At 37.1% G+C, this 72,089-nt stretch overlaps 1 protein-coding gene across 1 annotated transcript; it reads right to left on the bottom strand.

Moving 5' to 3' along the window:
- Nucleotides 1-18,178: 18,178 nt before the first annotated feature.
- LOC149779194 (uncharacterized) lies at nucleotides 18,179-70,604 on the bottom strand. Its single transcript, XM_089938407.1, has 9 exons — nucleotides 70,506-70,604; nucleotides 34,174-34,320; nucleotides 30,153-30,209; nucleotides 29,356-29,598; nucleotides 29,035-29,215; nucleotides 23,802-23,852; nucleotides 22,737-22,772; nucleotides 21,301-21,351; nucleotides 18,179-18,801 (listed from the first exon to the last, which is right to left on the bottom strand). The coding sequence occupies exons 1-9, from the start codon at nucleotides 70,602-70,604 to the stop codon at nucleotides 18,764-18,766; spliced, it is 903 nt and encodes a 300-aa protein (XP_089794533.1). The 3' UTR covers nucleotides 18,179-18,763.
- Between the last annotated feature and the right edge of the window lie 1,485 nt (nucleotides 70,605-72,089).

Here is a 72,089-nt window from a genome sequence, read left to right as displayed (position 1 = left end):
CCGTCTTGCCTCTTCTTCACGCTGTTGTTGTTGATGGAGAAAACCTTGTTCTGCTTCCTTATGCTGCTGTAAAAATTTCTCCAATTCTTCCTTCTCTCTCTCTATTTACAATCGTCGACGTGTGGTGAAAAAGGAGGACGTGGCAAAGGTACTGGTACCGGAACAAATTCTTGCGAAGAAGAAAGAAAATACATTAAATCCCAATTAAAATCAACCTCTTCTGGAAGTAGACCTGTGTTGACGCTGGTAGCCGCCGCTATTCCATTGCTTTCCGTCTCCACGACCAGTGCATCCCAGTTCATTTTCTTTAGTTTCCGTCATGTTTGAAAGTGTATATCATGGATTGACTGGGCACAGATGCTAGCACATCTATATAGGGAATATGACGTCACAATCCACTCTCCTCGGATTAGAAGACTGACTGTGTTGAGAATAAATTGTGTAACACGTGTTTGGATTGGTGCATAAACTCAATCTGTTTCGATCCGCACCTCCCCTATAAATAATTGCAGTTCACAGCATTCCCATCACCTGTTCTCGTCACAAGATGTGACCAAACGTACAATCATCTACTCTCGTATCGTCGATGCTGTTCCGTACGGACTTACTCATGTATATGAAATCATCTTGGACAATAAGGATCACAGATACGAGTGTTTGAAAAAGAAGAATTTATGTGGAGAAACTAGGCTGTTTAAAGAGAATTCTCATCTTCGGACCAGAAGTTTGAGGAAGAGAAGAAGATATTTGCGATGCCGTCTATGTTAACGGAATGATGTTAAGATAAATCAAAAAGGCACTTTTCAGGGCCACTCATATGCCTCGAAAAGATTTACTTTCTTACCTAAAAGATTTTTTAGTGTGTTGTATAGTTGTTTGTATAATGTCTATTTCTATTGTCTGTGTTATCTCAGTCTCTGTCCCACCAGTCCCATTCCCGCTATGCGTTCTAGGTTGTTTCTTTCCCACTCTTTGGTCCCGATTGAGGTCAGCTCCTTGCAGAATTGCTGCTAATTGTCTGTACCGTGACGTCACCTTACCTGTCATGTATTTCCCATTGTCGTTATACATCTTGTCGCTATATCGCCCCAGGAGGTCTCGTAATGATAATTCCCATTGTCGTTATAAGTCTTGTCGCTATATTACCCCAGGGGGTTCTGTAATGCAATTTCCGTTGTCGCTAAATCGTCACCTATTACTTCTGACGTACAAGAAAACGCTAAGAAATACGTATAAAATAACATTTTGTATTTATAGCTCAATTTTTAACAGGCATCGTGAGGCAATATATTGTATTTAGCTATAATACAAGTCACATAGGTCATGTAGGCATTCAGCACCAGAATCCCGTGGTTGGCCATCATTTTGGACATACGCTTGAGACAGTTTTGGAAATGGAGACAGAATTCATTACAACGATATCCAGACTTTGTGAAATATTTTAGGAATAACTTTAACATTCCTACTACCTCATATAAATATGCAACAAACAATTGGAAATTTAAAGCAAACTTAAAATTAAATATGTTTGAAAAATATCCTTTATTATGTTTTATATTTTGTCATTTTTATTTTCTGCTTTATTATGCAGAGACCAAATTATACTTCGTATGAATTTACTTTCAGTTTGCAAATGAGGTATGCTAAAAAAGACATAATTTCTATACCAAATCTTTATGGTTCTCCTTTTGTAAGTAATTGTCTGTCTATATTATTTGATAAAATTCTAAAACATAAATGAATCTAATATTTGCTATTACGTTTACAGTAAACGGAAACCGATCAAAAATTGTTCTTGATAACAAGATGTCCATTATAAATATAATACTGGTTGTCCAGGCACATAATAGTTCTGACACTTTTCAGATTTGTTAAACAGTCCAGAATATCAGAGAATACAAATTAAAAACACAGATGTGTATTGTCATATGTGATACTAAGTCGGCCAATTCTTCGTTTCGGGTAATTATGCGCAACTATATGTCATTTCTGTACACACTGGATCACGTGTTATTTTGGGTCAAAAATCCATTTTGTATCAAGAAAAAACGGACTATTCTGGTGACAATTGCATCTTTTCAAATGGTAAGAATTCCAGTATTTTGTGTTCGTCAATTGTCGTATCTGGTATCTATTTTGCTTCAGTATTGGTGAAGAAAGCTTTAGGTGCGCAGAAATGCCCTATATCATTGTATATAAACTAGATAGCTAAAATAGGGACTAGCTGCGAGAAGTACAATGGAAACATATTTTGAAAAATGCATCCATAAAATAAATTAGATTCTAACATCTTTTGTGAGCCATTATTAAAAGGCTTTGTTTCCGAGAAAAACCCAGACACATCATATTATTCACAAAAAAACAAATAAATACTTCCAATAGTCTTTTTCTTTCTTCAAGACAAATTTGATATTTCAAGCCATTTCAAGCACATGCAAAATGCGTGTGGGTACATCTAGATGATGCATGCATTTAATTTCTTGTGTCATATAGTATTTCCGTATATGTTGCTGATATATCGCTACTAATTACGAAGTTGCTGTGAATGCCACAAGTTGCCCCTGGAAGAAATATGATACATTGTTTCAACGAAACAGATTTGAAATACTGATGGACAGATACTGTTTGTTCATTGCTATTATATTATATCATATTTACGCGTGTTTGAAACTTTGTGAATCTTCAGTCTACTTACTTTACAACCATCACTCTGTTCAAACTCAACATATTTTGCTTTGATCGAATTGTTCAAACTCAACACATTTTACTTTGATCGAATTTGTCTCTTTAGTTTTAATATTTTTCTCCAGAATTGTAATGCATGCGAACGAATAACTACTTGCTATATAATAATATCCTTAAAGAGCATGTCAACAAAAAAAAACTTTACTTTCGCATAGATCGATATAAATATGTTGTTGTATTCGTCTAGAATTTCATCTCCAGTTTCTTAACTCTTTAATAACATCGAACTGTATGCAGTGCAACATGATGTATTGTTTGTCTTTGATTGAACTGAACCTAATCAGAAACGGCCGACCACGTGTCGGACGATTCGAGGCTAATTTGTATGGAAAATTTAAACAAATATACTTGATATTCTGAGTCTTTGTTTTTTAATAAAAATCATCTTGTGGGACCTGTTAATAGTTTTATTTTATATCGACTTAAGGCCTCCTACTCTTGATGCGATAACTTGACACAAATTTGGATGTCCAAAGTTACATTTTTGTGGGTAATAATACCTTCTTGTTTTATTGTTACAATTTTTCATTACGATCATAATGACACTCGTAGAAACCTCATACAAATATATAACAAAAGTGTGTCTCCATTAAGCTGCAAAGTTTGCACTCTGAAATTATGATGCAATAATGTAATTAATATTTGTATTTATGGCCCTTAATGTTCGTAAAGAGTCCCTTTAAGTAGAGAGTGTAGTAAGTCTAAGTGCATTTATTATTCATTTAGAGGGTCAACATTCCTAAGATTTATTATCATAAATTATTTTGAGAAATAATAGTAGCATAACTTTATCGGAAAGTTGCTGTAGATCACACATTTAGCTGTTTCAAGATATTAACAAATATAAGCATAGCGCATACAATTTTACTTCCCGTTTGTAAATGATATAGTTTGCACAAGTCATTCGATACCTAGACACTACGTAAATTTTGAGGAATAATGTAGGATCCTTAGTGTCTACCAATAATCTACAACACGAAATACATATATCACTTGCCATCAAAATTTGTTTTCAAAGCTGCATCCAAACCTGATGAGGAAAGCGTTTAGTGGCCTTCAACAGCAACGTTCACCAAAATCTTAGACTATTGAGAACGTATCTCGAGAAATGTGAGCAAGATACGCGGCATATAGTTGGCTAGAAAGCTATGGAGAATGATATGAAATAAAAATATGATTTTTAGCAAAGTCATTGCACTTTAGTTTTCTTAAATAAATGTACTTGAATATATTGGGTCTATTGATACAATTGTAAACAAATCTGCACAGAACTTTGCTAATGATTTTAGACACAATATAAAATAAAATATGTTGTCTTAAACTTTATTTTGTCTGCTAAATTAGGATATAATCCATTTAACACCAATATTACACGTGTTTCTTATATATTTGTAATGTTTGACGTTTGTACAGTTAAATAACACATCGCCGGGAACAGTGGGGATTATTTTATAGTATTAGTGTGCACTTTTGTTCCATTATTTAATTTAACCGTACGAATATAACTCCCTCTATGTCACTATGTCTGAGGTGCAACATAATTGTGAATAAACATAATCACAAACTTAAAAATATACGAAATATTTTCCAAGTTCGCATATCGGCCAAACCGATATCATGCTTCACAATACAGACACAATCGAAACTGCGTTCTGCAACCAAGACTTTACTTTGTGTGCTAGTTTTTATAGAATACGCGATCCCATACCAGTGAACATAGCCTGAAATTTGATATAGTCCTTATTGCGAGAGGTCAATATAACCTGTCCTTGTATATTAATATTGTAGTTTCTCTCCTAACATATATTTCACAGAACCCAATGTTTAATAATCCACGAATTTATGTAACTTGAGATTCTCTTCGATATTAATAACTGAGACATATCAGTTTTTATTGACGTTCAATACTCGGCATTTCACTATCATCTTAAAGACTACATAGTCAAATAAATGTACTTCTTCGTTTTCCACGAATGAAGTTGATTATTGGATAAGTGCTGATCACTACGAAGATGATAGGGTATCTCATGGTTATCTGGTTTCCTGTATGACAAAGCATGTATTATTAACGTAGTTTTATCTGTCTGCTTATCTCTCTCTTTCTCGCTCTCCCACTCTCTCTCTTTATATATATATATATATATATATATATATATATATATATATATATATATATATATATATATATATATATATATATATATATATATATATATATATATATATATATATGCTTTATTGACTGTAAAGTCGGTAAGGAAAACATTCACAATGACTTAGACAACTAGTAAATTATAAAATAGAAACATAAATAAATTACGTTTTATAGATTGCTAAAGTAATCAAGTATGGTTGAATTGAATTTACAATATCAAGTCGATGAGGAAAACTGTCACAATAAGGTGGACATTCTATTTCGAAAAGAACTTAAAATAATTATATATTGGCAGAGCAAAGAATTTTCCCTCTATACATTTAACTTCTGACAAAATAATTAAAGAATAAAAAATTAATGCATAAACAAATAAAATTGTTGGTCTGTGAGAACAACACTCACGTGCCCATATAACTGTGTGTCAAATACCAAACGAAATAGCAATATCTAGTTTGTTCGCAAAATTAAACTAGAAATGAATATAATTTATTTAAGTTAGAGGAGAGAAAGGAATATTTTAAATATTCCATAAATGGATATTTCTTTGCACTTAAATAAACTTGAAACACAAAATTTACTGTCCCAAATATTGTCTATACTTACTTAGCTCTATACTAAACTAAACTAAAAATAAATAAATAAAAATATAGAAAAAATTCACAATCACTGTGATGTGCCTAATTGGATAACCGCTAGGTGAAGATTCCCCACAAGTAGCCCAGCAAGTCTTACATACCTCTGACAAAAGCCCAAAAAATTCACAACCAACGGAGCCCACAAAACCTGCAGATCCAATAAAACACACAAAACCCACAAACTCGCTATTTTTGTTGGAATATTTAAACAAACACGAGTTAGTATTGCATGCGAAAATCTGGTCAATTTTCAGAATGATCAAATATACAAATTACCGACTTGATATTTTACATATTACTATTATACGATTATATTACCACACTTGCACCACCCCCTTAAGAAAGTCAGTTCGTTTTACGCGGCACATACTGTGTTTACGATGACGCTCATAGCAATGGTTCGGAACCTGTGTTAAGGTATGCACTCTTACTTTGTATTTGCTTTTGCGGTTTTCGTGATCAAACATGCCTTGTGTATATTCTTGTGTTTGGTATAGGAGACACTTGTATTGTGCAAGCGCTTGTGCCTTTTGTACGTCTTTTCTATTTTTGAAGTTCTAGTGAATTTTAAAGTTAATTTTGTATTGTGTAAAGTTCTGTGGTTGTACGAGTAAATGTATGTTGTGTAATTTCTTGTCATTCGAATCGTTAATTGCGCATTGTTTAAACTCATTTGGTGTGTGTAGGTAATTGCGTATTGTTTGAGTTCTTGCGTCTTCCAAAAGTACTTTTGTGTTTTGCAGTCGCATGATTGATTGATTGATTTTAGTTTTACGGCGCACTAGCACTGTTAGGCCATTTGACGCCAAAGGAGAGGCTGTACGTAGCAATAACAACAGATGATAAACCGATCAAATGACAATATAAATGGTGTGTGTCAATGAAGATTTAGATGTTAATGTACTGAGTATGAACGACGGTATCTACATTACATACAAATGCTCAAGGTGATAGCATAAAAGATATATCTTAGAATGAATATAATCTTCTTTCAGTAAGTTTAAAATGCAAGAGACTTTTATTGCTTCAAAAACGTTCTCTCATGTCCTGCACATTGTAATAATGATTGTTCGTACATTGGAGACACAAACAGTCTATTATAAAGTGCTTAAGGGTGAATAGATTATTGCAAGAAACACATTCTGGTGGATCTTCGCGTTTTAGAATGTAGGAGTTGGTTATATAAATATGACCAATTGTAATTCTTGCAATGACTACCTAGTACCTACGTATGGTTTTGTAGGAGGCAGCTTATTCTTCTAGGGTTGGCTTGATAGCATGAAGTTTAGCTATTCACTGCATCATTCTATTACGCCTGTCACTTCAGACGTAAAGACTTTTTGATACTAGGTTAAAGTCAGTGTATGGTATTTTAAAATATGTTGGTTCTAGCGATAGGGCCATTTTAGCAGCGAGATCTGCTTTTTTTATTACCTTTAATACCAATATGGCTGGGTAACCAAGATTATACTTTGTTTTGAATAGTACACAGCTATGTTTTTTGTTATGAGAATATTAATAAGTAGTGGATTTTCTAATTTCCTTCTGAATAACTAATAGTGAGTCAGAGAAGATGATGTAGTTTACAATACACTTGCTTTTGATATATTGCATAACAAAGTCTCTTGCTCTGATTTCTTCTGACAAAGTCAATGTACCATTTGGTAAGCGAAGTTCTGTAGTGTGTTTTCAAATAACGAAGGCTGCAGCAGTCTTTTTGATCATCATTTGATTGATTGATTGATTGATTTTATTTTTAACGGCGCATCAGCACTGTTAGGCTATTAGCGCCAAACAAAATGTTATATGTATAATCTTTTAAAAATTATAAAAGGTCCTATATCGACTAGCGATATAAAAGAACAAATGGTGGAAATTAAAACGCTAAGATGGTAACGGTGCAAAATAAAGTTTCACGATCAACGGGGGATTTAAATGTTGTATGTTAATAAAAAATGATGAAAAGGTATTAAAACGGTACGGTATATATATTGCATAAAACTGCACAAGGTGATAGCATAAAAGTTAGAGTTTAGAGTAAATATTTACTGCTTTCAGGAACTCTATAATACGAGTGATGTTTATAGTATCAAAAAGTTCTTTCATGTCATGTACAATGTAATAACGATCGCGCGTAGGTTGCAGGTCAAAACACTCTATCATAACGTGCTTGACAGTGAATGGTTCATTGCAATAAATGCAGTCTGGTGGGTCTTCACCTTTCAGTATGTGGGAGTGGGTGATATAAATATGACCAACTCGGATTCTTGCAATGACTACCTCCTACCTACGCATGGTTCTGTAGGAAGGAGTCCATTCTCCTAGAGTTGGCTTGATTGCATGAAGTTTGTTATTTACGGCATCATTCCATGATGCCTGCCATTTCTGACGAAAGGACTTTTTGATACAAGGTTGAAAATCAGTATACGGTATTTTAAAATCAGATGGTTCTTGAGTAAGGGTCATTTTAGCAGCGCGATCCGCTTTTTCGTTACCTTTAATACCAATATAGCTAGGTAACCAAGAATATATTATATTGTGGGAGACACTCAGTTCGGCATTTTTGACGAGTATGTTTTTCAATAATGGATTCTCCAGTTTTCTATTGTGTAGTGACTGAAGTACTGATAGTGAGTCGGAAAAGATGATGCTGTTTAAAATACGTTTGTTTTCTATATGTTGCAGAGCAAGGTCTATTGCTCTGATTTCGGCTGAAGAAATTGATATTCCATTTGGTAAGCGAACTTGCGTTGTGTTATTTCCACAAATGAAGGCTGCAGCAGCCTTGTCCTCATCCCTTGATCCATCAGTGTAAATTCTTGTATAGTTTTTAAATTCGGAGAGGAGTTCATGGTAAGAGTTGTGGAAGACAGAAGGACTTGTGTCGGATTTTTTTCCATCGTGTAACGTAAAAAGAACTTTTGGTTGTTTAAGTAGCCAGGGTGGTGTTTCGGAGATGGACGTTTTGTGAATTTTAGAAAGATCTATTTTTGTACTATCAAGGCTGGATGATATTCTAATGCCAAAGGAAGGTATGGCGTTTGGTTTATTTTCATACAAGATTTTGTATTTGGGTTGAAAAACAGCCGAAAAAGCAGGATTCTGAGGGTTTGATTTTAATTTGAGAGCATACTGTGCAGAAAGCATTTCTCTACGATGCGATAACGGTGGTTCGTTCGCTTCAGCTAGTAGGCTTTCGCATGGGGATTTTTTAAATGCTCCCAGAGCCAGTCTTATTCTCTGATGATGAATTGGATCAAACATTTTCAAATATGATTTTCTGGCTGAACCATACACAACGCATCCATTGTCCAGTTTGGACCGTATAAACGTTCTATATAAATTGAGTATGACTTTTTTATCAGCACCCCAGTCAGTGTGCGCTACTACTTTAAGTAGGTCAAGTGTTTTAAGCATTTAGCTTTTAAGTTCTTTAGGTGTGGAATAAAGGTCAGTTTTCTGTCAAAGATTATACCTAAAAGTTTTGTGTCCTCAACAACTGGAATAGATGTTCCGTGCAGCGTGAGGTGAGGTTCATCATGATGTCTTCGTAACTGACAGAAATGCATGCATACTGTTTTGGATTTAGAGAATTTGAAACCGTTTGCACTGGCCCAATTTTGGATCTTGTTTATATTTTGCTGAAGTTGTCGTTCAATTGTATGCATGTGCTTCGATCGATAACATATGAGAAAATCATCAACATATAGCGAGCAATCCACACCAGGAGTCAAACACTTGGTGATGCTATTAATTTTGATATTGAAACGTGTCACAGATAAAATTCTGCCCTGGGGCACACCCATCTCTTGCTCGTGCAGATCTGAGAAAGTAGAGCCCACTCGTACCTTGAATTCTCTGTCTGAGAGAAAGTTGGATATGAAAGAGGGCAGACGGCCTTTAAGACCTAGATCGTGCAGGTCATTTAGTATCCCGTACTTCCATGTCATAGGCCTTTTCTAAGGAAACCGCTACTAAGTGTTCTTTCTTGATAAATGCATCGCGAATGAATGTTTCTAGTCTCACCAGATGATCGTTGGTGCTCCGGCCATATCGAAAGCCACTTTGGAAAGGAGATATTAAATTGTTAGTTTCCAAATACCAGACAAACCGAGAATTGATCATTCGTTCCATCGTTTTGCACACACAGCCTGTGAGTGCAATTAGTCGATAGCTGTTAGGATCTGCGCTGTCTTTACCGGGTTTGGAAACTGGTATTACTGTTGCCTCTTTCGAAATTTTTGGTACATTACCAGTAATCCATAAATTATTGAAAATTTCCAGAAGGACTGTTAATGAAGGGTCTGGGAGGTGTTTCAGAAACTGGTAATGTATTTCGTCAGGCCCAGCGGATGCATCATGGCCCTTATCTAAAGCCTCCCTAAGCTCCAATAGTGAGAACAGTTGGTTATAACTTTCCGAGTTGTTGGGTGTGAATTTTAAACGTGACTTTTCTTTTAGAGTTTTAAGTTTACGGAAGGCTTCTGAATAATTAGATGATGATGAATTTTTGGAGAAAGTGTCAGCAAGAGAATTTGCAATGTCACGTTTTGAACTAAAGTTGTTATTGTTCAGTGTCAGATGTCGGAGAGGGTTTTGTTTTCTCTTCAGTTTATTTTGCGTATAGTGTCCCAAACTTTCTTAACAGAGGAACGAGAGTTTAAAGAGGAAACATATTTCTTCCATGATGCTCTTTTACTTTCTTTGATTGTGCGGCGAGCTTTGGCCCGGACAATACGATATATATTTAAGTTTTCGGGCGTCGGATGGTTATAAAATTTTTTCAGTGCTTCTCGGGTAGTCTAATGGCTTCCTTACATTCCTTAGTGACCCAAGGTTTTGGGGTTCTTTTACAATTAGGCGAGGACTTGGAAATGGATTCTTCTGCAATTTCTAACAAAATAGATGTAAAATGTTGAATAGGGTCATTAACATTGAAAACTGTATCCTCATCCAGCCTAGTGTTACAGAGTGTTTCAAATTTAGTCCAGTCGGCCTTCTTTATATTCCATTGTGGAATTACGTCATCAGTTGTAGAGTTAATATTTTCAAGGAATATTGGAAAGTGATCACTGCTGTTAAGATCGTCAGCGACCTTCCATTCGTAGTCCAAAAGCATCGAAGGTGAACACATTGTCAAATCAATGCCCGTGTATGTACCCGTTCCTGGGTGTAAATATGTCGGTGTTTTGGTGTTATATAGACACAGATCAGTGTCTAGACATAAAGTCTTCAACTTTGTGACCTCTGTCACTTATATGATTTGATCCCCATAAAATGTTATGGGCATTAAAGTCCCCGAGTAAAACAAATGGCGCGGGAAGCTGTTGAACAAGATTGTCTAATTCGTTTGGTACTAGGTTAGTGTTTGGTGGTAAGTAAATAGAGCAAAATGTAATCACTCGATGAAGAGTGACGCTTACAGCAATGGCTTGTAAATTTGTGTTTAAATGGATGACGCTATGAGGGGCTCTGTTGTTCACAATAACAGAAGCTCCTACTGAGGCCGTATCAACATTTGGAGAGCAGGTGTTAAACAGGGAGTAGTTTTTAAATGTGATGTTGTCCGTCGTATCATTCAAGAATATTTCTTGAATGCATAGTACCGCAGGATCATGTTCGTTTAAAAGTAGGAGAATATCATTGCAATTTGCTTTAAGTCCTCGAGAATTCCATTGTATGATAGTGTTTTTCTTTATAAATTTAAATTAAAGATTGTGGAGCTAGACTAGACCTTTCGCAGAGGGAATTTGTTTTGTTATTTCTCTGGAGGAAGTACGGGGGTGAATTTTTTGTTTGTAGGTCTGGAGCTCTCTTGGGCGCATGGAGCAGTTTCTTCTGCATCCATGCTCTCAATGTCTCCAAACCTGTTATAGAGTTTGATGGGGCCATCTAAGCCCTTTTGTTGCCTGTTTCCATGAGATTTGTTTTTGTTTTTTGGTGATTTCGGTGGTTGGGAATTGTTGAAAGTGGTTTGTGTAGATGCCGTGTTTTTCTGTGCTTGGTAATGGGGGGTATTAGAGCTTGGTGTTGAATCGTGTAGGTCTGTCTGTGTTTGAGCGTCCATCGTTGTTTTAGGATTGCTCTTCACTACAGTGGAGAAGGATGGGCCAGGATGGGCTGTTTTGGCCTGTACAAGTTTTCTGGCTTCTGGATAGGGAATAGTAGTTGTGTATTTTACCCTCTGAATTTCCTTCTCCTGTTTCCAGGTATCGCAATCCTTGGAATTGGCGTGGTGCTCCTTTCCACAGTTGACACAATGCGGAGTTGCTGTACAATCAGATTCCTGATGAGAATGGTCTCCGCATCGGCCACATATTTGACTTTTCACGTGCCAGGGATACACAGATGCCATACTCAGTTGATAAAATTACCTTTGATTGACCCTGAAGTCGCCAGTTTCTAGGGTCGGTAAATTTACCCCCCGATTGACCCATTAAGCCAGCGCCTTCTAGGAAGTCTTCCAAGACTTGGGAAAGGGAAAGATAAAGGAATAGAATATAGGGGCAACGGTGGTATCAAGAGAGATACAAGAAGAAAGATAAAGAAGGTGAGAGAGTAAATAAAGACTTCCTAGGGCTCGGCGTGACCAGCCGATTTGTCGGAACCGGGCCCATCCCGACCACCCGTCTAAGAGAAGTAGAGGCCAAAATAGTGTATGGCATGGAAAGACTCTGCTCAATTACCAGGATCCTTTCTTCCCCCGACACGGGACGCAACCCACGGCAAACAGGTTGTCTCTACTTAGTCGCCTTTTACGACACGTAGCGAGGCTCGTCGGGCCAATTCCACAACCCCGGACCCCCAGGGGGAGATCATCATTTGATCCATCGGTGTATATTGTTTTGAAATTATTACATTCGTTCACGAGTTCGTGATGAGAGTTATGGAAGATGAAAGGGTTACTGTCATACTTATTTCCTTCGTGTAGCGTAAAAAGTACTTTTGGTTGCTTAAGTAGCCAGGGAGGTGCTTCGGACATGGATGTTTTCTGAATTTTAGAAAGATCATTTTTATACTGTCAAAGCTAAATGATATTCTAATGCCAAAGGAAGGTATCGTGTTTGGTTTATTTTCGTATAAGTGTTTGCATTTGGGTTGAAAAACAGAGCATACAATCTTGAAAGCATCTTACTAAAGATAAATGTGGCTCCTTCCCTCCAACGAGAAGTCCTTTACATGGGGATGTCTTAAATGCTCCCAGAGCGAGTCTTATTCCCTGATGATGACTTGGGTCAAGTACGTTCAAGTATGACGTTCTTGGAGAACCATAACAAACGCACCCATAGTCCAGTTTGGAGCAAATAGACATTCTATATAAACTTAGGATGACTTGTCTATCAGCACCCAGTCAATGTGGAATGAAGGTCAGTTTTTGTCGAAGATAATACCTAGAAACTTTTTTGCCTCAACAACTGGTGAGTTTAGAGCTAAATGCATGCATAGTGTTTTTGATTTTAAGAATTTGATACCGTTGGCATTGGCACAATTTTGAATATTGTTTAATTTTTTTGCAGTTGTCATTCAAGTGGACGAAATTGATTTGATCGATATCATGTTAAGAAATCGTCAACGTATAACGAGCAATCCACACCAGGAGTCAAACCCTTGGTGATGCCATTAATCTTGATGTTGAAAAACGTTACTAATACAATGCTGCTCTGGGGCACAACCAGATTTTGCTCTTACATGTCTAAGAGGGTGGAACCCACTAATACATTGAATCCCCTGTCTAAGAGAAGGTTTGATATAAAAGAGGACAGAAGGCCTTTTAGTCCCACATAGTACAGGTCATTCTATATCATGTACTTTCATGTCGTGTGACAAGCGTTTTCTAAATCAAAGAAATCAGCTACTAAATGTTCCTTCTAGATAAACGCGTTTCGAATAAATGAGATGGACATTGGTTCTACTGCCATATCATATTATTACATTGTAACTACTATACAAGCTGAGAATTGATCATTCGTCCCATTTTTTTTTACACGCACACGTTTCAGTGCAATATAATGATTCTTGGTCAGATATGTGCTATCATTACATGGTCCGGTATCACTGTAGCGTCTTTCCAAACCTTTCCTTCATTACCAGGAATCCATAAAACATTGAAGATTCCAGAACAGCTGCTAATGATGGTTCTGGTAGTTGTTTAAAAATTTGTTATTGTAATGTATTGTCATGAACATATGCAAGGTTGCATATATTGAACTGAGACACATCAGCTCCATTCGCAAATATCTTTCAGTTGATGCCACTAAAACACTTGTGTATGCATTAGTACTTTCAAGACTGGACTATTATAACTCAGTTATGTCTGGTTCATCTCAATATCTACGCCAGAAACTTCAAAAAGTTCAAAACACAGCTACGCGGACCATACTTAGAGTACCACGATAAGAGCACACCTCCCCGCTGCTCTGTACCCTAAAATGGCTATCCATTCGATCTAGAATCAAACACATTTATTCTCTGTGCTACATTTCGCTGATGGACTCCAGTCCAACATACCTATCCGACCTCACCCATGTGTACACACTAGCAAGATACTTACGGTACTCTTCTGACAATCATATACTCATTATTCCCACTATAAAAACAAACTCATATGGACAGCGTTCTTTTGCATACCACGGCAAAGCAACGTGGAATGGATTGCCCACTGAAGTTATACACAAATACACAGTGATTCCATTAAAGAGTGCTCTCAAAACTCACTTATTTCGACTGCAAGAACAAACTTAAAGACCTAATAATGTTTACTACCTTAAATATTCTCAGCATGTTTTTTATGTTTTCTAATTTCATGGTGTTTGTTTTTGTAATCATATCATTATATATGTTTTTTTATCTTATAGGTGTTGCCTAATGTTGTAAAGCGCTTAGAGCTTCTAAAGATTAGGAGCTATGCAAAGTCCTCATTATTATTATTATTATTATTATCATTATTATTATTATTATTATTATTATTATTATTATTATTATTTCGTCAGGCCCAGTGGATGTATCATGCGCCTTGTTGATTATAGCTTTCCGAGTCATTAGATTCGAATTTCAAATTTCTTTTTTTTTTTTTTTTGACGTTTTAATCTTCGGAAGGCTTCTGAATAATTTGATGATGGAAAATCTTTTCGAGAAATTATCTGCAAGTATATTTGCGATGTCAAGCTTGAAGCTGAAATTCTTATTGTTTAATTTAAGCATTCGGAAAGAATTGTGTTTTCCTATTTCATTTATTTTGCCGGATGTGTCCAATATTTTCTTTATAGGGAAACAAGAGTTTAAAGATTAAACGTATTTTTTTCCATTGATGGTGCTGCAAGCTTTAGCCCAGAGAATACATTACTTATTAAAATTTCGGGCGTCGTACGATTACTAAATTTGTTCAGTTCTTCTCGGCGTTATCTAGTGACTTCTTTGCATTCGTTAGTATACCAAGCTTTTTGCAATGGATTCTTCTGCAATCTCAGTTAAAACAAAATTCATATGGACAATATTGTCATTAACGGCATCCTTATTAATCCTAGTTTAACAAAGGCTTTCAAACTTGGCCCAGTCGGCGTTCTTTAAATTATTTTGTGGAATTGCTTCATCAATTGTGCAAATAATATTCTCAAGAGAGACTGGCAAGTGATCACTACTGTAAAGGTCATCAGTGACCTTCCAAGCATAGTCCAAAAGAAGTGAAGGAGAACAAATTGTCAAATCGATACACGTGTTTGTACCCTGTTCTGGGTGTAAATACGTAGGAGATTTGGCGTTATAGACACAAATTGTGTCAATAAATGAAGTCATGAACTTACTGACCTCCGTCACCTGTGTGATTTCATCCCCATAAAATGTTATTGGCATTAAAATCCCCGAGTAGAAATAATAGTGCGGGCAGTTGCTGAACAAGGTTGTCTAATTCGTTTGGTAGTCGGTTGGTGTATGGTGGTATATAAATAGAACAAAACGCAATCGCTCCATGTTTAGTGAAGGTTACAGCAATTGCTTGCACATCTGTTTTTAAAGGGAAGGCAATACGAGGGGCCCGATTGTTCACAACAACAGAATCTCGTCCTGAGGCCCTATCAACATATTTAAAGTAGTTGTTAAAAAGGGAGCAGTTTATAAGTCTAATGTTGTCAGTATCTTTCAATAACGCTTCCTGCATGTATTGCAATATTGCAGGAACATGTTCCTTTATAAGAAGAAGAATACAATTGTTCTTCAGTGTGAATGTAAAGGAACAACGATGTCATTAGGTTAGACCTTTCGCCAGGGAGGATCAAAGTGCCTATGTATCTGGAAGGTGAACAAGGTTAAATTGTTTGATGATAGGTTTGGAACCACCCTGAAAACATTGAGCAGTCCCTTCTGCATATATGTGCTCAGCGTCGCCAAACCGATAATACAGCTTTAAGGGGTCTTTGGACCCACTTTTTCCGTTCTATTTGCTTGTGAATCGTTTTTTACTGTTTGAGGATTTTGCTGGTGGCATGTTGATAAATAATGTATGAGTAGATACTGTTGAGGTTTATAATGTGGCGTGTTGGCGCTTGATGGTGAACAAGGTGGTTTTTTTTGTTGTTGTTGTTGCACGTCTGTTGTTGATTATGGATTGTTTTTCTTGACTGTGGAGACGGCTGGACCATGAAGGGATGTTCTAGCATGTACAAGCTTTCTGGCCTCTGGATAAGGGATGCTGGAAGTGCACTTTACCCTCTGTATGTCATTCTCTTGTTTCCATGTATCAAAATCCTAGGAATTGGCGTGGTGCTCCTTTCCACAATTAATGCAATTCGGAGTTGCTCTACACTCAGATGTCCGATGAGACGGGTCTCCTCATCGGCCACATACCTTTCGAGCATCCGTCTTCATGATGGCCGTATTTCTGATACTTTAAATAACAAAGAAGTATTTCTAAACTTGTAAAATGTCAACGTTGACTATATTAGGTATAGTTCTTTTGTTGAAGGTGAGTATAATTGTGTCCTACAAAGTATCGTTACATTTTATGCGAATTTCACGATCGGCAGTGACACCTTCAGTTTTGATTCCTTCAATGATTTCTGTTTTTCTGACTCCAGTCAAGTCACGACAGCGAATTCCTCCCTCGGACGTATTGAATATTGTGTGAGTGAAAGAGATTACTGGAATATCGAAACATGATTTCATGTTCTGAATATTTTCTGTTTGGCCTCGTGGCTTACTCTCCAAACGTAAGCAGCCCAATTTTATTTTTTAAACACCTTTTGGTGTGCCGATCGGACATATTATTGTATTTTATATTAAGAACTGCCAAAGCCGTTTTTAAGCATCTTTTGAGTGTATCACCATGAAGACTGGGAATGACTCCACGCCACATCTTTCGTCTTCCGAGTCAGATGAAGGTTTCGTTCTTTTCAGTTGATTTTGTTTTTGAATTTACTATTTTGGTTTGATTACATTTTAGCACCCATTCTCCCCAACCACCATATATCCCCACAAGGGACACGTTTCAAGTGCCAGGGATACATATGTTTTACTTAGTAGGTAAAATCACCTCCCGACTGTTATTTGGAATTTTAACCATAGCTTCAATAATTTTTCAGTCATATCGCTACGATGTCTGCAGTCTGGCAGTTCATTGTGTTATCTAGCACTGGGGCATCATTCCACGGGCGTGTAGTATGATGTCCCACCCAGTCCTATTATTCTGTTATTCTGTCCTAACCCTAACCTACTGATGAACGCCTAGCGAGGCAGCTGTTAGTACCATTTTTGTCAATCTCTGATATGAATCGGCCGGGGTTCAAACCCTCTTGCTCCCACATTAGAGATAGACTCTCTGACCACTGCGGAGTCGAAGCGTTATTTATTAAATACATGTCATTTGTATAGTTAAATATGCCTGGTTTGCGTGTCTTATGTAAATCCGTGCGATTTGCATATACAAAATTTGTAAGCTCTCGAGATGTATATAGCTAACTGTGTATTGTGTTATCGGTTGTAATTTGTCAAGTCAATTGCGCATCGTGACTTGCATAGGTAATTGTGTAGAGTTGGAGCTCTTGCGATTCTCAAAGGCATTTTTGTCTTGTGTAATCAATTGTGGTTTACATACGTAATTTTGTATTGTGTAATCTTATGTATTATTTATAGATAATCGTGTACTGTCTAAGAAATTGTGTTTTGCATGGGCAATCGTGTACTGTGAGATCGATAGTGGTTTGAATAGGCAATCGTTTATTGTGTAAGCTCTTGTGATTTGTATAAGTGATTATGTATACGGTTTGTGATTTTTACATGTAATTGTGCTTTTGTACAAAATCTTGTAATTTGCAAATGTAATTGTCTATTATTAAGCACTTGTATTCTGTCTAGTAAATGATTTTTGTGAATGATCTTGCGATTTGCATAGGTAATTCTACATAGTGTAAACTCTTGTGATTTCTATAGGTGCTTTTGCATTGAGCTAAATCATGTAATTTGTAACAGAAATCAAGAAACCTTGATGATAAATTAGTCCAACAATGGTGATTAATTATTAATATATATGCGACCGCTTATTTTTCGAATTTTAGTTTAATCAAAAAATGATCGTATTAACGAAAGATTTCTGAAAAATAATGCCATGTAAGGTGGACATCTGTAGGAAACAAATACAACAAATGACAGGGAAGAAGGATAAAATATTTATTAAGAAATGAAAAATAAATTTCAGTATAAATGGTGGACATCTGTAGAAACAAATACAACAAATGACAGGGAAGAAGGAATACATATTTATTAAGAAATGAAAAATAAATTTCAGTATACTGTTGATTCAAAATCTCTTCTGAAACTTTGAGAAATATCTAGTTTATGTGTTTCTGGACAAATCACCTGCGCGGAATAAAACGTTCCTTGTAGCAAGAATAACAAACATCAACACTCATTTTTTTTTCTTACTTTTGTATGAAAATTGTAGCGATCCCAAATTTTACATTTTCTGTGGCACGCTTCATTTGCTGTTTAGATAACTAGGACAGTATAATGAGAAACACGAAAATAATGAGGTTAAACCATTCAGATTTAGTTTATACATCGTTACATCCTGATAGTATATATGATTCTTTAATGATAACGATTTTAAAAATGACAACAGCTCTATCCATCCCTTATTACAAAAACAGAAAGCAGAGTCAATGTAACAGAAAAGTAATGGCATATATAATTTTATTGAACCGTACTGCTCTTTTTTAAATCATTATAGGTCTTTTGAGTTTCATTTGTCCTCAGTAGCTTGATCTAGTGATTCATTCTCTGAAATTGAAATGAAAATGTTATATATATATATATATATATATATATATATATATATATATATATATATATATATATAATGAGCTCAGGGCCGAATGGATTACAATTCTGGCGCATTATTAATAGCGATAAGTGCACTTACTGCGGAGGTTTGGTTCCTAGCTGGGATTAATTATAATTTACCATTCTGTTTTACAAATTTGGATTCACACCCCAAACCATTTTGAATGAGATCAAAATACCCCGAAGCTGCAACATACTCGTTAATATGATCATTCGTACGTGCTCACTCACTTGACACCCGGCAATTAAGTGTCTTCAAATAAAGAGTGACTCAGACTTCGTACAAACACACGACCAAGGCATAACCTTCATATATCATAAACCAAATTATGGAGCATAGGATATTATCAAAGTATTATATCTCAACAGTCAATCGCCATTACCTTGCCGACCACAGTGTAAATACTTTTACGCACAGAGCGTCTGTGAATATTGCCACCCTTATCTGGTTAGGAACATTGGTGTAAGTGACATTATAAGTGTCATTTCAAGGATATTTGAGCTTGGTTAAGAGGTAGTGGATAACAGGTGAAAAGGAATAAATGGATTTCACCGACAAGGATAGGTATGTTTTATACAGATTATAACTAAGAGAAAGGTGGATAGTAATTTGCTTGTGATCTTACAGCAATGCAGACTGATAGTGGTTTTGATTCAAGCATTGATTAATCTAAAGTGATTTCGGATTCCAGGTACATTTATCATAGAGGAGTTTTTGTGACATAAACTGATACATTCTTACTAAAGGTCAGATGTTTGTCAGAAAGGCTGTGCTCGCCAAACGACTGGTAGCGTATTAATGTAGGTCTTTTTGTCTTTATCTTTGTCGTAATAAATGACTTAAAATGGCACTGGTCCCATGTATGTATTAGAAGTAATGCCTATATGAGTTTTTAATGTGTCCGATATTTCTTCCTGCAGCGGTCCTTCGTCGATCATAATCACAGTCATCATTCTAAAGTACGTGGTCTATTTAATGGTACCCATCTGTCTGCTTGTATATACTTACAATGCCACGATTTATTTCCTACACTACTGGGCATATTGAATAATAATGAACGCAACATGTGTATAATAATAACAACATTTTATGCTTGTCCTTGAAGTTAAAAGAACATTAGTCTCAGTTAAATTGGAGAGGGAAAACTGAATCAACATTAAATGAACCGATTCTTCCCTTTACTAATGACATTCTATGTGCTTGTTTGCCTTTTCACCAAACATCTTTCACTACAGAGATAATGTTAAAAATCCAATTTGTTCTGATCGGAGATTTCGGTGTATCTAGGTTGGGCTTGATGACAGTGGGGATGTGTGATATCCCTTATGATGAAATTTAGATGTAGTGGAAGCACATAAATGTCACAACTGAACTGTACAATGTATGCTGTCGTAGTGATAACTGCTTAATGTTCGTTTTGTGAGCATTATACAGTACAAGTATCAATGACAGTATCAATATTATTACTTGTTACTTTATTGATGATGATCATCATCATCATCATGATCATGATGATGACGGCGGTGATGATGATGTAAATCAAAATAAAGTACAATATCCTAGTATAAAAATGTCATAATTGTTGTAGACAATATGTTCTTTGTCCTGTAAGAAAGGTCAAGACTTGTTCCGAAGGTTAGATTGAATGTTACCCCTCCATCAAACTCATCGATACATGATTAAAAAAAACTGCTACCTATCCATCAAAGGCTTCCTACGTATATTTTCCAGTCGTATACTCACTAATACTACTACTACTGCTACTATTACTGCTACTAATAGTACTACCAATCTTCATCATCATCATTATCATCATCACCAAACCAAAACTAAAAATGACGCGAGATAATAGTTCCTTTTGTTATATTAATATTAATATTTGTATTATTAATATTATTATTATTATCATTATTATTTTATATTATTATTATCATTATTATTATTTTGTGTTGATCGCGAAATAGAAAGAAGACAATCAAGAATAAACCTCGAATATCTTTTAAAAAATACTGAAAACCTCCGTCTCAGGCAAAAATCAGACGCCATTTCCTCTATGACCGTAACAAAGTAAGTTTTCAAAAATCTTAAAATCGACTGTATGATTCATTATAATAATTTAAGGTCCACATTCTCACACTTTGTGTAGTGCATCTTAAACTTAAAAAGACAATATCAACCATACACATTATTATAATTGGAACTATGCAATCTTCATCACGTTCCTATTCTTTTCTTTTCATTAAATGTCGCAACACTAGTCATTTGATAATATACCGTTAAAATCAAGCTGTGCAACCAATTCTTCAAAGCATATATTTCGTCAAGTTCACCGACGATATAAGCAACAACATTAAAATAACAACAGAAAACCATCCCATCAACCAATGTATAAACTGACATCTTTCCTCAGATTAGCCGACATTAATGAGTCTTACCCAACGTTTCTTTTAACTCATTTTCAAATCTTTCAGCTACTGAATTTCTCCCTGTAATGTACAAAAACGAATGAAATAGCATACATGTAGGAATCGACAACTCATTATACATCCAGAAGTGTGATAAAACGGCATTTTGTGAGTGAATACACCATAAAAGTAACTTATAAAGTGACACTGAAGATTACAGTTAAATCTAGATGAACGACATGGAGCATCTTAATATTCAGAACAAAATATAATACAAGACTGTCGTTAAAATCCGTCAAGGACATTTCACAAAATTTAAGTTTAGAAGTTCAAAAGGCAGGTAAGTTGTCCAAAATGCAATACTGTTCATAAGCATTAACGACGTCATATAAAATATTGCACAGTTAACAAAGAATTACATCTTTATTAACAACAATTTACGTATGTCTCAAGGAAAACGTTCAAATACAAATGTAGGTAAAATGGGGATGACCATTTGGAAAATTACTCGAGTATTAGTATCAATTTATCGATTTCAATACAAAATTGTAATTAAACGGATCCTACTCATATGTTTTTGGTCATCTTTATATTATTTAACATGTACTAAATTAATATATAGGAGTAAATATTCCATATTCTATACTGATCGAATTTTAAATTTAATTCTATTAAAAACAAAGGTTTAGTTTTAAGTTCTCAATTAATTTTATGTTGTACCGCAACCAGAATATTTATTTCATTCGTTTGAGTTTTCTACACAGCCTATCTCTGGTTGAAATTCGTAACCCATACTTTTTTTCTTTTTGACATTTATATTCTCCTCCCATCCGACCCCCTTTCACGTCGTTGATGGAAGCTAGTTACAAAATCACTTGACATTTTAGAACGTGCATAAACATTTCATTGTTTGGTTTTTGATTTATCCCCTCTAGGGCACAATATAGATACATATCTCAATTGTATAACTTTATATCCAAAGTTAAAAGTACAATGATCCTTCAAAAATAGTTATAAATATGGTATGCATTAATTACAGCTAATGGCAGATCCGTCTGATCCCGGAAAATATATAAATCGAGGTTTTTATGATGTTAAACAATCATAAAATATATATTTTTGGGGCCACCAGTAACAACATTCCACATATACACACATAATAAACATATCTGTCGAAAAGACTACCTCATTGCAATTTGGAAAAACCACTCGTATAATTGATAAATGAGAGACAAACTAATGAGATAAACGTGCTTCCAAAAACTAGGTGAAAACTGTTTATTTGCATTGTCAAATCTGAAGTTGTCGTAAGGGGCATTGACCGACACCAAGGATAGGGGATTTGTTGGGTGTTGTGTAGACAAATGTAAAAGTGTGACTGACAACATTAGCCGTACATACAACGTTTCGGTTTGTTCTTTTATTTCCTAGTTACTATATATATATATAATAAATGTTACTCTCACCTTTTGCTGTCGGGAGTGCACTGTTCTTCAGTTCGACTACAATGTGAAAAATGCAATAATTATTAAGCTTCAGTTAGATTGTTTTTCTTTACTTACGACTAGACAAATCTTCAAAGAATTCTTCATTTTAAGCAAATAATAACATTAATTCAATAACAAAAAAAAACAAACAAAACAAACAAAGCTCATAATCGATTCAAAATATATGAAACATTTATCAGAAAGTGTTAATTTACTGACATTTCATTTAAAAGCTTTGGACTTACCATCTCAAAGCAAATTTTACATATTCACCGATAGCTACAGGTAAATTACGTTTCGACATTGTATCCACATTTCGCATCTCCTTTTCATCAATGTGGATTTCTATTTTACTATATTCAAGACAATTTATTAGAAAATGTCTTTTTGCTGCTTTGAAGGTCCTGCCAATTAAAACAATATTTACAGAGAGGGCAAAAATTGTAATGACAACATATGATATCAGTTCTGTTTTGGCTGCCAAATATTTAACATACTGATGGAAGCTTTACTGTTTCACACCAACAAATCAATTGCTGTTTCACACCAACAAATCAATTGCTATCTTAGACGATGATCAAGCCTGGAAAGAAAAATATATTTCAATAACCTTTTGAATAGTTTCTGGAATAGCCAGTTGCAGTCCAGACCAATAATCAAAGATGGCTTATATTGGAGGTTTCACAGTATTAATTAATAATTTTAAATAAATACAAGCATGTCCATAAGTACAAGAGTGTGTGTTTAAGTCTGTGTATGCTTGTATGTATGTATACCTATAGCAATGCGTATATATATGTTTGAATGTTTGTATGCATGTAACTGTGCACATATGTCTGGGTTAAAACAGTACCTAAGATTTGTGGACTAATGCCCTTGTGCCTACGTGAAGCAAGGAAGAAGGACAAGAACCATTAAGGTGGCATGTTAGTAGACAACATACTACCATTTAAAATATCTTGATATCACTCTATCTCTCGTTCTCTCTAGAAAGCGACATAAAAACAAACAAGTTTGAACTGTTAAAGTAAAACAAATACCTACCCTGAATATAGGGTGCTACGGAAAATTCACTGGGAACCAGAACGCCATCACCTTTTGAAATAGACATTATAAACAAGATCAGAATAACAATAAAGCATTTACAATATATATATATATATATATATATATATATATATATATATATATATATATATATATATATATATATATATATATATATATATAATGAAAGGATCCCCGCATTCTTAGAATAGGAAATTTCAGGTTTCTGAATAATTATTGAAAACTTGAAATTACTTATATATAAGAATAAAAGGCCGTATGATTACACTAAAACCTGTATCATACTGCCCTATAATTCAGCAGTATTATCTTTGCTTGGAACGATCCAAACACTGACTTAACCAACACTTGGTGTTAAACAAATCCAAACATATGTGTATAAAGAATATTATAAGAGGGTATAAAAATACTAGATGTAAGCTGGTTGGTATTTGCATCTTCATCGACTAAAATCAATCTGTCCATATAGAACAAGCTCAAGATCTTACTCGACCAACATCAGCTCAGGAAACCTGATAATACTGACATATTGCCAAACTTAAAATAGTTATTTTGTTTCAATATAATATTGTAGTCTGCTAGCTGGTGCCTTTATACGACGATTTGTACCATAGATAAGATCGTACCTTTAGTAAACTGAAGACTAAATAATGTGAGTAATACGATATAGATCAGACAGTGACGGTATGAAATATCTACTGAAGCTTGTATCACGTTATGTTCCTGCCACATAGAGGAATTGTGGCAACTGACTTATGTACTATGCTCTTAGCATTTCGAATTGTTTAGAATGGTTTTCTAACCATCGTAAGGGCAAACGGAGCCATATCGATAGTATTTTGGAGTAGATTCCCTCTTTTTGCCAATCTTTAATAAAGCACTTTTGTGATGCTAATATATTAGAATTATACCAAATTAGTGAACATAGCACCTTCATAATTTTTCCGATTCTGAACGTCTTGGTAAATTCTTGCCAAGCTTCTCGTATATACTACAGAACGTTCTAAGAGTTTGAAGCAATAAGTAACTGATGTACGATCCAGAAATCAAAGTGTCCTTACAAAGAAAGTCGGTACATGATAAAGCAATACATGCATTTCGTATTTCGTGGCTTTCCTCAATCTTCAGTACTTTAAAAATATCTTAATGATAATCATCTTCATACCACCAGTGATACAAATCTTAAAAAGTAATCAGCTGTTATTTCATATAATCTGACCCTGAATTCAGAATAAATTACAAAAATCAAGTTTCTGCGAGGTAAAATATTAAACATTTGCATCCCATTAGTTAAATGTAAGGATTAAAGAATATCAATTTTTCCAAACTGTTCTCTCTACTGACTATTCAGCGTTGACTTGGCTTTCTCAGAATCATAGGTGAATTCACATGTCAAATATCGTATAATAGACTATGAAATATTATGCATAATATTTAAAGAGTCATTGATGACGATCCAATTTAAACTCATGATATAATCTTGCACTTGATATCGAGAATTCCCCAATGCGAATTCCCCTAGTCTTTTTCTACATTGATTTTGTATCCTGACATTCTATAAAACTTTTATAACGCCTCCAGTGGAGCTCAAATATATATTCCCATGCCATCTAAAATTATTTTAATATCATCGGCATATTCATTCAGTTTATTTTTGGTACTAAATATTAATTATTTCAATTTTTCCCATATTTTATCCCAAATACCTCAAAGCGAAATAAAATATGCATGGAGAAATTAGAACTGGTTGGCCACTCGTGTTAAATTAAAAATGAGTTAAGTATATCCATTTTGCAATGTACACGAGTTAGCTGCCTTTTATAATATTGTTTCACCCATTTTAGTATTGAAGCCCAAAAATTAAAGTACCTAAAGGTTTGATCTATAAATTTCCAGGAAATTGTATCTAATGCCTTTACAAAATTAATGGTCATTATTAGACCCAGATGTCATGCTTTATTGCTTTAAAAATAATATGACATAATATTGTATTATTTTCCCCAATGAGTCAACGAGAACTAAATACCGTTTATTCTTCATGTCTAAAATACCCTAAACTTGTTTGCTCTATTTGCAATACAACCTGAAAACATTTTGTAATTACACTCAATAGAGATATTGATAACCAATGTCTTTGAAGACCACATTTTAAATCTTGGTTTTGTTATGTATTATTATTATACCTGATTTGTGAGCAGTTGAGAACGTACCGGATTGTATATTCTCAATTTACCAGCTCAGCATAAATACCTGTACATTTTTCAAAACAAAATTAAACAACCTTACAGTAAATCCATAAATAACCTGGATTTTAGTCATTCTGCATATCTTGAAAGGCCTTTGCTAACTCACAATAAGTAATTTCACCTTCTAAGCTGTGTGATATATTATTAGCAACCATATTTTCAATTGGAACTATTGTTTCATTTTCACGTTCTCTTATAGTTTCATCATACAGCTTATTAAAACAATTGTTTTGTTCTAAAATACATGTTGTACTCGTAAATTTCTTTCCAAATTTGTTTAACAACTTTGTCATCATTTTATTACTATACTTCATATTTTCTGAATGTAACAAGCATTTTGCTGTTTCTTCCTCCAAATCCAAGTATCTTGATCTATATATTAGCATCACCCATTGTACGCTTTTATTTCTCATTGACTGATATTGCTCTTTTGAATATCCTAGATCTTGAATTGCAACCTTAAAATGCCATTCTCCAAATATTTAATGTTTACTCTTGTTTTCTTTTGTACTTTATTGTCTTTCTTATATGAAACTTATTTTTATACTGTTTTCTCTATATAGGGGTAATAAAGTATCCATTCATAATTGATAGGATACACTAAAGTTAGGTTTCTCAGCTTCAATGCCTTTGCAATCGATGTCACACTATTCAATCACATATCTTTTCTTTACCTAATATATCGTATAATTTACTATTTCATTGTATTTGCCACCCTTTAATAAAAAAATTTTCACCCTCTATTTGCCACACCCTCTAACTTTGGCTTCAAATTTCACTTCTAAAACTACATCTGAATGACCTGATCAATAACAATACAGCTACTCGGGAGATAGCGCTTTTATCCCTTGAAATAAAGTAAAATTCTATACAACTACTCGGGACATAGCCCTTTTATCCCTTGAAATAAAGTAAAATTCTATACAACTACTCGGGACATAGCCCTTTTATCCCTTGAAATAAAGTAAAATTCTATACAACTACTCGGGTCATAGCGCCTTAATCAATTGAAATAAAGTAAAATTCTATACAACTAATCGGGACATAGCCCTTTTATCCCTTGAAATAAAGTAAAATTCTATACAACTACTCGGGACATAGCCCTTTTATCCCTTGAAATAAAGTAAAATTCTATACAACTACTCGGGTCATAGCGCTTTTATCCCTTGAAATAAAGTAAAATTCTATACAACTACTCGGGACATAGCGCCTTAATCAATTGAAATAAAGTAAAATTCTATACAACTAATCGGGACATAGCCCTTTTATCACTTGAAATAAAGTAAAATTCTATACAACTACTCGGGACATAGCCCTTTTGTACTTTGAAATAAAGTAAAATTCTATACAACTACTCGGGACATAGCCCTTTTATCCCTTGAAATAAAGTAAAATTCTATACAACTACTCGGGTCATAGCGCCTTAATCAATTGAAATAAAGTAAAATTCTATGCAACTACTCGGGACATAGCCCTTTTATCCCTTGAAATAAAGTAAAATTCTATACAACTACTCGGGTCATGGCGCTTTATCCCTTGAAATAAAGTAAAATTCTATACAACTACTCGGGACATAGCGCCTTAATCAATTGAAATAAAGTAAAATTCTATACAACTACTCGGGACATAGCCCTTTTATCACTTGAAATAAAGTAAAATTCTATACAAACTTGTTGTCTAGTACTTTATGTCATGCAAATCGTTTTTGTTTTCATCTGAGACTCCCCAATTATCAAATAACTCAGAACATTTCATCATAACTATGACATTTCCGAGCGGTTTGTTTATGTATTATATTTCTCGAAATTATTTTCCTCGTCCAATATCCAGTTCCAATTACGACACCGAACAATAAAACGATTCTATAATCGGTTATATTTTCCTTGAATTGTCCCACAATATTGTGACCCAAGATTAGTTGGCCTATACTATTAATTATGTAATAGTCTTTCTTTGAACTGTCGGGTTCCTATGTAAACTGCAAAATAACATCAAATTCCCATTCAGCTTAACTTAAAACCCACTTTGGTTGGTTATATCAATATGTTGTAGACACATTACATTGTATGTTTCCTTATATAACGACAAATATGCTCATTTTCTAACTATTGCCTAAACTCCTAAACAACTGTAAAACAATTATAATACGACTATCCACCGATAGTAAATATTGATTAAAAATAATTATGCCAACTATGAACCTATATAATAGACAAATAATCGAATTAAATACACATATCTATCTAACTATACTAAGGACTCGTACACAAAACAAGAAACAAATGAATATTCGCATATGTAAGCTGTCGATTTGGTGAAGAGATCGTATTATGGTCAACCATAAATATAAATCCAAATACCGTATTGCCCAAATGATAATCTGCGATTGGTATAACATATTTGCTATGTATATTGCCAATCAGAAGAAACAAAATAATGTGAACACACACGATCAAACATGGGCAATAATACGGAAATCGATGAGTTCAGAGGATGTAAATAAAATTACAGTAACTGTTTAACCTTACACAGCGTGAATACAATATTTTCCGTGGAGTCCCAGTTTTTCTTGATTTCTTAGGATACAGACTTGTGTTCATTTTGTGGGGTATAAATTTATGTGGATTTGTTGAGTATCAATTCGACTGTTTCATGGCACGCCAACTTCACCTGGTTTCAAAGTATTACAATTTGTGCGCATTGTGCGGAGTACCAATTTTTGTTGATTAGGCAGGGTTCCGATTTGTCCGCATTTTGCGGAGTACCGATTTTTGTTGACTAGGCAGGGTTCCAATTTGTGTGGAATTCGTGCTTGTTAAGACCCTAAGGAGCCTGCGATGAAAATTAAACCGGCTCCCCAAATTTATGTACCGAAGAGCATGTTATTGTTTTCAAAATTACTTCAAATATTTGTACCCGTAAAAATGAAGAAATTCTCGGGATTTCTATTAAGATTTTTTTACCGTTGATATCGGCAGCTTCAAACATATCCTTCAGTTCGGCAGGATCTTGAATTTGGTAGTGATCAACAATGGGGCTTGCGAACTCCTCAAGTGTTATCTCCTGGTTGCCGTCCTTATCGTAGTTTTCAAACTTAGATGGCAGTGGCATATAGCTCAAACCGTCAGCAGTCGTTGAGGGAAGCTGAAACGTTTCATGCATTGTTAAACATCATTTTGAAATATCAAATATCATCACGAATTTTCATGCCCATGAATATTCACAATAATATGTAAAATAACACAACTGATTTAAATGAAATTGAGAAAAGACTCATAGCATACATTACGTTTCCCATTGTGGCAGTCTTCGGTCGGGTAAACCTTGCATCCTGTGCCATAAGTCTGAAATCCGTCCAGTTCAGCCGTTCTGCACGCCAAGCCAAAAAGTTCTTTACACATAAGATCTCTTCTCTTCCTCCCTATGCTAATGCGAACACTAATCCTGACCCAAGCACCTGACTCTCCGATGTAGTCAAATACGACTAGTGTCGCAATCAGTAATGCTATCACATTCATAGAAACCATCTAGAACATAAATTAATCATGTATGAACAATTGTTTTACTCTTCATAATTTAGTGTATTCAGATCAATTATCATGCACGAGTGTTCATTTGAAGTGAAATTCATGAAACGAGTTGAATTAAATAAATGTAAAACGGTTTGGCTTTAAAAACAAAATATTCAAAAGAGTTTGATAAATGTATTATCAAATGAGTATACATGTAAGATTATATTTACCTCACGATAGAAATATTAATTTTATTAAATAGAAACAAAATAGTGTGTAGTGAAATTAATCTTATGTGCATTTTGACACCAGCGACAATACTCGTTTGCGTCAGTTCACGTCATAACATCATTGATTACGTTCGTGTGTTTACGTATGTGATGCAATATATAAATAATTGACTTTTACTGCAAAACACCACAGTTGTCATGTGCGCAAAGTATTCATAGGCACTCGCACTTCACGATATAAATCAAACTGAGTTTTGTTAATATAAATTATATTATGATCGCCTTAAAAAGATCCACCCATACAAAGAGAAAAAGGGCAAGGAGAGAAAGAGAACATACCTTGGAACCTGATGTAAGTGCAAAATACCGATACTTTTTACCAGTGCCAGCTGAAACCTGGATATTAAAAAGCAAGTAAAACTGGATATATATAGGTACACGTACTTAGCGCCTCACCAAAAAGAAAACCAATCAGATGTAAACAACTAATTGTAAATCTGAAGAATAATATATATATATATATATATATATATATATATATATATATATATATATATATATATATATATATATATATATATATATATATATATATATATATATTACTAGATCGCTCGATTTACCTATCACGAAGCAATGTAGAAATCTCCGCCCCTCTCGTTTTCCTATAGCAATAGAAAATACAGAACTCTCCGCCCGTCTCGTTTTCCTCTCAAATCATGTCCAATCGGATCCCACCTGTAATGCTTTAACCAGACAAGTTATATCTGTATTGAAAAATATGCGTCCGTGTTATAGTCATAATTTAGTTTGACCGTATTTCGGTTTGTACCAAGAGAAGACCTCGCACAGAGGTTGAAAAGAGTACATTTATATAATTATTCGCAAACTTAGACTTGCATGTGTTAAACATGGTTCCGCATACTACGATAAGGGTAACGGTAGGTTACAGTAATTACCAAGGTGTTTCAGTTATCCAACATTTCAAATTGCCTACATCAGACTAAAGGGAATTGGAATCTTCAAAGCCTGGTAGACTAAATAATGACAAGAATATTTTCCCCTAGACCACTAAAGTGATTTAAACAGTTAACATTTTAATTATTCGCTGTTGTTTTAAATTGCTTTCGTTTCAGTCATATATCGATGCATTGATAACAACTGAATGTTAGGTATGCCATAAAAAATAAAATGAATATAGAAATGAGGGTATTCGATGGTGAATTTGATGATTAGAACAAAACAATAATCGCTAACTTCCGACACCAAATTTTCATCAGCAAATATCCCCATTTCTCGATTTAATGGGTACGATATAACGCCAACATTGTATACCGTCGGTAGTCCATTACATCTTGTTCTCTTGCGAGTACAATAGTCCCAATATAATCCTAACTTATCCTTCTGACTGCCGATTGTTTAACCAGATATAAATTTGCGTACGTTTTGACAGGCTTTAAATTCTCAAGAGAAATAAAATATCTTGGAGTTAACCTCATGGGGTAGTCAAAGTATATTAATTAAAGCAGTATATTTTTATTACATGTTATAACCGCTTATCTTTATAGTTCATGTAAACTCGTCTGTTTTCAAGTTTTAGAATCAACAGGGTAAAATAGGTTGATTGATTAGTCTAATGGAACACATAAGCGTAAAAATGATTGCAAATAACACTTTTATACAGATTTGATCAGTTTCACACAGGGATCTGCGTGGAGTCTTCTCGTACTACGTAAAGTATTGCTAATATTATTAGAAACAACAACAAAAACATCAGATATTGCCGACAAAAGGTTAAACTGACCAATAAGCAGAGATTTACCTTTGATTGTATATGAACAAGCTTTAAAAGCTACACAACATTTCGTAAAGAATGGACAACTGTGAGGTTAATGAAATACATGAATATTCACGATTGTTTGATTGATTGCACATTTACAGCGCATCAGAACTTTACGGCTATTTAGAGCCATGAAAAATGTTAGGTAATAGTATTTATAGTTTGATAAAATGTTTATTATCGACCAGAGAAAATAACATCGGTTAAAATCAAAGCAATGAGATGGTGACGGTAATACATAAAGCTTCCCGATCAACGGGCAATGTAAATGGTGTGTGTCAATGTATGTTCGGATAAATATGTACTTAGTATGAAAGACGGTTTATACATTACTAGGGTTGGCTTGATTGCATGGAGTTGATTCACGCATCATTCCATGATGCCTGCAACTGGAGGCATAAAGATATTTTGATACTAGGTTTAATATCGATATACGGTATTTTAAAATCAGATGGTTTTACGGATAGGTTCATTTTAGCAGCGCAATCTGCTTTTTCATTATCTTTAATACAAATATGCCTGGATAAACAACATTATACTATATTGCGGTAGGAACAGAGCTCGGTATTTTAATGAGAATAATGATCAGTAATGGGTTTTCCAATTTTCTATTTTGTTTCGACAGAAGTACTGATAGTGAGTCGGAGACGATAATACTTTTAAAATACATTTCATTTCGATGTATATCAGAGCAAGGTATATTGTTAAGATTTAGGTACATTTCCATCGTGCGGCGTAAAAAGTACTCTTCGTTGCTGAATTAGTCAATGAGATGTATTGGAAATGGACGTGTTCTGAACTATATATAGATCAATAGTTGTATTATCAAGGCTGGATAATATTCTAATGCCTATGCTACTTATGGCATTTGGGTTATTTTGGGATAATGTTTTGTATTTGGGTTCAAAAGTTTGGTCTTAATATGAGAGGATATTATATCAAAAACATTTATCTACGGTGTGATAAAGGTGGCTCGTTTGCCTCAGCGATTAGGCTTAAGGGCTGTCATAAATGCTCCCAAAGCAAGTCATCTCCCTTGATAGTGAATAAGTTCAAGCATCCTTTGGTATGTCTTTCTGGCTGAACAATAAACAACGCAACCATTGTCCAGTTTGAAGCAAATAAACGTTCTATATATATATATATATATATATATATATATATATAATTCGAGGATGACTTTTCTGTCAGCACCAAAGTCAATGTGCGCTACTACTTTAAGTAGATCTAGGGATTTCAAACATTTAGATTTCACGTTCTTTAGGTGTAGAATAAAAGTCAGTTTTCTTTCGAAGATAAGACCTAAACACTTTGTTTCCTCAACAACTGAAATAGGTGTTCCGTCCAGCGTGAGTTTAGGTTCATCATTATGTTGACAGAAATGCATACATACCGTTTCGGATTTCGAGAATTTGAAACCGTTAGTAGTGACCCAAGTTTGAATTTTGTTCATAGTTTGCTCTAGTTGTCTTTCAATTGTATGCGTGTGCATTGATCAATAGCATATTAGAAAATCATCAACGTATGAGCAGCAATCCACAACAGGAGCAAACACTTGGTGATGCTATTGATTTGGATGTTGAAAAGCGTCACAGATAAAATACTGCCCTGGGGCACACCCATATCTTGTTCGTGCATATCAGAGAGGGAATAGCCCACTAGTAGCTTGAATTCTTTGTCTGAGAGAAAGTTTGATATAAAAATGGGCAGATGGCCTTTACGATTCAGATCGTGCAAGTTATTTAGTATCCCGTATTTCCATGTCGTGCCATAGGCCTTTTCTTAATCAAATTAAACCGCTACTAAATGTTCCTTGTTAATATATGCGTCTCGAAAAAAATGTGTCCAGTCTAACCAGATGATCATTGGTGCTACGGCCATAACGAAAGCCACTTTGGAAAGGAGATATTAAATTGTTTGTTTCCAAGTACTATACAAGACGATAATTGATCATTCATTCCTTTGTTTTGCACACAGTTAAATGTGAATTTCAAACGTGACATTTCATTTTGAGTTTTTAATTTTTGGAAGGCTTCTTGATCATTAGATGATGAGGAATTTTCGAGAAAATGATAGCAAGAATATTTGCTATATCACGTTTTGAACTAAAATTGTTATTCATCAGTTTCAGGTGTCGGAGAGAATTGTGTTATCTCTTTTCATTTATTTTGCGGATGTTGTCGCATACATTTTTTAATAGAGAAACGGGAGTTTAAAGAAGCAATATATTTCTTCCATGATGTTCGTTTGCTTTCTTTGATCGTGCGGCGAGCTTTGGGCCGGAGAATAGGGTATGTACTTATATTTTCGGGTGTTGGACGCTTGCTAAATTTCTCAATGCTTCTGGGAATTGTCAAATGACCACTTTACATTCTTTAGTGACCCAAGGTTTTCGGGTTCTTTTTCAGTTCGTTGAGAACATGGGAATGGATTCTTCTGCAATCTCGATTAAAATAGAAGTAAAATGCTGAATAGGATCATTAACGTTAAAAATGGGTATGATGTTTAGCCTACGCTTACCATTGTTTCAATCTTGACACAGCTGGCCGTCTTTAAAGTCCATTGTGGAATTGCTTCATCAATTGTAGGGTCAATATTCTTAAGGGAGATTGGAAAGTGGACACTGCTTTGAAGGTCATCATCGACCTTCCAATCATAGTCCAAAAGCTGCGAAGGAGAACAAATTGTCAAATCGATACACGTGTATGTACCCGTTCCTGGATGTAAATACTCAGAGATTTGGTGTTATATAGACAAAAATCGTGTCTAGAAATAATGTCTTCTACGTTTTGGTCCTTGTAACTTAACTGATTTGTTCCCGATAAAATGTTCTGGGCATTAAAATCCCCGAATAGACCAAATGTGCAGGTATTTGTTGAACACTGTTGTCTAATTCATTTTGTAGTAGGTTGGTGTTTGGTGGTATGTAAATAGAACAGAAGGTAACCACTCAATGCAGAGAGGCACTTACAGCAATGTTTTGAAAATTTGTGTTTAAAGGGATGACGCTATGAGGAGCCCTATTGTAGGTGTTAAAAAGGAAGTAGTTATAGGGATGTCCGTACCTTTCAAGAATATTTCAAGCAGGAATAGTACTGAAGGATCATGCTCATTTAAAAGCGGAATAATATAGCTGTAGTTGGATTTAAGTCCTCGATAGTCCCATTGTACGATGGTATTATTCATTATAAGCTTAAAGTGGAGATTATGGGGCTAGGTTATACCTTTCGCGCGGGCAATCTATATGGTTATTTATCTGTAGGAAGTGCGGGGTTGAATTTTTGGGTGGTAGATGTGGATGCACCTTGAGCACATAGGGCAGTTTCTTCTGCATCTATATCATCAATGTCTCCAAACCTATTATACAGCTTTATTGGGTCACCTTCATCCTTTTCCTGCCCATTGCCTTGATATTTGTTTTCTACTGTCTGGTGATTTCGGTGGTGGGGTATTATTGAATGTTTTTTTAATAGATACCGTGCTTTTATATGCTTGGTAATGTGGTGTGTTAGAGCTTGATGGTGAATCATGTGGGTTTCGCTGAGTTTAAGTGTTCTCCTTTGTTTTAGGGATAGTTCTTTACTACAGTGGAGAAGGCTGGGTTAGGAAGTGACGTTTTAGCCTGTACAAACCTTCTGGCTTCTGGATTAGGAATCTTAGAAGTGTACTTTACCCTTTGTATGTTTTTCTCTTGTTTTCAGGTTCCACGATATTTCGAATTGGCGGGGTGCTCCTTGCCACAGTTGACGCGATGAGGAGTAACTCTACACTCGATCCCCGAAGAGAATGGTCTCTGCATCGGCCATATATATGGCTTTCTGAGCATCTATTTTCAAGATGTCCATATTTCTGACACGTAAAGCATCGAAGTGGGTTCATTGTGTATATCTCAACCTTGATTTCCAACAATCCAACCTTGACCACTTTAGGTACTGTTGGATTGTTGAAGGGGTGTACAATGGAGTTGATATCCTGCAAAGTATTGTTACATTGAATACGTATTTTACGAGCTGCAGTGATACCTTCATTTTGCATCCCTTCGATAATATATATGTCGCTGACTCCAGGTCACGACAGCGAATGACGCCTTTGGATATATTTTGTGATGTGTGTGCGAAACATGTTACTGGAATATCGTCAAATGTCTTGATAAACCACCTTTTAGAAAGTCTTCAGAGAAACAGATAAAGGCAAGCTAAAGGATTAGACTATAGGGGCAAAGTTGGTATCAAGAAAGATACAAGGAAAAAGATAGAGAAAGTGAGTGAGTAAAGAAAGACCTCCTAGATCTCGGTATGACAGCCGATTTGTCGAAACTGGGTCAATCCCTACCACCAGTCAAGAATAAGTGTAGGCCAAAGCAGTGTATTGAATCAGAAAGCTTCTGCTTAGCTACCAGTATCCTTTCCTCCCCTGACATCGGCTTGACCCACGGCAAACAGGCAGCCTCTTATTAGTCGCCTTTTACGACACCTACTGAGAACACGTTGAGCCAATTGTACAACCCCTGACCCACCGGAGGTGACGAAAATAGCAAGATAGCCCCATACTCACTAGATCAGATTGTTAACGCTAACACGATATGGTGAGTGACGAGCTCGAGAGGCATTAAATATGAAATGGCGCTGCTTTCACAACAACCCAACAATAAGTAAAAGAAAACACCGACTAAACTATTTAACAAATTAGGTTGATTGATACAGACACTGACTAAAGTTTGTCAGTGACATATACAACACGAATGATGAGTGCTGAAGACTCTCCGCGTCTTACGTTAAATTGTTGCCACAGTGCACAATTTTGTTGCTAATACAACCCGGAGCTGAAATTCTATGATTGCAATATTGTTAATGAAACCGGAATTCCAAACATGTTTGCACCGATAACTGCGGTTGAATTCCGCACACTCAAGGTTGTATTAGTATTGTTTCGCATTTATCGCAGGTGACCTAATATGTGATCGATGCCCTTTTGAGGCTTTAACACAAATAAATAGCTTGTTTTCGTCGGAATTGGGAGCCAGCTGTGAATATATTCGCGTTCCCACAGGCCTTACAAGATTGAATCGATGAATGAGATCTGATAAAAAATAGTATTGGTGATGAAAGGCGATTCCAAAATCTATATATGCGAAGACATGTCCACACAAAGGCCCTGGGATCACAATATATTCCCCATACTATGTGATTGACATTAGCCAATCGTCGCAGTTGACCTGAATATATTAATGATATTATTGTTGAAAAGAAACGGATTCTTCATGCATAAACCAATAGTGTAAATTATAATACAGCGCCAGACATGATGGGGATCTCCAAAACGATTCAAATTAATATAACCTGTGACCCTATAAGTGAGCGTTAAAGGGAGAACATTTCAGGTTTATCAATTTTCGCATAGCAGGATTACATATTGTTTGTTTTTGCTCGAATGCGACCCACTCTCCCCAGTGATTTACTGTTAGTCACTCAAGAGGTGCCGTATATATTCCCTATAACAATCTTCGAATAATCAAAGGAGCTGCTCAATAATCTCTAGCTGAATTGGTGCAAACCAATGCCGATTCAACGATTCCAAGTGCGGCAATTGTAAGAAGATTGCGGTTGTAGACGGGACATGGAAACGAGTGGTGAAATCGATAAAGTCGTGCACAAAGTATTAGACAACAATGATAATATACAAGTAAAAGCTACTGCAATAATTTAAGAAGTATCCAATACCACGTTTGACATTGACACTCATGTGATGGCAGATCGAAGCAACAGAGATTGTCAGTATTATGCTACCCAACTAGAATCAACAAAAAATATAATACAAGGTAGAGACCTCCTTGGAGATGGAAGGAAAACATATACATAAGGACATCTGTAACAGTGACTACGTCGGTACCAAGAATGGATTTGTCAACACCCGCATCAATACATGTTCAGCAGCTCATGACATCGTACCGACGGAGTGAAATTGATGCCTCGTCTTAACAACATTGACACTACTACGACACTTATGGGATTCGCCCGTTATGGCGACAGTTAGGCGCGATCAGCTGGTTCGTCTATGATGTTTCACAAAGATTTAAACAACCATGCAGATCACATACTGTACGTATACAGGTCACATCAAAATCTTTCAGGTGATGCGGCCGCAAATGCAATAGATGTACTCGTTAAAATCAAACTTTTTAACTTTCGATTTTCTGAAGCGTTGAGAACAACTTCATTGATCAGGTGCGATTTCTCTGTCATATATTCAATTTTTGTAGAGATGTCGCCAATGCCATTTTTGAGACTAAACACAATCATGTTATACAGAAAGCTAAACGCGATTCAAATTGACATAGTTGTTGATGTCTATGATGATTTGCTGAAATTGACATTGTGAGTGCCTGTCACAACTCGGTGTATGCAGAAATGAGTTTTATTGTCGTTTATGCAAATGACTAGCCAGATAGGTTTCGTCGCGCAAAAAACACATATTTGAGGCGTTTCAATACATGGATCTGATAAACGGCAAACAACAACTTAATATGATGATACATGAAGAAATTTACTTGATTTTGCAAACAATCATGTTACACGGGCATATAGCAAGCTGTGCACCAGAATGAAACAATTGACGCGGCTTTGCTGTTTTACTCAAAAGACTTTACGAAATTTTACTTGATGTATTACTTCTAGATGGAACTAAACCTTTACACCCAGTCCGTGAATGAAATGCACTATCAGGCGCATTCAGCTGTTATCTCGTCCCAAATTACAGATGCAATTCTCTCAGACAAGTCTCAAGAAGGCACGTGTGGTCGGATGAGAGTAAATGACTCTCATGTGTAAAAGTTGCAGTTTTCTCTAACTCGTAATTGTTTTCTCAAACTCGTAATTGAAAACCGAGCTAAAAATAATGTCATATCATTAAGTCAAGATCGGTCTTATCCAAAACCGATAAAAAGCGCAACATGAAGAGCGTAGAGTTACTCTAAAACTCCCTCCTGCAAAAGTAACTGGAGATCACTGATCCAAGAAAAACTGAGATCAATACGGCCAAACAAAAACACAACAACTCAGTAACATGAAACTTATCCAAGTAAGAGGTAACGCAATTGTATTAGAACGTTGCAATATTAGCAATTTGCGTAGTGATCGCAGTTTTGTTGGCGGTTGAGGATCCCTCAGTTACAAACACAGATGCATTATGGTCCATCGCAACAGTATCTAGGATTGCACTAAAAAGGAGGTGTGAGGCTTAGCCCTTCATATTGGTTCTCCAACAAAGGAAAAGAACTTCAGCTATACGGGCTGACTTGAAGCCAACATATTCGGCTGTGGCCTAGCCGTTGACGACGACGGAAACACTTTTGTTGATCAATTTAGTTGATTGATTGATTGATTGTATTTTAACGACGCATCACTATTGTTAGGCTATTTAGAGCCATACAAAATGTTATATGTATAATAGTTTATAAATTACAAAAATTCTCATATCAACCAGCGATATCAAAACCAAATAGTTGAAATTAAAACGATAAAACGGGGGAATTAAATGGTGTAGTTAATGAAGAGTGATGAAAATGTATTGAAAAAAAAGGACGGTATATATATTAAATAAATCTGCTCTATGTTATGGCATAAAAGTTATAGTTTAGAGTAAATGTTCACTGTTTTCAGGAACTCTATAATACAAGTGAAATTTATTGTATCAAAAAGTTCCTTCATGTCACGCACATAGTAATACTGATCGCGCGTAGGTTGCAGGTATAAACACTTTATCATAAAGTGCTTAACAGTGAATGGTTCATTGCAAGAAACGCACTCTGGTGGGTCTTCACCTTTTAGTATGTGGGAGTGGGGGATATAAGTATGACCAATTTGGATTCTTGCAATTACTACCTCCTCCTTACGCATGCTTCTGTAGGAAGGAGTCCATTCTCCTAGGGTTGGCATGATGGCGTGAAGTTTATTATTGACTGCATCATTCCATGACACCTGCCGCTTCTGACGTAAAGTCTCTTTGATACTAGGTTTAAAATCAGTATACGGTATTTTAACATCAGATAGTTCTTGATATATGGCCATTTTAGCCGCGCGATCTGCTTTTTCATTACCTTTAATACTAACATGGTTAAGTAGACAGCAGCATACGATATTGGGGAGGTACTAAGCTTAGTAAATTTGACGAAATTATTGGTCATCAATGGGTTCTTCAGTTTTCTATTGTGTAGTGACTCAAGTACTGATACGGAGTCGGAGAAGATGCTCTTTAAAATACGTTTGTTTTTTATATATTGCAGAGCTAGAAGGTTTTCACACGGGGATCTTTTAAATGCTCCCAGAGCCAGTCTTATTCCCTGATGAAGAATTGGATCAGACATTTTAAGATATGACATTCTGGCTGAACCATACACAACGCAACCATAATCCAGTTTGGAGCGAATAAACGTTCTATATAAATTGAGGATGACTTTAAGCAGGTCAAGTGCTTTTAAGCATTTAGCTTTCAAGTTCTTTAGGTGTGGAATAAAAGTCAGTTTTCTGTCAAAGATAATACTTAAACATTTTGTTTCCTCAACAACTGGAATAGGTGTTCCGTCCAGCGTGAGTTTAAGTTCATCGTGGTGTCGTCGTAACTGACAGAAATGCATACATACCGTTTTTGATTTCGAGAATTTGAAGCCTTCGTACTAGCCCAAATTGGATCTTGTTTATATTTTGCTGTAGCTGTCTTTCAATTGTATGCATGTGCTTTGATCGATAACATATAAGAAAATCATCAACATATAGCGAGAAATCCACACCAAGAGTCAAACACTTGGTGATACTATTGATTTTGTTATTGAAAAACGTCACATATAAAACACTGCCCTGGGACACACCCAGCTCTTGCTCGTGCAGATCTGAGAGAGTAGAGCCCACTCGTACCTTGAATTCTCTGTCTGAGAGAAAGTTGGATATGGAAGTGGGCAGACGGCCTTTCAGACCCAGATCGTGCAGGTCATTTAATACCCCGTACTTCCATGTCGTGTCATAGGCCTTTTCTAAATCGAAGAACACCGCTACTAAATGTTCTTTCTTGACAAATGCGTCGCGAATAAATAATTCCATTCTAACCAGATGATCATTAGTGCTCCGTCAATAACGAAAGCAACTTTGGAAAGGAGGTACTAAATTGTAAGTTTCCAGGTACCATACAAGCCGAGAATTGATCATTCGTTCCATTGTTTTGCATACACACCTTGTGAGTACAATAGGCAAGTAGTTGGTAGGATCTTCGCTATCTTTACCTGGTTTGGGAACTGGTATAAGTGTTGCTTCTTTCCAGATCTTAGGTAGATTACCAGTAATCCATAAATCAAGATTTTCTAAAGGGATGTTAATGATGATTCTGGAAGTTGTTTTAAAAACTGATAATGTATTTCATCAGGATCAGCGGATGTATCATGGGCCTTGTCTAAACTCCTCATAAGCTCTGATAGTGGTCATATTTCTTCCATGATGCTCGTTTACTTTCTTTGTGCGGCGAGCTTTGGCCCGGAGAATACGATATTTACTTAAATTTTCGGACGTCGGACGATTGTTACATTTTTTCAATGCTTCTCGGCGTTGTCTAATGGCTTCCTTACATTCCTTAGTGATCCAAGGTTTTGGCGTTCTTTTACAGTTTGGTGAGGACTTGGGAATGGATTCTTCTGCAATCTCGGTTAAAATAGATGTAAAATGCTGAATAGGGTCATTACAATTGAAAATTGTGTCCTAATTCAGCTTAGTTTTACAGTGTTTCAAACTTAGCCAAGTCGGCCTTCTTTAAATTCAATTGTGGAATTACGTCATCAATTGTAGAGTTAATATTTGCATGGGAGATTGGAAAGTGATCACTGCTGTGAAGATCATCAGCGACCTTCCATTCATAGTCCAAAAGCAGCGAAGGAGAACAAATTGTCAAATCGATACATGTGTATATACCTGTTCCTGGGTGTAAATATGTCGGTGATTTGGTGTTATATAGACACAAATCGTATCTGGAAATGAAGTGTTCTATTTTGTGGCCTCTGTCACTTATGTGATTTGATCTCCATAAAATGTTATGGGCATTAAAATCCCCGAGTAAAACAAAGGGTGCGGGGAGTTGTTTAGCAAGATTGTCTAATTCGTTTGGTACTAGGTTGGTGTTATGTAAATATAACAAAAGGTAATCACTCGATGTAGAGTGACGCTTACAACAATGGCTTGTAAATTTTAGTTTAAAGGGATGACGCTATGAGGGGCTCTGTTGTTCACAATAACAGAGACTCCTCCTGAGGTCCTGTCAACATTTGCAGAGTAGGTGTTAAACAGGGAGTAGTTTTTAAGTGTGATGTTATTCGTATCTTTCAAAAATGTTTCCTGAAGATATAGTACCACAGGATCATGTTCGTTTAAAGGCAGAAGAATATCGTGGTAGTTGGCTTTAAGTCCACTACAGTTCCAGTGTATGCTGGTGTTCGCCATTACAAGTTTATTTTGAAGACTACGGAGCTAGGTTAGACCTTTAGGGGCGGCAATCTGTCTGGTTGTTTATCTAGAGGAAATACGGGTGTGTATTTTTTGTTGTTAGGTCTGGAGCCACCTTGAGGACATGGAGCAGTTTCTTCTGCATCCATATCCTCAAAGTCTCCGAACCTATTGTGCAGCTTTATCCGGTGATCAGACCGCTCTTGCTGCCTAGTTGTCTGCGACTTTTTTTTAGTTTGGTGATCGTGGTGGTGGAGTATTGTTGAATGTTGTTTGAGTAGATATTTAGTTTTTCAGGGGTTTGTAATGCGGAATGTTCGAGCCGGAAGGTCATTTAGGTTGGTTTGTTTGGGTTTGGGTGTCTTTCGTTGCTTTTTGGATGCTTTTCACTACAGTTGAGAAATACGGGCCGGGGAGTGATGTTCTAGCTTGCACAAGCTTCCTGACCTCTAGATAGGGGATGTTGGATGTGTATTTAACCTTCTGTCTCCCCTTCTCCTGTTTCCATGTGTCGCATTCCTTTGAATTAGCATGGTGTTCCTTTCCCCAGGTGATGCAAGGCGGAGTGGCTTTGCTCTCGGATTCCCGATGAGAGGGGTCTCGACGTCGGCCACGTATTTGGCTTCCGGAGCATCGGTCTTCATGATAACCCTATTTTTCACATTTGTAACATCGGAGGGGATTTGGTATGTATATCTCAACCTTAACTTGTAGGAATCCAACTTTGACCACTTTAGGTACTGTTGGCTTGTTGAAGGTGAATATAATGGTGTTGGTGTCCTGCAGATTATTGTTTCGTTTAGAATTCTAAGGACTGCAGTGACACCTTCATTTTTCATCCCCTCAACGATTTCTTTGTCGCTGACTCGAGGTAAGTCACGGCAACGAATGACGCCTTTTGATGTATTAAGTGTAGAGTGGGCGAAACAGGTTACTGGAATATCGTGGAAGCTTTTAATTTTGTGGATATTTTCATCATGTGCTTTGCGCTTGCATTCTACAAGTAGGCCGCCTGATTTTAGATTTTTTGACTCTTTTTGGCTTGCCGTCTAATCCAAGTATAGTCTTTTCGACTATAAATGGCGATAGTGCAGCAAGTGGTTTAGATTCGTCTTTCGAATGAATGACCATGAAGCGAGGAAAGGATTCCGCACTACACGGTTCATCATCCGACTCTGATCCAGTTTTGGTACGTTTGTTTTGATTTTTTTGATTTTCCATGTTGGTGTATTGAAAAATTCAGCACCCGTGCTCCCCGCCCACCATGGAGCCCAACAAGGGGACACTTTGAAAGTACCAGGGATACACTGATACCATACTAAGATGATAAAATTACCTTTGATTGACCCGTGAAGTCACCACCTTCTAGGGTCGGTAAAATTACCTCCCGATTGACCCGTTAAGCCACCGCCTTCTAGGAAGTCTTGTAAGACTTGGGAAAGGGAAAGATATAGGAATAAACTATAGGGGCAACGGTGGTATCAGGAGAGATACAAGAAGAAAGATAAAGAAGGTGAGGGAGTAGATAAAGACTTCTTAGGGCTCGGCGTGACCAGCCGATTTGTCGAGACCGGGCCCATCCCGCCTACCCGTCTAGAAGAAGTAGAGGCCAAATTAGTGTATTGCATAGAAAGCCTCTGCTCAACTACCAGGATCCTTTCCTCCCCCGACACGGGACGCAACACACGGCAAACAGGTTGCCTCTACTTAGTCGCCTCTTATGACACGTAGTGAGGCACGTCGGGCCAATTCTACACCCCCGGGCCCGCAGGGGGTTAAGGTAGATTGTGTTGGTGTCTTACCTAAGACAAAGTCAGTTAAGCAATACCTATTGCACATTATGTGTGAGTCAACAAGGTGTCAAGACGCAATTCCTTTGAGAAATATACAAACTTTGATAAATTTATTTACTCAATTTGGCCTTCCCAACTCTGTCCAATCGGATCAAGGGTCAAAGTTTAGGTCTGTAACTTTCTAGCCTATATATCTTGAATTTGGCATTCATCAATTCAAATCAAAACTGAAGTTATGGTTCGAGATATATTTACTGGAGAGAACTTTTTAGTCTGGTAATAGGGTCTGTCTCTTTTGCTCATTCTTGTAATTGTTCTTCAGATTAGATATTACGGCCCTTACAAAGTTAAAAAGAAAACGAATTAGTTAAATAATAATATTAGTGCTCCTGGGATCACACACAATTATAGGAATACCAGGATATTGAAAGAGATATCCAGGTTAAATGTAAAATCTATTTTGTTGTGCCTGTCCCACTCAGTGAAGATTTAAGTGAAGGAATATCATCGGATTCTACCGATACTGGAGTGACAAATCTTCGGAATTCAGAAATTATGAAAGATCTGGACCAGAAACGTTCACATTTGCATGAACAAGAAAGAAATGATCTTAAACAGTTATTATTTGAAATTGAGCATTTATTTCCAGATGTTCCTATAAGATGGAACAAAATTTTTCATGACGTTGAATTTCTAAATTACAAACCTTGGAAACAATATCCGAACAAAACGAAACCTCTCAAACAGGAACACTTGAAAAAAGAAATTCAGTATTTGCTGGATATGATTATATAGAACCCATTAAAAGTGACTGGATTTCACGATGCATACTTGTTCCAAAACTATATAAAACTTCCCGTATGTGTACTGACTATAGGAAGGTGAATAGTGTGAAAAAAGCAGATTCATTCCCATTATCAGGAATCGAAGACTATTGATAAAATCAGGAATGCCACGTATGTCACTAAATTTGACATTCTGAAAGTATTTAAGCAAATTCCACTAACGGAAATAGCAAAGGAAATTTCGGCATTCGTGACTCCAGATGGACTTTACCAATATAAAGTAATGCCGTTTGGGATGAAAGGGTCGCCAAGTACATTTCATCGTCTCATGAATATGATTACCTCTGGTCTAGACAATTGTGATGCTTACATCGATGATGTCATCATCTACAACGAATCGTGGAAAGAAAATTTGGCAACAATTGGGAAATTATTTGACAGACTCGCAGATGTATGTTTGACAATTAACTTATCTAAAAGTAAGTCCTGCCGTGCTGGTGTAACGTTTCTAGGATATATCATGGGACATGGACAATTTAAACCTATAGATGGTAAGGTCAAGGCAATCTCTGATTTTCCCTTGCCTGTTAATAAAAAGCAACTAATGCGAATTTTAGGTATGGCCGAATGACATCGAAAATATTGTTCCAATTTTTCTATAATTGCTGAACCTTAGACACATTTACTGAGTAAGAAAAATCAGTTATTTTGGACTGAAAAATGTCAGGAGGCTTTTGGCAATTTGAAAGCGATTCTTAAAAGCGCGCCAGTTCTTAGTGCTCCAAATTTCAGCCAACCGTTTAAATTGTCTGTTGATGCAACTGATGTTGGGATTGGGCCAGTTTTTATTCAAGAAGAAGAAACTGGTTGTTTGGGATTAAAACATTTTGAAGCTAACATTAGTTCAGCTCTTTCTTCGATTATCGTGTTTAGTGACCACAACCCCCTTACTTTCATCGGCACGATGAAAATAAAAACCAAAGACTACTAAGGTGGAGTATTTTCACATGAATATAACCTTGACATTAGACACATCAAGGAAAAGGATAATAGCAGACTCACATTCCCCTGTATAACAATGTATTAGTTCATGTACACTGTGTGTAATTTATGATATATTTTTAACCTCATGTATAATTATTTTGTGTTAAAAAAGAACGTTTTATCATATAAATATTTTTATTTATGGGGAAGTGTTGCGTATATTTTATTTAATTTATATTTAATTTAATTTGTGTTTGATTTGATTTGATTGTTTGTGTGTTTTGGAATCTTTTCATTTTCTATACACATCAATGTAACGTACCTTTACTTACTAGGAATTTGATATTTTCCAGCAAATTCAGTTTGACCTGAATGTTTGCATAAATATCTAATAATAGAAACACTGTTGTAGGGTCAAGTAAACAACTTTTATTCTCGGATTAAAATGATTGGTTCTTATCAAGGACACACAGGGGCTACATGATTTTTATATATAAACATGATCACCTGATGATCTATTTCGCAATTAGGCATTTCCAAAATTGCGAAATACTTTTATAGTGATGTTTAGAGAGAGAGATCTCAGAGTTTGGGGCTTTTAAACACTTGATGTCAAGTTGTTTTGTCTGGGTGTGACCAGTATTAATTTTTTTTTGTTTTTGAGTTTTATTTTATTTTTTCGGATTATAAAAGATTGATTCGCTTCTCTGGAAATATTTTGTTGTCATACAGAATTCTTGAAGAAAGAGATTTCTTAAAAAAATCATTTGGATTTCCAAGACCGGAGGATTAATTTTTGTGTTTCTACAATAAATGTAAACCTTAATACAGTACAGGTTAGAGCACACGTCATCGTCTTCCATCATGTATTCTACGTCGGAAATCGAATTTGAATTCATTGATACCTTTTAATTTTAGGACTTCTAAATTATTACTCGTGGATTATTCTTGGATTTTTTTTTGGATTTGATTCTTGAAATCGTAAGTTATTTTTTTAAGTTATTTTTTAATTTTACAGTATTTTTCCAGGGAAATAAATTAATTATAATTTTTCAACGCTTGTTCTTTTCACTCTGTCTTGTGTTGCTGTTTATTTGATCCTAGACACGTAACATAAGAAAGTCTGATATTTTTTTCCCACCGTGTAGCAGAAAAAGTACTTTTTTGATGCTCATGTAGCATTGGAGGTATTTCGGAACTGTGTGTTTTCTGAATTTTAGAAGGATACTTTTTTGTACTGTCAAGGCTGGATAATATTATAATGTCAGAGGAAGGTATGGCATTTGGTTTAGTTTGGTATAATGTTTTTTATATTTTGGTTGAAAAACAGCCGAAAAAACAGGGTTCAGAGGGATTTAGCTTAATTTTAGAGCATACTGTATGGAAAGCATTTCTCTACGACGTGATGAAGATGGCTCGTTCGTTTCATTGAGAAGGCTTTCACATGGGATGTCCTAAAGGCTCCCAGAACGAGTCATATTTCTTGATGATGAATTGGGTCAAGCATGTTGAATTGGTAGTATATAACGCCTAAGGAAATTTCAGGACGCTCGAGGGCAGCAACCCGAGGCGCCATTGTGGATCTTACCAGGATTGCCGCCAAAGACAATTTGACAAGTTAGTCATCCGGCTTGTGTCGTATAAATAGGCTCACTGTCTATTCCTTTTTTCTCTAACATTACACATGTATAAATTTACTGAAGCAGAGAGGTAAGCACTATTTTGTCACCGGAGGAAAATTAAGCTACGCAACACTTACAAAATATGACCTTTAAAGTAAGTTAGTTTGTGCTATATAAACAACTTGATTGGAGTTGAAGAGGTTAATGTATTATAATGTAAGCATGAATTCTGAGTAGGAATGTAATTTATGGTGTTTGTATTTATTTGTAGGTGAAAAGTTATCAGAAGAGAAACTTGACATTTATATCTGTTGTTACTCTCTAAGAACTGTAATATCAGCCTGTAAGATTTAATACGATGTACGACGAATCAAGATTTACACTACGTTTACATTATATCTTCAGTTTAGAAAAGGTATTATAAAAAAATCACAATGTTATCTAATAAACCTAAAAACCTTACTAAATTAAATTCGGTTTATCTTTGACATTTTGTCGCAGGAATAGAACCTAAATTGAAAGTAAAATAGCAACAAAGTCAAAAATAAATAAAAGAATGGAACTGGAAAAGGAATGGAATTAGAAAACAAAACAAAAATGTAAAAATATTTAATCGAAAATATCATTTATAAAATGTTTAAAGTCAGAGATTGAAAACAATTATTTTAAATGAATTATAAGACATTTTAACACTAGGCACGCGGGGACTATACTTGGCATTTTCTGATTGATTGATTGATTTTTATTTTTAACGGCGCATCAGCACTGTTAGGATATTTAGCGCCAAACAAAATGTTATTTGTATAATCTTCTAAAATTATAGTTGATTGATTGATTGATTTTTTTTTTTTAACGGCGCATCAGCACTGTTAGGCTATTTAGCGCCAAACAAAATGTTATTTGTATAATCTTTTAAAAATTATAAAAGGTTCTATATCGACCGGCGATATAAAAGAACAAATGGTTGAAATTAAAACGGTAAGATGGTAACGGTGCAAAATAAAGCTTCCCGATCAACGGGGGATGTAAAGGTTCTATGTTAATGAAAAATGATGAAAAGGTATTAAAATGGGACGGAATATATTTTGCGTAAAACTGCACAAGGTGATAGCATAAAAGTTAGAGTTTATAATAAATATTTACTGCTTTCAGGAACTCTATAATGCGAGTGATGTTTATAGTATCAAAAAGTTCTTTCATGTCATGCCCAATGTAATAATGATTGCGCGTAGGTTGCAGGTCAAAACACTCTATCATAAAGTGCTTAACAGTGAATGGTTCATTGCAATAAATGCACTCTGGTGGGTCTTCACCTTTTAGTATGTGGGAGTGGGGGATATACGTATGACCAATTCGGACTCATGCAATGACTACCTCCTCCCTACGCATGGTTCTGTAGGAAGGAGTCCATTCTCCTAGAGTTGGCTTGATTGCATGAAGTTTGTTATTCACGGCATCATTCCATGATGCCTGCCACTTCTGACGTAAGGACTTTCTGAGACTAGGTTTGAAATCAGTATACGGTATTTTAAAATCAGATGGTTCTTGAGTAAGGGCCATTTTAGCAGCGCGATCCGCTTTTTCGTTACCTTTAATACCAATATGGCTAGGTAACCAACAATATATTATATCGTGAGAGACACTCATCTCAGCATTTTTGACAAGGATGTTTTTCAATAATGGATTCTCCAGTTTTCTATTGATTGATTGATTGATTGATTTTATTTTTAACGGCGCATCAACACTGTTAGGCTATTTAGTGCCAAACAAAATGTTATTTGTATAATCTTTTAAAAAAATTACAAAAGGTTCTATATCGACCAGCGATATAAAAGAACAAATGGTTGAAATCAAAAACGGTAAGATAGTAACGGTGCAAAATAAAGCTTCCCGATCAACGGGGGATGTAAATGGTCTATGTTAATGAAAAAGGATGAAAATGTATTAAAATGGGACGGTATATATATTGCATAAAACTGCACAAGGTGATAGCATAAAAGTTAGGGTTTAGAGTAAATATTTACGGCTTTCAGGAACTCTATAATACGAGTGATGTTTATAGTATCAAAAAGTTCTTTCGTGTCATGCACAATGTAATAACGATCGCGCGTAGGTTGCAGGTGAAAACACTCTATCATAAAGTGATTGACAGTGAATGGTTCATTGCATGAAACGCACTCTGGTTCGTCTTCACCTTTTAGTATGTGGGAGTGGGTGATATAAGTATGACCAGTTCGGATTCTTTCAATGACTATCTCCTCCCTACGAATGGTTCTGTAGGAAGGAGTCCATTCTCCTAGAGTTGGCTTGATTGCATGAAGTTTGTTATTCACGGCATCATTCCATGATGCCTGCCACTTCTGACATAAGGACTTTCTGAGACTAGGTTTAAAATCAGTATACGGTATTTTAAAATCAGATGGTTCTAGAGTAAGGGCCATTTTAGCAGCGCGATCCGCTTTTACGTTACCATCAATACCAATATGGCTAGGTAACCAACAGTATATTATATCGTGGGAGACACTCATCTCGGTATTTTTGACGAGTATGTTTTTCAATAATGGATTCTCCAGTTTTCTATTGTGTAGTGACTGAAGTACTGGTAGTGAGTCGGAGAAGATGATACTGTTTAAAATACGTTTGCTTGCTATATGTTTCAGAGCAAGGTCTATTGCTCTGATTTCGGCTGAAAAAATTGATGTTCCATTTGTTAAGCGAACTTGCGTTGTGTGATTTCCACAAACGAAGGCTGCAGCAGCCTTTTCCTCATCCTTTGATCCGTCGGTATAAATTCTTATGTAGTTTTTAAATTCGGTGAGGAGTTCTTGATAACAGTTGTGGAAGACGGAAGGGTTTGTCTCAGATTTGTTTCCATCGTGTAGCGTAAAAAGTACTTTTGGTTGTTTAAGTAGCCAGGATGGTGTTTCGGAGATGGAAGTTTTCTGAATTTTAGAAAGATCAATTTTTTTACTGTCAAGGCTAGATGATATTCTGATACCAATGATATGAAAGAGGGCAGACGGCCTTTTAGACCTAGATCGTCCAGGTCATTTAGTATCCCGTACTTCCATTTCGTGTCATATGCCTTTTCTACATCAAAGAAAACCCGCTATTAAGTGTTCTTTCTTGATAAATCCATCGCGAATGAATGTTTCTAGTCTAACCAGATGATCGTTGGTGCTCCGGCCATATCGAAAGCCACTTTGGAAAGGAAATATTAAATTATTAGTTTCCAAGTACCAGACAAGCCGAGAATTGATCATTCGTTCCATTGTTCTGCACACACAGATTGTGAGTGCAATTGGTCGATAGCTATTAGGATCTGCGCTATCTTTACCGGGTTTGGGAACTGGTATTACTGTTGCCTCTTTCCAGAATTTAGGTACATTACCAGTAATCCATAGATTATTGAAAATTTCCAGAAGGGCTGTTAATGGTGGTTCTGGGAGGTGTTTCAAAAACTGGTAATGTATTTCGTCAGGCCCAGTGGATGTATCGTGGGCCTTACTCAGAGATTCCTTCAGCTCAAACAGTGTAAACGGTTGATTATAACTTTCTGAGTTATTCGATGTTAATTTCAACCGTGTCTTTTCTTTGTGAGGTTTTAATCTTCTGAAGGCTTCTGAATAATTAGAGGATGAGGAATTTTTTGAGAAGCTATCAGCAAGTATATTAACAATGTCATGTTTGGAATTGATATTATTGTTGTTTACTTTGAGATGTCGAAAGGAATTGTATTTTCCCTTTCCAGTTATTTTGCGGATCGTGTCCCAAACTTTCTTTATAGAGGAACGAGAGTTTAGAGTTGAGACATATTTTTTCCATGATGCTCTTTTATTTTGTTTAATCGTGCGGCGGGCTTTGTCCCGAACAATACGGTACTTAGTTAAAGTTTCGGGCGTTGGACGATTATTAAAACTTTTCAGTGCTTCTCTGCGTTGTCTCATGGCCTCTTTACATTCTTTTGTGAACCACGGTTTTGAGGTTTTGTTTACTGTTTGGTGAGGACTTGGGTATGGAATTTTCTGTAATGTCGATTAAAACAGAAGTAAAATATGGAAATGGGTTATTGTCCTTTAAAACAGTATCCCTGTTAAGTCTAGTTGTACAAAGTGTTTCAAATTTGGCCCAGTCGGCCTTCTTTAAATTCCATTCTGGAATTGCTTCGTCAATTTTAACTCGGTATTTTTAAGAGAGATTGGAAAGTGATCACTGCTGTGAAGGTCATCAGCGACCTTCCATTCATAGTCCAAAAGCAGCGATGGGGAACAAATTGTCACATCGATACATGTGTATGTACCCCTTCCTGGGTGTAAATATGTCGGTGATTTGGAATTATATAGACACAAATCGTGTCTGGAAATGAGGTATTCTATTCTGTGACCTCTGTCACTTATGTGATTTGAAACCCATAACATATTATGGGCATTGAAATCCCCGAGTAAAACAAAGGGTGTGGGGAGTTGTTGAACAAGGTTATCTAGTTCGTTTGGTACTAGGTTGGTGTTTGGTGGTATGCAAATAGAACAAAAGGTAATCACTCGATGTAAAGTGACGCTCACAGCAATGGCTTGTAAATCTGTGTTTAAAGGGATGACGCTATGAGGAGCTCTGTTGTTCACAATAACAGAGACTCCTCTTGAGGTCCTGTCAACATTTTGAGAGTAGGTGTTAAACAGGGAGTAGTTTTTAAGTGTGATGTTATCTGTATCTTTCAAAAATGTTTCCTGAAGACATATTACTGCAGGATCATGTTCGTTTAAAAGCAGAAGAATATCATGGGAGTCGGCTTTAAGTCCTCGACAGTTCCATTGCGTAATGGTGTTTTTCATTATAAATTTAAATTGAAGATTGTGGATCTATGTAAGACCTTTCGCGGGTGCAATCTGTGTGGTTATTTCTCAGGAGGAAGTACGGGATTGAATTTTCTGTTGGTAGGTCTGGAGCTACCTTGAGAGCTACCCTGAGTAGTTTCTTCTGCATCCATATCCTCAAAGTCTCCAAACCTGTTGTTTAGCTTTATAGGGTCATCAGACCCCTTTTGCTGCCTGATTTTTACTGTTTATTTTTGTTTTTTGGAGACTTAGATATGGGGGGGGGGTTCAAAGTTGTCTGTCTGGAGATTGTGATTTTTTGTGGCTTGTAGTGTGGAATGTTGGTAGCTGCTGTTGAATCTGGTTGATCAGTTTGAGTTTGTCCATCCTTGGTCGTCTTTGGACTGGTTTTTAAAACAGTTGAGAAGGTTGCGCCATGTAGATTGGTACGAGATTCGACCATCTTTCTGGCCTCTGGAAGGGAATGATTGATGGATATTTTACCCTCTGGATCACCTTCTCTAAGTTCCAGGTCTCGCAGTCTTTAGAATTGGCATGGTGACCTTTGCCACAATTTGTACAATGGGGAGTCGCGCCGTAGTCTGCTTCTAGATGAGTTGTTTCTCTGCATCGGCCACAGACAGGGCTTCTGGAGCATCTCTCTTCGTTGTGACCGTCCCTCTGACACTTGAAACAACTTAGAGGATTTGGAATATACGCTTCAACTTTAACCTGCAAGAAGCCAACTTTTATTACCTTAGGTAGTGTTGGTCTGTTAAAGGTAAGTATAACGGTCTTCGTGTCCTGCAATTGTGTACCACGTTTGACACGAATTCTGCGAATTGCAGTAACAACTAAAGTGGTCACCGGAATATCATAAAAAGTCTGAATTTCCTGATGTCCTCGGCCTGCACCTTGCGCTCACATTCAACGAGCAAGCTACCCGATTTGAGTTTTTTCACGCTTTTAGGAGTGCCGACTAGGCCGAGTGTAGTCTTTTCGACTATAAATGGTGATAGTGCAGAGACTGGTTTTGTATAATCTTTTGACTGAATAGCCATGAAGCATGGTAATGTTTCCATACCACATGGTTCTTCATGTGAGTCCGTCAAAGCTTTAGAACGTTTCAGTTAATGCTTGTGTTTGTTTTCCATGATGTCTTGTTTTATATTCATCACCCATGTTCACCCACCCGCCACGGAGTCCAACTAGGGGATACGTTTCGAGTGCCAGGGATACATAGATCGTATACTCGGCAAGTAAAGATACCTCCCGATTGACCCGTTAAGCCACCGCCTTCTAGAAAGTCTTCTGAGTAAGAGAAAGGAGAAGTAAAGGGGTAGATGGTAGGGGCAACGGTGGTATCAAGAGAGATACAAGGAGAAAGGTAAAGAAGGTGAGCGAGTAAATAAAGACCTCCTAGGGATCGGTGTGACCAGACGATTTGTCGAGACCGAGCCCTCCCGACCACCCGTCTAGAAGAAGTAGAGATCAAAGTAGTGTATTGCATCGGAAAGCCTCTGTTCAACTACCAGGATCCTTTCCTCCCCCCGACACGGGACGCAACACACGGCAAACAGGTTGCCTCCACTTAGTCGTCTCTTACGACACGTAGTGAGGACACGCCGGACCGATTCTACAACCCCGGACCCGCAGGGGGTGGATACTGGGGACGTTTATTTTCAAGACAGTATGTGACTTATTACCAATACTGGTACTCTAGCATACAAATTAAGTAAACGTGTAATATCGGCATGTGCTTCCTAAAGCCCGGTGATTGATGTATAATAATAAGAGCTTAAATTTAGAACACTCACAAGTTTTCTGAACATAACACTTCGATTGCAAACCTAGACGATATTTTGTCCCACGATTTCACAGTTCCTCAAGTGAACTCGCGACTAAAGATTAACAAATGTGTTTTGTGATTCTCAGAAATAAATATTCAGGGATTCCTCTTGATTATGACTTTGACACTAGAGACATAATTAAAAGCATTAGAGTCTTGGTTTGTTTTGTGAAAATTTACTAAACATCGATCACTCAGACCTTATAAATATAATGGTTTCATAGGAATGTCCGGAATTGATTTTTCTACATTTTTTCAAGGTTTGTGTCACTGGCTGAAAGGAAAAGTTCCTTTATACTATTGTTTTAATATATATCAATGTTGCATACTGATACGGACTTAAAACTTTGCAACGTGTAAAATACTACTTTCATAAGTATATTAGCTCGAAATAAACATTCAGCTTGATAGCTTAATCGTGGAAAGATACATTTGTAGGATTTGTGGGGGGTGGGTGAGTCAGTCATGTTTACTAGTTTACGCCTATTGGAATACAAACTACTTTATAAGCTTGTAATCTGTTCTTAACTGCATTAACACAAAACAATAATATGAAAACCCCATTGGTTCTGAACGCATTTTCATAGACGGCATCAGCTGTAAATTGGAGGTACAAGACTTCGGCTAACTGAATAAATTGTAATCTACTTTCCGCTTTCAGTGCCTTTACGAGAGGTCAAGGAATGTCAAGACTACTTTTTTATTTCAAGGACCAACTGGTACTTTTTCTGTTGTCAGATTCCAACATGTTGACCGACCAAGAAGGCGAATATTCAAATTCCACTATCAGTCTTTACAGTACTTGCATCTACTTAGCATACAAATGTGTGGTAGTGATGTAGGAACAGAACAAGGTATTCCTCACATACGACATGATATAAGATTTTAAAAAAGTGATAGTTTATACGCTGAAAAATACGACACCCATTGATTTGAGCCTGCGTTTTTATAATTGCTCTTCTACAATGGTAAACAGCCAGCTAACGCTTGCATAATGAGTTCTGATTAGTTTATAACATATACCAAGTTAAGTAGATTTAAATGATTTATCTTCAAGCTAGAAATATTTTCAGTGGAATGTTTTTGGTTCTGTTAATGCAATTCTTAGATGTACATCTTTGGCAACTTTACTACTAACAGACTTGAGTTCACTGTGAAAGATATTGATTTTAAATCGGAACAATGAGTAACATTTCAGTGAATTTTGTGTTTTACTCCCTGGCTGTGAACTCACTGTTGCCTTTTTATGCAATTTAAATACGGTATCGATGGGACACATATAGTTTCTTAACAGTCAAGATATTTATTGAATCTCTGAAAATGCGCCAAGCATCTTAGTGACAAATGTAGTTCGGGATGCATTAGGTTAGACGACTATGACACGTTTATCAATGCGCTATCATTGTAAATGTACATTACATTTATGATACTTTTACAAATCCAACATTTCAAAGTGATGGACATATAATACAATACGGACTGACATTACGGCAGGTTAAATACGCAATGGAATATTTTAGGAACGTTACTGCTCCTCATCGACGTTACAAGATTTGAGATAAGCGTATAATTGTTGAAGTTGTAAGAAACAGCTTTAAGATAATACAGACAACATAGTATGTCAAATTTATAACATTATTGCCTTTTTTAGGATATAAATGAAAGCAAATTAAGTATTGTCTAGACCCTAATAATTTTTGCCGTCCATAAAGCATTGATATAATTTTCAAGATAGAAGTATAAAATTAGTAAGCATTACAACTAAAAATATTACGTTTTCATCACCCACACGTTGTATAAACTCCCGTTTTAAAGTTATCTAGTGCGAAAAAATCAATTTTTAGACGAATAGTATGCTAAGATTACGGATGCTTTTCTCATGTGTGGACAATTGCTTTAAGAATCGTTTTCGACAATTATTTCCGTTTTCGCATGTATAGCCAAAGCATTTAAACATTATAAATGAAAAATATTTAAACAAATTATGTTGGTTCTTTTTTCGATATTTCGCTCTGCATGGATTGTACCAAACGTTTTCATATAGGTTAATAACTAAGCTTTCTATTGCCCGATGCCCTAGGTAAAGGGCAAGTAACACATGCTTGTCTACATCATTACAGTTAAAGTATACTTATCAGCCATGAACCGGAGCCGTAGATTATGACTAAAGGTTATTGGCGAGATTGCTTTACCTCGATTAGACATGCTGTTGAGATTCATGGTCTCACGAATTTAAAATGACTAATGAAGGTAGCAGGAGCAATGTCTCTCGGTCTTTAGAGAAAACATTTAAGAACTAAGAACTGAGAACTGCAGAGTTCATGAACCATCGACTGCCTCACTGAGTGTTATTGTTTAAATTCTGTTAGAATGAGATCGTCGTTCCTTCTCAATCAGTGGTGTAGGGGAGGTAACTTTTCCAAGGATAGTAAACAAGAAATTTAAAAAGCATCCGGCAATATAAGACATAAATGAAATATTCTTTGTAATAAAAGGGTAATACAGTCATAATTTTGCATGTCCGAATTGACGGAAAGGGTACACCAATTTCGTGCAGTTCAAGACATTTGAAGACCTGTGAAATGCGTTGTTCACAAAGTCCACTAGTACATGTCTCAGGGGTGATGGAAGCCTAAAATGGGAGACAACACCGAAAAGTATAACGCACTGTTTAAAAGTGATGCCACGAAAAACAAATCTGAGATGAAATGCAAATTCGCAATAGACCCGAGCAAGCATTGCAATTTAGAGTTTGATGCTGCCTTTCAGAAATACTGTGGGGGCAATTCTCTGATAATAAGGGTCATGCCAAAGATACTACAGGGACACCTATATGCTAATGATGACAATTTCAAAAACAGTAGATATCATAGAGCTCTGTTCAGTATGCTTACGCCCTTTGCAAGACTAAACCAAAGATTTCTACTGGTAAAAATTAAACTTAGATACTTCAAAACTCATATTTGCGTGCGTGGGACATTTAGAACAGTAAACGTTAGACATAATCGAATCAGGTATACAAATGCTTGTTGACTACCGGCTAGGGAAAGTGACGATTCGGAAGACAAATCTTAACACTGTCACACACATGCTCGAGAGCACATTAATGAGAAATATCCATGTACTATGAGTGTGTGTGTGTGATTTGGATTTTTGTCGTAGCCGTAACAAGATTTTACTCATATCACTACCATGTATGCAATGTGGCAATTTATAGTGATGACTAACACTGGGGTATCATGCCGCAGACATTTAGAAATAAGTCCCACCCAGGCACTTTATCCTCACACCAGGCCGACCAGTCCTAACACTAACCTATGACTGCTGAGCTAGCGAGAATGCTGCTAGTACCAGTTTTCATATGACTCGGTCTGGGTTCTAACTCGAGTCCTACCACATCTTAGGCGGATGCGCTAACCTCCATGTACTATGTCACAGCGCAGAACATTTCAGCAACATTAACCATCTGCAGTCTATTATGAAACAATGCACAGCTTCTGCATGCCCTGTCACAATAAACTTCAGTGTGTCTATCCAACAGGAACGAAAATCAGAGGGTATTGATATTATATCCCCCGGCGGGTCTGGGATGTAGTATTGACCCGACGTGTCCTCACTCCTTGTCGTAAGAGGCGTCTAAGTAGAAGCAACCTGTTTGCCGTTGGCTGCTGCCCCTGTCAGGGTAGACAAGCATACTGGTAGTTGAGCAGAGGCTTTTCTATGCCATACACCGCCTTGGCCTCTACTTCTTCTCGATGGTTGATCGGGATTGACCCGGTCTCGAAATATCGGCTCGTCACGCCGAGACCTAGGAGGTCTTTACTCGATCACTTTCTCTATCTTTCTCCTTAGATCTCTTTTGATACCACCGTTGCACCTACTGTCTATCTCTTTAGCTTTATCTTTCCCACCTCTTGGAAGACTTCCAAGAAGGCGACGGCTTAACGGGTCCATCAGGAGGTAATTGTACCGACTGAGTATATGTTACGCTATTAATAGGGGGTGATTTTACCTACTGAGGACAATATATGTGTATACATGACACTTCAAGTGTCCCTTTGTTGGATTCCTTGGTGGCCGGAGAGCACGGGTGCTGAATTTTAACCACACTAACACGTAGAATCAAAACGTCAACTCAAACGAAAGAAAACTGTATCTGACTTGAAAGACGAAGTAGTGTTGAGTTATTCCCGCGCTTCATGGTCATACAATCAAAAGATCCTTCAAGGCCACCTGCGTCACTCTCTCCGTTTGTAATAGAAAAGAATATTACGGGATCCATCGGCACACCAAAGAGTGTAACAAAATACAAGTTAAAATCAGGCTGGACGAGGACACGTTGAACAAATCAAGAAAATGAAAACTTCTTTTAATATTACAATAACCTCATTCGCTCAAACAACACTCCGTAATCCAAAGGCGTGATTGACTGGACTCAGCGACTCACATATCATCGAAGGGATGAAAAACGAAAGTTTCAATGCAGTCCGTAGAATACTTATTAAACGTAACAACACTTTGCAAGACACCAACACTACTATACTCCACTTCAACAAACCAACTGTACACAGAGTGGGCAAAGTTGGCTTTCTTCAAGTTGAGGTTGAGATATACATACAAAACCGATTGTGATGCTATAAGTGTCAGAAATATGGCCATCATGAAGATAGATGCTTAGAAAACCATTTGGCCGATGCGGAGACCATCGGGTATCCGAGAGTATAGCTACTCCACATTGCGTCAACTGTTACAAGAAACACCACTCCAATTCCAATGATTGTGAAACATGGAAACGAGCAAAAAATACAAAGGGTAAAGTACACTTCTATGATTCCCTATCCAGTGGCCAGAAAGCTTGTACAGACTAAAATGTCATTTCCTGGCCCAGTCTTCTCCACAATCTTGAAACAACTAAGGACGTTCAAACTCAGACAAACCCACCCGATTCACCATAGCGCCAACACACCATATTACAAAGAACAGAAAGATACGGTATCTACTAAAACAACATGTACTAATACCCCACCATAGAAATCACCAAACAGTAAAATTAAATCTCAAGAAAACAGTCAGCAAAAGTGGTCAGATGACCCCATAAAACTCTATAATAGGTTTGGAAACATTATGGACATGGATGCAGAAGAAACTGTTCCATGTGCTTAAGATTGCTATAGACCCACCAACCAAAACTTCAACCCCGTAATCCCTCATACATTGCCCCAAGAAAGGACTATTCGAGCTCCATAATCATAACTTTAAACGCATAATGAATAACACCGCCATAAAATGGAACTGTCTAGGACTTAAAGCCAAGTACAATAATATTCTTCTGCTTTTAAATGAACATGATGCTGCAGTACTGTGCCTTCAGGAAACATTACTGAAAGATACGGATAACATCACGCTTAAAACTATTCCCCTTTTAACAACTACTTTAAAATGTAAACAGGGCCACGGGCGGAGTTCCTGTTATTGTGAACAATAGGGTACCTCAGAGCGTCATCCTTTCAAATACAAATATGCAAGCCATTGCTGTAAGCGTCACTCTACATCGAGTGATTACCTTTTGTCATATTTACATCACACCTACGTTTCAAACGGTATCCTTATTAAGCCTAGTTTGACAATGGGCTTCAAACTTGTAGAATTGCTTCATCAATTGTACAGTTAATATTCTGAAGAGTAGGAAGTGATCACTACGGTGGTTATCAGTGACTTACCGATCGTTGTCGAAAAGTAGCGACTGAGAACAAATTGTCAAATCTATACACGTGTATCTATCCGTTTCTGGATGTTAAATACGTCGGAGATATGGTGCTATATACACAGTAATCATTTCTAGAAATTTAGACTTCTACTTTTTTCCTGTGTCATTTGTGTGACTTGATCCCCATTAAATGTTATGGCATTAAGATACCTGAGTAGAATAGATGGCGCAGGCAGTTGCTGAACAAGGTTGTCTAATTTGTTTGGTAGTAGGTTGTTGTTTAGTGATACATAAATAGAACAGAAGGTAATCACTCGATATAGTGACTATTAAAGCAATGGCTTGCAAATTTATGTTTAAATGGATGACACTATGAGGAGAACTATTGTTCACAACAGCAGAAACTCCTCTTCAGGCCCCGTCAACATTTTAAAGTAAGTCTTAAAAAGAGTAGTACCTTTCAATAATGATTCCTGCAGATATTGTATTGCATGATCATGTTCTCTTAAAAGTGAAAGAATAAGCAATATACATGTACTTAACAATTCTGAATTAGCATGTATCAGTACAAATTTATGAAATTAACGTGGGCCAAATAGGTTATTAAGTTGCTTAAACAGCACAACATTTTGGTGCACGTGATTAATTTGAGCTTAGTGGTAAGGTTGGTGCATTTTCAAGTGTGTCATAGTTTTTCTGGCAAATATTTTAATATTTTCATGAAAGAAGTATGGTGATATTAATTAAGAAATGCATACTTTCATATTACTAAATTCATTGAAGGAGCTCAGTAATTAGTATACACAAATATTTCCAACTGCTATTGTTGGTAAATTCGAGGAACTTCAGTTCCTGCACAATCGTAGAGAGGCCCGCGGATATCATAATAGGTAATCAATGACAGATCAGTGAAAATTCAGTTAGTAACCTTCAATTGTGATGGGTTTCTTATATGCCAGGATAAAAAATGACACCATCTTGTTTTCTTTCCATTCTTTATCTCCTGAAACTGTTCCCTTAGAAAATAACGAAATGATTACGCGTTTGAGATAGGTACTAAGCTGTTTTGTTTTCAGTCACAATGACTGTCCCTTGCGACCAGGTCAGTGACCCGCTTATGAACGGTATTGATGCTACACGTTTCTTAAAAATGGAACATTTTATTTGCTCTAGGCGTGGAGTCGTGTTAGTTTTAACCAATACAATTGGGTTTAACGGTAATTTGACGCTATAGCTTTTCCTACGTAATCACATAACGAAGAACAACTAAGAATAAAGAAATGGGCAAGATTTTGTTCTGTTTTCTCCAGTAGTGCTGGCTAATATATCGGGTACGCTGTCATATAGGTACAGTTTTTCTCTGCATTGAATGAGCCCACAATCGTGTCGTTTGCAATATTTAGGATGCTGCACTTCAAATTAAAGATTCCAAGAAAATCGGGTGCCTGGCGTAAATTGGCCGCTATGGCTCATCACATGCTTACAGTAGCTCAGTGATAATCAGTTGCTGTGTTACATATTTTCAACGAATATTTAATTCAGCATGAAACAATTTGCACAACTTTTATAATTTATGCTAATAATAATGTTGTTTTTGTTTGAGGGTGCGACTTTACAGTCCAAATGCAATACACGTTGCACAATAAATAGTCATAACTATGAATAATCAGTCTTAACGAATGTTCTTCTATTTTGTGTTCTTTTAATAAGATCTTTGCTGTCAATTTAATTAATCTAATAAGTCATTCGTTAGCATATTGTTTCAAAACCCGGTCTATATACCAATTTCAGTATTTAAAGGTTTTATGGGCGTTTTTCAGCCACCACCCTGACCCCTCTGCTTTTATCTCAGTTCACTGCAATATTGCGTGATCGTATGCATTACTGGTTTATTAATGAATTTTCAGTGAGCACGATCTATAAGAATCTTACAATGTCCTTGTACGTACATGACTTACAATTATAATAATTATAAGGACATGGTATTTCTCTCCAACCCATCCCCTATTTGTATAAATGGCTAAAACAATGTTAAACCCCATAAGAAATGAAGAAAGATGTAAACATTAACATATAATTTTATGCATTGATTATTGACAAAACTCAAAGGACACTTTAAACATGTTTGATAAATATTTATATTTACTAATTCAATAGAATTGAATTAATTTTTGAGCGTAAATTGACTGTCATATCTGTATGCGCATCTAGTGATCCTAGAAAGTGACATTTGGTCTGAAGACTCGAGTCATCCGATTCTAAACTGGCCATATCAGTCTTTGAAAAGTTTACTCAAACGTGAGCCACCAGTGTCATCTAGAACATTCACTTCACACCCACACGTCCAAAAACTTTGAAGCCTACAGCCTCACTTACAAGACATAACATTCACTTCACACCCACACGTCCAAAAACTTTGAAGCCTACAGCCTCAATTACATAATCTACTTGTGGGTCTTTATGGCATAAAAGTATGATCGTTTGGCATGGTCATTTTACAGATTATCTGATAGAATGCAAGGCTCAACGTGATTTGTACAACAGGGGTCACAAGCGTTTCAAAGAAATACATTAAGTTCCATGTTCGTGGTGACAGAAGACTAACGGATACTATGATTTCATTTCTAAATTCGAAAACAGCACTTCCAAGAAAGAAGAATGTAAATTCAGATTATATCGACGGTACGATTTTAAACAATGTTCCCCAGATTGAAGGTGTACACAGGTCAAGCGAAGAAAAAACAATAGATTCAATGAAGCAGTACTTGAATGTAATAAAATCAAGAAAATAAACACTGCAGGCGCAGCCTGTTTTGAAGACTAATACGGTTGCACTGGGCACAGTTGCGCAAGAAAATAAACAGTTGAGAAATTTTATGAACGAGCGAATCAATAGGTTTGAAACTGACAAGGAAATCAGTTGAAACGTATTTTACTGGAGTTGTCAGTTTAAAAAATCAACACAAGCTCTCAGCTGACAGCTTCTGTCAAAGGATAGAGAAATAAAGCAGTTAGAGACTAAAAAGGGAGGGAAATACAAGAGAGAAGTACGTCTTTTGTATTACGATTTATTAATAAAAGGTACATCTGCAAATACAGTGCAGTGTTGTAAAAATAGTTGAAGAAAATATGACACATTACGACACCAGCAAAATTACCCTGCCAAGTAGAAGTACAGCCCAAAGAATGGTGTCAGATAGTAGGGCGCTAGTAAACATAAAGCAGCCTGTTAACTGAGCCGTAAAAAGTGGACAATGTGTCACCATCCGATGAAACAACCAAGCACCTTATTCACTGGGGTGTTCATACCATAAAACGTATAGCAAATAATGATTCACAGAATCCAAATTTCTTTACGCTAACTGATCGTCCAGAAGCGTCAGGAAACGCTGATGACACAGTTAAGCAACTGCAATAACAGTTCACATATCTCCATCACATTACAGATCAAATGGACTTGGATCACAATGATTTAAACTATTTATTAAAACGATTGATTGATTGAATGATTGATTTTTTAACGGCGCATCAGCACCGTTAGGCTATTTAACGCCAAACAAAATGTTATTTGTATAATATTTTCAAAAATTATAAAAGGTCCTATATCGACCAGTGATATAAAAGAAGAAATGGTTGAAATTAAAAACGGTAAGATGGTAACGGTGCAAAATAAAGCTTCCCGATCAACGGGAGATGTAAATGTTGTATGTTAATGAAAGATAATGAAAAGGTATTAAAAAGGGACGGTATATATATTGCATAAAAATGCACAAGGTGATAGCATAAAAGTTAGAGCTTAGTGTAAACATTCACTGCTTTCAGGAACTCTATAATACGAGTGATGTTTATAGTATCAAAAAGTTCCTTCATGTCATGCACATTGTAATACTGATAATGCGTAGGTTGCAGGTCAAAACACTCTATTATAAAGTGTTTGACAGTGAATGGTTCATTGCAAGAAACGCACTCTGGTGGGTCTTCACCTTTTAGTATGTGGGAGTGGGGGATATAAGTATGACCAATTAGGATTCTTGCAATGACTACCTCCTCCATACGCATGGTTCAGTAGGAAGGAGTCCATTCTCCTAGAGTTGTCTTGATTGCATGAAGTTTGTTATTCACTGCATCATTCCATGATGCCTGCCACTTCTGACGTAAGGACCTTCGGACACTAGGTTTAAAATCAGTATACGGTATTTTAAAATCAGATGGTTCTTGAGTAAGGGCCATTTTAGCAGCGCGATCCGCTTTTTCGTTACCTTTAATACCAATATGGCTAGGTAACCAACAGTATATTATATCGTGGGAGACACTCATGTATGTTTTTCAATAATGGATTCTCCAGTTTTCTATTGTGTAGTGACTGAAGTACTGATAGTGAGTCAGAGAAGATAATGCTGTTTAAAATACGTTTTCTTTCTATATGTTGCAGAGCAAGGTCTATTGCTCTGATTTCGGCTGAAAAAATTGATATTCCATTTGACAAGCGAACTTGCGTTGTGTGATTTCCACAAACGAAGGCTGCAGCAGCCTTTACCTCATCCTTTGATCCGTCGGTATAAATTTTTGTGTAGTTTTTAAATTCGGTGAGGAGTTCTTGATAACAGTTGTGGAAGACGGAAGGGTTTGTCTCAGATTTGTTTCCATCGTGTAGCGTAAAAAGTACTTTTGGTTGTTTAAGTAGCCAGGATGGTGTTTCGGAGATGGACGTTTTCTGAATTTTAGAAAGATCAATTTTTGTACTGTCAAGGCTGGATGATATTCTAATGCCAAAGGAAGGTATGGCGTTTGGTTTATTTTCGTATAAGGTTTTGTATTTGGTTTGAAAAACAGCCGAAAAAGCAGGAATTAGAGGGCTTGATTTTAATTTGAGAGCATACTGTGCTGAAAGCATTTCTCTACGATGCGATAACGGTGGTTCGTTCGCTTCAACTAGCAGGCTTTCACATGGGGATGTTGTAAATGCTCCCAGAGCCAGTCTTATTCCCTGATGATGAATTGGATCAAGCATTTTAAGGTAAGATTTTCTTGCTGAACCATATACAACGCATCCATTGTCCAGTTTGGAGCGAATAAACGTTCTGTATAAATTCAGGATGACTTTTCTATCAGCACCCCAGTCAGTGTGCGCTAGTACTTTAAGTAGGTTGAGTGCTTTTAAGCATTTAGCTTTCAAGTTCTTTAGGTGTGGAATAAAGGTCAGTTTTCTGTCAAAGATTATACCTAAAAATTTTGTTTCCTCAACAACTGGAATAGGTGTTCCATCCAGCGTGAGGTGAGGTTCATCGTGATGCCTTCGTAACTGACAGAAATGCATGCATACCGTTTTTGATTTCGAGAATTTAAAACCATTTTTGATTGGCCCAATTTTGAACCTTGTTTATATTTTGCTGCAGTTGTCTTTCAATGGTATGCATGTGCTTTGATCGATAACATATTAGAAAATCATCAACGTATAATGAGCAATCCACAACAGGAGCCAAACACTTGGTGATGCTATTAATTTTGATGTTAAAGAGCGTCACAGATAAAATACTGCCCTGGGGCTCACCCATCTCTTGCTCGTGCAGATCTGAGAGGATAGAGCCCACTCGTACAGACGGCCTTTTAGGCCTAGATCGTGCAGGTCATTTAGTATCCCGTACTTCCATGTCGTGTCATAGGCCTTTTCTAAATCAAAGAAAACCGCTACTAAATGTTCTTTCTTAATAAATGCATCGCGAATAAATGTTTCCAGTCTAACCAGATGATCGTTGGTGCTACAGCCATATCGAAAGCCACTTTGGAAAGGAGATATTAAATTATTAGTTTCCAAGTACCAGACAAGCCGAGAATTGATCATTCGTTCCACTGTTTTGCACGCACAGCTGGTGAGTGCAATAGGTCGGTAGCTGTTGGGATCTTCGCTATCTTTACCTGGTTTGGGAACTGGTATTACAGTTGCTTCTTTCCAGATTTTTTGGTACATTACCAGTAATCCATAAATCATTGAAGAGTTTCAAAAGAGATGTCAATGATGATTCTGGAAGGTGTTTCAAAGACTTGTAATGTATTTCGTCAGGCCCAGCGGATGTATCATGGGCCTTATCTAAAGCCTTCCTCAGCTCTGATAGTGAGAACAGCTGATTATAACTTTCCGAGTTGTTGGATGTGAATTTTAAACGTGACATTTCTTTTAGAGTTTAAAGTTTACGGAAGGCTTCTGAATAATTAGATGATGATGAATTTTTGGAGAAACTGTCAGCAAGAGCATTTGCAATGTCACGTTTTGAACTAAAGTTGTTATTGTTCAGTGTCAGATGTCGGAGAGGGTTTTGTTTTCTCTTTCCGTTTATTTTGCGTATAGTGTCCCAAACTTTCTTAACAGAGGAACGAGAGTTTAAAGAGGAAACATATTTCTTCCATGATGCTCTTTTACTTTCTTTGATTGTGCGGCGAGCTTTGGCCCGGACAATACGATATATATTTCAGTTTTTGGGCGTCGGATGATTATTAAATTTTTTCAATGCTTCTCGGCGTAGTCTAATGGCTTCCTTACATTCCTTAATGACCCAAGGTTTTGTGGTTCTTTTGCAATTCGGCGAGGACTTGGGAATGGATTCTTCTGCAATCTCTAATAAAATAGATGTAAAATGTTGAATAGGGTCATTAACATTGAAAACTGTATCTGCATTCAGCCTAGTTTTACAGAGTGTTTCAAATTTAGTCCAGTCGGCCTTCTTTATATTCCATTGTGGAATTACGTCATCAGTTGTAGAGTTAATATTTTGAAGGAATATTGGAAAGTGATCACTGCTGTGAAGGTCATCAGCGACCTTCCATTCGTAGTCCAAAAGCAGCGAAGGAGAACAAATTGTCAAATCAATGCACGTGTACGTACCCGTTCCTGGGTGTAAATATGTCGGTGTTTTGGTGTTATATAGACACAGATCGTGTCTAGAAATAATGTCTTCAACTTTGTGACCTCTGTCACTTATATGATTTGATCCCCATAAAATGGTATGGGCATTAAAGTCCCCGAGTAAAACAAATGGCGCGGGAAGCTGTTGAACAAGGTTGTCTAATTCGTTTGGTACTAGGTTAGTGTTTGGTGGAAAGTAAATAGAGCAAAATGTAATCACTCGATGAAGAGTGACGCTTACAGTAATGGCTTGTAAATTTGTGTTTAAATGGATGACGCTATGAGGGGCTCTGTTGTTCACAATAAGAGAAACTCCTCCTGAGGCTATATCAACATTTGGATAGCAGGTATTAAACAGTGAGTAGATTTTAAATGTGATGTCCGTATCATTCAACAATATTTCTTGAAGGCATAGTACCACAGGATCATGTTCGTTTAAAAGTACGAGAATATCATTGTAATTTGCCTTAAGTCCTCGAGAATTCCATTGTATGATAGTGTTTTTCATTATAAATTTCAATTAAAGATTGTGGAGCTAGGTTAGACCTTTTGCAGAGGGAATTTGTTTGCTTATTTCTCTGGAGGAAGTACGGGGGTGAAATTTTTGTTTGTAGGTCTGGAGTTCCCTTGGGCGCATGGAGCAGTTTCTTCTGCATCCATGCTCTCAATGTCTCCAAACCTGTTATAGAGTTTGATGGGGCCATCTGACCACTTTTGTTGCCTGTTTCCATGAGATTTGTTTTTGTTTTTTGGTGATTTCGGTGGTTGGGTATTGTTGAAAGTAGTTTGTGTAGATGCCGTGTTTTTCTGTGCTTGGTAATGGGGGTATTTGAGCTTGGTGTTGAATCGGGTAGATCTGTCTGTGAGCGTCCTTAGTTGTTTTAGGATTGCTCTTCACTACAGTGGAGAAGGATTCGCCAGGACGGGCTGCTTTCGCCTGTACAAGTTTTCTGGCTTCTGGATAGGGAATAGTAGTTGTGTATTTTACCCTCTGAATTTCCTTCTCCTGCTTCCAGGTATCGCAATCCTTGGAATTGGCGTGGTGCTCCTTTCCACAGTTGACACAATGCGGAGTTGCTGTACAATCAGATTCCTGATGAGAATGGTCTCCGCATCGGCCACATATTTGGCTTTTTGAGCAGCGATCTTCGTGATGGCCTTATTTTTGACACTTAGAGCATCAAAGGGGGTTTGGAATGTATATCTCAACCTTCACTTGCACTTTGGGTACAGTTGGCCTGTTGAAGGTGAGTACAAAGGTGTTGGTGTCCTGCACATTATTATTACGTTTGATACGTATTCGACGGACTGCAATGACACCTTCACCTTCACTTTTCATTCCTTCAATGATATCTGCGTCGGTGACTCCAGCCAAGTCACGACAGCGAATAACGCCTTTGGACGTATTGAGTGTGGTGTGAGCGAATGAGGTCACTGGAATATCAAAGAAAGTTTTCATTTTCTTGATATTGTCTGTCTGACCTCGTCGCTCACACTCAACAAGAAGGGAACCGGATTTCATCCTTTTTACGCTCTTTGGTGTACCAATCAATCCGATTATAGTTTTCTCGATTACAAATGGAGAGAGTGAGGCAAGCTATTTTGTCGCATCTTTAGATTGTACGACCATGAAGCGTGGAAATAACTCCACACTACATGGTTCGTCATCAGAGTCAGATAAAGGTTTTGTACGCTTGTTTTGATTTTTTTTTGTGGAAATATCCATCTTGGCTTAATTAAAATTCAGCACCCGTGCTCCCCGCCCACCATGGAGCCCAACAAAGGGACACTTTCAAGTGCCAGGGATACACAGATGCCATACTCAGTTGATAAAATTACCTTTGATTGACCCTGAAGTCGCCAATTTCTAGGGTCGGTAAAATTACCCCCCGATTGACCCGTTAAGCCACCGCCTTCTAGGAAGTCTTCCATGACTTGGGAAAGGGAATGATAAAGGGATAGAATATAGGGGCAACGGTGGTATCAAGAGAGATACAAGGAGAAAGGTAAAGAAGGTGAGAGAGTAAATAAAGACTTCCTAGGGCTCGGCGTGACCAGCCGATTTGTCGGAACCGGGCCCATCCCGACCACCCGTATAAGAGAAGTAGAGGCCAAAGTAGTGTATTGCATGGAAAGCCTCTGCTCAACTACCAGGATCCTTTCCTCCCCCGACACGGGACGCAACCCACGGCAAGAAAGGTTGCCTCTACTTAGTCGCCTTTTACGAACGTAGCGAAGCACGTCGGGCCAATTCTATAACCCCGGACCCGCAGGGGGAATGGTGGGTCCGGAGATGGCTGATCAGTCCGATCCGGGCCGAGAAGAGTCTGTTGCTGTGGGGACATGGATGTGCATGTTGCTGGGCGGGAGTTGCGGAACTGCTGTTTCTGGATTTGCGCAGATCACGTTTTTCAGCTGCGTCCACCAGTGTTTTCTGCTCAACGGCTTCCGCACCAGCGTTGACTTGACTGAGCCAAGCAGATCGGTTAGCAGCGACACTCTCGCAGCTATCAGGATCAATGCCTAGGTTCTTCAGCGAAGCCTTGAGGGTGTCCTTGTACCTCTTTTCTGACCACTGTGAGATCTTTTGCCTTGTTGTATCTCTCCATAAAAGACCTTCTTAGGTAGGCGTTCTACCGGCATGCGGACAACATGACCAGCCCATCGGAGTTGTGCCTTGCACAGCGTGGCGTGGATGCTTGTCATGCTGGCCTTAGTGAGCACCTCTGTGTTTGGTTCTTTGTCCTGCCATCTGATTTTCAGTAGTTGCCTCAGGGAGCTCACATGGAAGTGGTTCAATTTTTTAACATGGCGGCTATACACAGTCCATGTCTCTCAAGCATAGAGTAGGGTGGGGAGAACAACCGCTGCGTAGACTTTGAGTTTGGTGGCAAGCTTGATGCCTCTCCTATCCCTGACATTTGAGCGGAGTCTACCAAATGCTATGCTGGCTTTTGCAATCCTAGTGTTGACCTCATCTTCTATGTGGACTGTTTGTTATAGGGTTCCTGCCGAGGTATGTGAACCTGTCTACATTTTTGAGCTTATGGCCATTGACAGTGATGGATGGTTCCAGGTAATCTTCTCCAGGAGCTGGCTGATGCAGAACCTCGGTCTCAGTGGTAGAGATGTGAGTCCGAAGTTGGAGCACTCTGTGGAAAAAAGGTCCATGCTCTGTTGCATGCCTGCCTCCGTGCTGTAGTTGAGGGCACACTTATCTGCAAACAGCAGGTCGCGAATGTTCTCAACTTGGACTTTGGTTTTGGCTTGGAGCCTCCTCAGGTTGAACAACTTCCCATCCAGACGGTATCGGAGACCTACTCCAACATCGCTGTCCTTGAAAGCATCCATCAACATTGCGGAGAACATGAGGCTGAAGAGAGTGGGGGATAAGACGCATCCTTGTTTCACATCATTCGTGACTGCAAAGGGTTTGGAATAGTAACCCTGGTCCTGGACTCTGGCAAGCATGCCATCATGAACTGTCTCACCATTTTAATGAAGACTTCTGGATATCGAAATCTGGCCATGATCTTCCAAAGGCCTTCACGTCTGACAGTGTCGAATGCCTTAGTCAGGTCCTCGAAGGTGGTGTATAGCTGGACATTTTGTTCAAGACATTTTTCTTACAACTGCCTGGCAGCAGAGATCATGTCGTTGGTGCCTCTCTCTCCTTTCTGAAGCCACACTGGCTTTCTGGTAGTAGGCCACGATCAAGGTGTTCTATGAGTCTGTTCATCAGTAGCCTGGCGAGGACCTTGCCAACGATGCAGAGTAGAGAGATTCCTCTATGGTTGTCGCAGGATTGGCGATTGCCTTTGCGTTTGTAAAGGTGGATGATGGATGCATCTTTGAATTCCTGGGGTATGCGTTTCATCTTCCACATGCTATAGAACATCTCTGTTAGTCTCCCCACTACCTTAGGCCCACTAGACTTGTAGATCTCGGCTGGGATGGAGTCTGCTGCTGGAGCTTTTCCACTAGACAGGAGCTTGATGGCCTTATGAGTTTCCAGCATTGTTGGAGGGTCAGCCAACCTATAGTTGATCTCCACATGTGGTAGTCGGTTGATCGCTTCATCGTTGATGTAAGAGGGTCTGTTGAGGATACCGTCAAAGTGTTCCACCCAGCGATCCAGTATCTTCTCCTTCTCGGTTATGAGAGTGCTGCCATCGAAGCGCAAGAGTGGGGATGTGCCTGCTGTTACTGGGCCATAAAAATCACGAAGAGCACTATAGAAATTCTTCATGTCTTGTCTGTCGGCAAAGGACTGGATATCATCAGCCTTTCCGCTCAGCCATGTGTCCTGCATCTCGCGTAGTTTCTTCTGCACAGCTTGGTGGACTCTGCTGAAAGCATCTTTCTTCGCAGCGGAGTTGGGGTCGATGTTGTATGCACGATGGAGACGATGCTTCTCCTCTAGCAGGGACTGTATTTCTTCACAGTTCTCGTCAAACTAGTCTTGGTGCTTTCGCGCAGTGATGCCAAGGGCTTCAGATGCAGTGGAGTACACCAGATGTCTGAAGGCCATCCAACATTTATCTACGTCGTTGGTATTAGAGCCTGGTTTCTAGCTGGCTTGTCAAAGCTTCAGACAGAGCTTGCTCAGTGTTGCAGACTTTCAGCCTGGAGACATTGAGTCGTTTTGGGACTTTAATTACCTGTGGGCGTCTGGGAGGTTTAATTTTAAGATTCATCTTGGAAATCAGTAGCCTGTGATCTGTCCAGCAGTCAGCACCACACATGGCCTTGGTCACATGGACATCCTGCCTGTCATTCCTACGAACTAATATGTAGTCGATATGATGCGAATGCTTAGACCGTGGGTGCATCCAAGTTGTTTTATTGCGCTTAGGCAGACGGAAGATGGTGTTTATGACCAGAATATCAAATGTTGCGCACATTCTCAAGAGTAGATGTCCATTACTGTTGCAGTTGCCAATTCCATGTCTACCGATAACTCCCTTCCACGAGATGTGGTCCGCGCCAACTCTGGCGTTAAAATCACCAAGAATGATCAGCTTGTCTGACTTTGGTACCGAAGCAATCAGAGTTTCCAGATCCTGGTAGAACTTGTTTTTGGCTTCCTCCGAGTAGGTCATGGCTGGTGCATAAGCAATAATGAGTGTGGATTCCTTTTTCCATGTAAGGGTAGCTTCAGCATTATAAGCTGGTCATTATTTCCCTTTGGTAAGATGGAGAGCTTATTCACCAAACTCGACTTGACAGCTAATCCAACTCCAGACTCCCGACGTTCATCGGTGCCACGTCCACTCCAGGAAAAGGTGTAACCAGCTCCAACTTCAGTCAGTTGGCCCTCGTCGGCCAAGCGAGTTTCACTTAGGGCTGCTATCTCTATCTTGTAGCGAGCAAGTTCTCTTGGAATCAGGGCAGTTCTTCTCTCTGGTCTGTCAGCCTCTGCACGATCCAGTAGAGTGCGTATGTTCCACCAAGAGTGAGTGGAACCTTTTGGGTTTTCTTGTGTTTCGACCATAAGAATATG

Source organism: Sinohyriopsis cumingii, chromosome 17 (assembly GCF_028554795.1).
Source record: "Sinohyriopsis cumingii isolate HCF-2022 chromosome 17, ASM2855479v2, whole genome shotgun sequence".
NCBI lineage: Eukaryota > Metazoa > Mollusca > Bivalvia > Unionida > Unionidae > Sinohyriopsis > Sinohyriopsis cumingii.
This window is presented reverse-complemented; position numbering and strand designations above follow the sequence as displayed.

Coding starts and splice junctions, on each gene's coding strand:
- LOC149779194 (XM_089938407.1), bottom strand. CDS start 70,604: ATGCTGGAAACTCATAAGGCCATCAAGCTCCTGTCTAGTGGAAAAGCT. Junction 30,210..34,173: donor GTGTCAAGATTGAAACAATG/GTAAGCGTAGGC, acceptor TTTAATATCCAG/GTTTCAGCTGGCACTGGTAA. Junction 23,853..29,034: donor TGAAGCTGCCGATATCAACG/GTAAAAAAATCT, acceptor CTATTTCAAAAG/GTGATGGCGTTCTGGTTCCC.